Raw genomic sequence first — 72,089 nt, forward strand, 5'->3', positions numbered from 1 at the left:
AAAGAGTTGAGAAAGAGGTCAGGTGTAGGAACAGCAGAGCAGGGGCCCAAGACATCAAAACCTTTTTTTTTAAGAATGGTGAGAGTAAACTACCGAGGGCGGCTTAAACAATTAGCCTGCTTGTTCACTAATTTAATGTCTGTAATATTACCTTTGACGGGGCGCAGGCTGGAGCCTACGCTAGCTGTCATCGGGCCCCGCTCTGGACAGGTCGCCAGTTCATTAAAAAAAAATCGCCAGGTCATTGTAGAGCGACGGTTCCTAGAGTAGCTATAACTGAACGTTACTAATTTAGGGGCTACCACCGTGACTGTGTGTTTCGCACATAACACTGTCGGACAGTGCTCCAGTAAGCGCCCATTCAGAGGCTGCATTCAATTGTATTATGACCCATTCAATTTCTACTCAGTAATTATGAGCATCTGACGAAGGTCAGTTACGTTTTCATGATGTGTTCAATGTGGTCTTGTAAAATGTGTCATTAGTGGGACATTTGAATAGTCTAAATACAAAAAAAGTTAATTGTTCAAAGATTTGTCGTTGTTGTTCTGTTTTTTTGACAACAACAAAGTAAAAAAAAGACTATTTAGAATTTTGGACAGTTTACACTGACTTTTGAATGGTTTAAAAATATTTTATCCATATCAGGACTTGAACCAGTCACCTTCTGGTTCCCAAGCCAAGTCCCAACGGACTGAGCTACTGACGCCCACCATTATTGTATACAATATATATAATTTAACAATAAACCTTTATCCTCTGCTGCTCCAGAATCAGCAGTGCCTGCTTCATCTGAGTTTGACCCCACAGCAGAACACTGAAAAACAATACAATTGAAGGTGGCAAGGAATAGGGTAGAGGGGCCCACACCGATATTCTTTCAGGGGGCCCAGAATTCCTAGCAACTGCCCTGCCTGCATGACAACAGACCCTTCAGGGAAAGGTCAAGGAGACTAGCCCCTGCAGACATAGACGACGTGCGGCGGCACATACAACAACTACTGGCCGCTGGCATTATCACCGAGTCCCGTAGCCCCTACGCCTCACCGATCGTCGTCGTCCGCAAAAAGAATGGGAGTATCAGAATCTGTATCGACTACAGAACTCTTAACAACCGCACCACACCAGACCAGTACACAATGCTACGCATCGACGACGCCTTGGATTCTCTATCAGGCAGCCAATGGTTCTCAGTCCTAGATTTGCGCAGTGGCTACTACCAGATAGAGATGGCTCCGGAGGACAAAGAAAAGACAGCGTTTATTTGCCTCCTTGGTTTCTATCAATTTGAGCGCATGCCACAAGGAATCACAGGAGCGCCGGCAAAGTTTCAGCGCTTAATGGAAAAAGCTGTTGGCGATATGCAAGCTCTCGTGTACTTGGATGATATCATCATTTTCGGCAAGACACTTGAAGAGCATGAGCAACGCCTTTTCAAAGTACTGGATCGACTGGAGGAGGTCGGATTGAAGGTTTCTATTGACAAATGTCAATTCTGCCAGCCCGAGGTTAAGTATGTGGGTCACATTGTTTCCGCTAATGGAATAGCTACTGATCTAGACAAAGTGGAAGTAGTCAAGCATTGGAAAGAGCCCACTCACCTGAAACCGCTTAGGTCCTTCCTCGGATTCTGCAGTTATTATAGAAAATTCATTGCAAATTACTCTGCTATTGTCCGTCCTCTCTCCGAGCTCACCAAGGGATATGCCCCCACTTGGAAAGACCCCAAGTTCAAAAAGAGTGTCGACCCAAGCAAAGTCTATTTCAAGCCATCAGAGCCCTTCGGAGAGCGGTGGACCTGCCAGGACGCTTTTGAGCGTATCCGTGACTGTTTGATCAATGCCCCAGTGTTAGCATTCGCTGCCCCCACGAAGACGTATATCTTACATGTGGACGCCGGTATGAATGGCCTAGGCGCTGTCTTGAACCAGGAATATCCTGAGGGCCTCAGACCAGTAGCCTTCGCCAGTCGGAAGCTTAAAGACTCAGAACACAACTATCCAGTCCACCAGTTGGAATTTCTGGCATTAAAATGGGCTGTCGTGGACAAGTTTCACGATTACTTGTATGGAGCTGAGTTTACTGTAAGAACTGACAACAACCCATTAACATATGTGTTGACCTCTGCCAAACTCAGTGCAGTCGGACATCGATGGCTCGCCGCCCTTGCCACCTACGATTTCACCATTCAATACCGACCTGGGAGGCAGGTCAATATCAATATCTAGAGACAATATCGATGCTGACTTGTTGTCTCGACAATACACTCCAGAGGAAGCTAAAGAGTGGACTAGTGTTCCACCTGCTGGCATCAAAGCCCTCTGCAAAAGAGCCTGCATCAGTGAAGAGGCTGATGAGCCTGACAGATTGGTGGATCAGCTGGGAGCTCCTGCTGCCGCTGTACCAGAAGCCTACGTGTTTCCTGTGAACCTCAGCATGAATGTGCTGGACCAGCTAAGTCCAAAAGATATCCAGACATCACAAGACATGGACCCAACAATTGGACCATTAAAGAAAGCACTGGAGAAAAATAAAGGACTGACTCAAAAAATGACTCACCTGAGACTGTGTTGCTCCTACGTGAAAGCCGCAAGTTGGAGTTAACAGATGGATTACTCTACAGAGTAAAAGAAAAAATGTGTTGAAAACAGATCAAACAACTGGTCTTACCAGCAAGACACCGCCCAATGGTGTTGAGATCTCTACATGATGAGTGCGGACACATGGGAATGGAACGCACCACCGAACTGATCAAGGACAGATTTTATTGGCCGCGGATGGCGGCTGAGGTCGAGCAGTACATTCAAACCTGTGGTAGATGTATCTCCAGGAAGACACTCCCTCAGCATGCCTCGCCCTTGAACCAAATAACAAGTAATGGCCCTTTAGATTTAGTGTGTTTTGACTTTTTGCAGATAGAGCCTGACTCTAAAGGTGTTGCTAATGTGTTAGTAGTGACAGACCATTATACACGTTACACACAAGCATTTGCTACAAAAGATCAAAAGGCTATCACTGTTGCAAGAGTGTTGTGGGAGAAGTATTTTGTGCACTACGGCCTACCTGCACGGATACACTCGGATCAAGGCCGAGATTTCGAAAGTCGCCTGGTCAAAGAACTCTTGTCCCTGCTTGGGGTGGAGAAGTCAAGAACATCCCCATACCACCCTCAAGGGGACGCACAACCAGAAAGGTTCAATCGAACATATATATATATATCTATTTATCTATCTCATGGCAAAAACGTTGCACCTGCGCACAGGGCAGGTTCAAAAGTCACTGAATACACGCTGATTGTTGATTTCTTCTCCTTTGTTTATCTGTTCAGCCTATGGTTGAAAATCTGACTATATAGAGGTCAAGGCTATGGAAAGAGACAAGGACACAAATCGAAGTCGCGGTGGTTTGGCGGTATGACACATGCGCAGTGGAACTGGACCTGCGCTGTTATTTCTATGAAAGTTCAGACCAGATTTTACTGCGCATGCGTCATACCCCCAAAGCTACCGCTTAGTGATTGAGCCTCTTTCAACCAGTCTCCAGAATCTTGAAGCACACACAGAGCTCAAGACTGCGACCAGATGTCTCTCCATAAATACATGTAAGTGGCTAAATAGCAACAGAGTGACAGATAAGACAGGAACAAGTGTAGATTTGCAGTTTTTATAGTTTTGATACTTTCTATACAATCAAATGTGGATAACATGTGGGTTCAGTTAAATACGTGTGTGAGGCCCAAAGTACGGTGGCCCTGAGAGGACTACAACTTAAGAAAACACATACAAATCGACAAAAGCGAGCAAATTAAGCAAACATCTTCATCAATGCATCAATCGTGCACATCCTTTAGAAAACACGCTCAAATACCAGGAGTGTTGCACCCTTTTTTTTTTTCCTCCACCCATGTTTCACCTAGTTCTACCCTATTGCCCACCAAATATTATGGTTATACAAACGTAATAATCTATGATTCCATTGTACTTTTGTGCTACACTGGTGTTGCTCCCGGTGAACGGCCAGTGAGCTCCAGCATCTGCCGCCCGGGCGCTGTCCAAACTGAGATCACATTATCAAAGCAAAACCATATATATATAATACTAATTTGGGTATTTTCCCTTCTTTCCCCTCCTATTAATCATGTCACAACCCCTCAGATTTATCGTGTGGCCCTCAGGTTGAGCACCACTGGCCTAATCGGTTCACATCACTCACTGCTGCTCCGTGTTATCAGATTTGTTTTTCTTTAAAAAAAAAAAAAAAGGGGGGGGGGGGTGCAGCAAAGGGCCACAGGTTGGAGTCAAACCGGGGCAACTGCGTCAACGTCTTTCAGCCTCTGTATATGGGGCCACTGAGCCACTGGGCACCCCCTCTTTTATAAGGTTAACCTAGAGTGACAGCTATATTTGTTTCATTTGACAGCTCAAAATCGTATGCAGTTACTGTTTAAAGTCAAGTGGGACATTTTGACGGATGTCATTCCAAGAGAAAACATCAGATTTATAGGAATACCTCGTAATCAAAATGGCTGGATTGGTCCTGGGGTCCGTTTCACAAAGCAGGTTTAGTGAAAACTCTGAGTCTGTTAACCCTGAAATGAGGAAAACAAAGGGAGGTAACTCAAACCAGAGAAAGAGGGGTAACTCTAGCCTGTTTCACAGAGAGAGGAAACTTAAACTCTCGGTCAGTTACCATGGTAAAATGCTCTCTGAACCTAACCTGATCGGGACCAGGTTTTTCACAGCAAACCTTGAGTTTCTCTCTGTCTCCACCCTCTTTCAGCCACACACGGTATTTCATTTTCTCATTCATTTAGTCAGCAGGCCAGTTTTGGCGTATTATAGTTCTGCTATAGTTTGGTCTGATTTCTGAGAAAATCATTGCAAAAATCAGTCAGTAGGCCTACATTAGAAGTTATATTAGGTGGTGAATATTTCCACTACCATGGCATGTCCTTTTGATAATGATCCCGTAGATGAAGGTGCAGCAATACTGCGCAGCGAATAAAATATTCGTCGGGAGATGATTATCAGACCGCACATAGACGTTCTTGCATTTCCAGCGGTTATCTTTTTGAGCGGTACCCTTTCATGTTACAGTCGATCATTTACATACACAACTTCATCCGTCCTTACATTTCCAACATAAACAACCAAAGTCATGCTCTCACATCCCAGCAGATATTGTGTGTTGCGCTGCGTGTTTTTGCAAATGGGAGTTTTTTATACAACATATAAAACAGCCACTTATGGTAATATTTACTTTACAATGTAAAACATGCTCAAAATGAGGTATCACCATGAGATTGTGCCGATGTTTTACCTGTTTGAACAATGTTTTTATGTTTCATCTTAAGCTGCTGCCAAGTGCGCTTCTCCCCCGCGGGAATGCACCTTAATTTAATAAATTGACTACTACTCAAGCAGTTTTCCCTGTGATATTACTGTGATTGCAAAGGACTACATTTAAATTTATGCACTGACCCGAGCCGGAATGTTCTCCCGCGCCGTCTCCCTCTCTTTTACTGCTGCAGCGGTGTTACACTTTCTGCGAAAAACGTGCTCAAACTCCTGTGTGAGCGCATTAATATTTCCAATTCCAGTGGTAGCGTAGCCCTCCTGTTCCCCGTTGCCATGGTGACTCGTCAAATCAGGTATCCATTGATGCTGTCTTTTTTTACTTGTGGTGCACGCGCTTAACTCCAGGTTAAACTACTCCGAGTTGATCAAACTAACTCAAATCAGCTGTTCTGGAACCGAAAACTCAGAGTTTTCTAGCTGTGAGTAGATCAACTCAGAGTTCAGGGTTAGACTCAGAGTTTGGTGAACCTGCTTTGTGAAACCGACCCCTGGTCTAGATTAAGTTGAAGAGATCTGTGTAGAACATTCTTACTCTACCTTAATATCAAGGTGAAGAAAGTGTGTATCATTATCGGCTGCCTTTCTGTAAACTTGACTCATTGACTACATGCCTGCTGTTGAAGATGCACCTGCACAGGATTAGTATTCCAGTTATAAACAATACCTATTTGGGTCATATTATAATATCTGTACAGGACATAAGTAGGGGTAAATTATACATGATTCTTACAAAATGGTGTCGTAAAAAAAACAGTCATTAAAAAGGTATACCCAGCAGGTTGATTATGTGATAGTGGGCATCAGTAAACAAGTGTCCCCCACAGAGTCTGTCTGTAGTCTTCTCTCAGGTTTAGTGTCAAGTGAGCAGGAGAGATTTTCATTTTAACAATTTCATGTAAGTAATAGCTGACAGAGAGTCAGTTTTAAAGTAGAAAAAGTTAATGTTAGAATTTACAGTTTTTTTAAATATGTCCTCCTCCTCAAGCCTAGGAATGGCAATTCTCATGTTCACGCATATGGGGACACATGAAACATTTCTGCCAATGCTGTCAGGCTATTCCATTGATCTACAGTTCGAGCAAATACAAAGCAACAAGAAACAGCAATGTTCACCAAAGGCTGTGAAGAAGAGCAACACCAGCAAGTAAACAAGGATGTAAAAGATACAGGTTTCAAACTAGAAAGACAGAAAAGTTTGAATTGCAAATTTTCTACGAGTTAAACCTCTGTATACACGATGTGTTTTGGTGAGTAACACTGCATGTAAACAGAATATTTTTGTATACAATAAAACTCCTCAAGGGACATTTAAAGAGATACTTTACCCATTTTAATCCAAGTCTGTGTCATGGCGCATCAGAGATGTAGCCTGGAAATTCAGACACACATTTATCCAGACAAAAGTTAAAGTATCTCTTTAAGTATACCAGCCCATTCTCATTTGTGGGGCCTTGAGTGTCTTTCTTAAAAGTAGCTGGGCTTTCAACTGTAAACCCATCTAAGACAGCACATGTTGGATTATACATTATGCATTGGAAAATATTTAGTAAGAAATACATAATTTGTAGTCCTAAAACACATACACATTATTTTGTTTTCCTTCCAGTGGACTATAGCAATGTTTATTTAATAAGCTTCCAAATGCAAATTTACTGAACATACTCAAAAAGGACAAATTCAGATTTAAAAAAAAAATACACTGAGCAACACTTTAATCATATTTATTTATCTGATGAAAGTAGTCTTTGACTAATATAAACCCAGATGTTTACATGTTCTGTTCTTCAAAGCCATGAAAAAATGAACAAAATTCAAGATTTTAAAGCTAAGGATTTATTCAACTTGGACTCTTCTGTTAATCAGTCCTAAAAGTGTGTGTGTAGAAAGGCATAAAATTGAAACAGCAGTAATTTTTGAGTTGAATTAAGTGCAGTGACAGGACCTGCTCAGCTGTGCCAAGACATCACCACAAGTACCCCAATTCTTGCAGCTGTGGCCTATTCCATTTGGTTTGTATGGAAAAAAACACAGCAGAGTTGTAATTTTCCATACAGTCAAACAGCTCTCAACAAACTGTAGTTATTCAAACAATGTTCTTTATAAAGGTCACTTGATGCAATGTTTAACTTATTTGAAATCATGCAGTTTCTCAGGCTTCAATTGCTTAAAGAAATGCATTACTCATGGATTCCAATCACATTCGCATTATTCCTTTGCACATCTCTTTCATCTAGAAATTGTTTTAACTTCAAACAAGTCTAATTTGGAGCTCATTAACAGCAAGATGCAACAGCTACTGTATTGCTTTTGTCAACTTCACTTCTAAAGATGCAAATCAGCAGGATGTTACCTGGGATGCCCCTTGTACAACCTCATGAAATACAAATTGCCTCTCATCTAATTTTAACTGAATAGGAATGGGAAAAAATGGACACTAACATCATATTATGATTTCACTGTACTGAAATATTCTACTTGGATATTTGCTTTTGAAACTTGTAGGCTATGCATGTTTCAGAAAAATATCATAGGTAATACAATAGAGCTCAGTTAAAGAGAAAATAATGAGTGAATTTACCATCTAATTAACTTTAATGACAATGTTATTGGTCATACTGTGGATGTCTCCTTGTGCCTCCTGTAATCAACTTACAAGATGACTAAGAGATAAGAGAAAGCCATTTAATTTGAATTTAGTAGTACCGCATCTTACCAATTTAAAACACGATCATCTGTAATATTTAACCAAATCAGATTTGCAAAGGAGAAATTAGCCTGCACTGGTGAAAAGGGTCCATTCTTTTAAGAATCCCATTCTCATTTTCCATCAGTGAGGTATTGTCACTTTCAACACCATAGTGTCAGCTAGCTTTCTTTTGGGCTTTGATACAAACTAACAACGGTGTATAGCCATGCTGGCAGCTCTGTGAAGCTTAGGCACAGTGGTGCTTTGAGCTAAATGCTATCATCAGCATAGTAACATACTTACAATGACAATGCTACCATGCTAATGTTAAGCATGTATAATGTCAACCGTCATAGCTATTAGCACTAAACACTAAGTACAACCGAGATGATGGGAATGTCATTAGTTATGCAGGTAATTGATCAAAAACCAAAGTATTTGACAAATTAAAATTCCTGAGTGTCTATATACACGCGGGTGAAAATATGCTTTGCTGTGCGATCTGGTTATTTACACCTGACCTCATCCACCACCTCAAACGGTGACAAAGGGTGGTGTTCAATGCAATTCAATACAACTTTATTTATAGTACCAGTACTATACAGACTACAGACAAGGTATATACCACACTCTATGACTTGGTGGTGTAGTGGTCAGCACTGTCGCCGAGAAGGTTCCAGGTCGCATCCTGGCTGGGGCCTTTCTGTGTGGTGTTTGCATGTTCTCCCCGTGTCTGCGTGGGTTTTCTCCAGGTTCTCCGGTTTCCTCCCACAATCCAAAAGACATGCACGTGTTAGGTTAATTGATGACTCTAAAATTGCCCATACACTGAAAAAAGTATAACCTTGCTCAAACTAAAAAAAATTATGTCCAGATATCACATCTAAAATATTTGACTTCACAGAATCTAAATTGAGTAACTTCATATGACCTAATTATTATTTTTATTTTTTTTGATAAAATTTTTATTATGATTTTTGTTATAACAGAATTACAAATCACGTAAAATAGGGGGGAAAAAGGTAGGGGCAGGGGAGACAAGACTCGACAAACATGATACACACAACAGACAAACGTAAAGATAAAACACAAGACAAAAACTAAAAATGAAACAAAAAAGGCTCTAGTGTCCCATCAAGTCTTTGATAGAGTCTGCTAGGTTACGCCAGAAGTCCAAAGTCTTTTCTGAAGCTCCATTGACTCTAGCTGTGGATAGTTCCATGAATATAACGTCCAGAAACGTGAGGCTCCAATGCCGCATTGAGAGGTCATGGGGTGGCTTCCACCGTGTAGCTACCATCTTCTTGGCAGCGGTTAGTCCAGCATAGATTCCCCTCTGAGTTACTCCAGCAACACCGAGAGGCGACAAGTCATTCAAAATCAAAACACCCATGTGAACAGGCACATTGACAGTGAACAAACGAGACAGACAAGATGCAACATCACTCCAAAACTGAGAGACAGGGCCACAGGCCCAGAACATGTGGAGAAAGGTGCCGTTGGATTGAGTTGGGCAAAACGTGCATAGAGGGTTATTGACTATTTTCATGTGGTGCATCCTTACAGGGGTCAGATAGGTTCTATGGATGAAGTTATAATGAATGTGTTGGTGATCAGGATTACGCAACACCTCTGAGATGCTGGATCAAACATCGTCCCAATCAAATTCTTCGCTTAGATCAGGACAGTCCCGCAACCAGACCCTTTCTATAGGAAGGCCAATATGTTTGGGTATGACCAAGAAGTGGTAAAGCCTAGATACCATACCTTTTGATGATGACTGACTAGTAAACAGTTTACGGATAGGATGAGTAGGCAAGGAACTTTGCCAGGGGACACCATATGCTTTGAGCGCAGATCTTAATTGTAAATAGAAAAAAAAGGTAGAACGTGGCAGATTGAATGTATTTTGTAAGTCAGAGAATGGTAACAAGCCAGAGTCACTGAATATATCTTTTAAATAATGAACCCCTCGTTGTTCCCAATGCGGTGCTGTTATAGGACTCCCACCTATCAGTAACGACTTATTGTGGAATACAGGGGAATGTGAGTGCCAGTTGCAGTTTATGCGAGAAAACTTTTCTACTACCCGCCAGGTCCTGATGAGATAAGAGATGATGGGCCCAAATCTTAGTTGGCACTGCTTATTAGAAATATTAGAAAAGAGAACATCCTGTAATGGCCATGGTTTCGTCATAGCGCGTTCTAAAGTAAGCCAAGAAGCAGGCATGTCTGGATTAAGCCAAGTAAGGAAAGGTCTTAAAACAAAGGACCAAAAATACAGTTTAAAATCAGGAACAGCTAAACCACCATTTTCCTTTTCCCTCTGAAGAGTGGCCAGTTTAAGTCTCGGCCGTTTGCCTTTCCAGATGAATTTAGAAACGGCTGAATGTAATTTAGTCCAGTAGTCAATAGGAGGCGATAGAGGAAGCATGGAGCTGACAAAATTGATCCTGGGCAGGATGTTCATTTTAACAATTGAGGCACGGGCTTGGATAGACATAGGGAGAAGCACCCATTTTTCCATATCCTTCAAAACGTTATTTTGGGCTACTAAGTAATTGTGTTTAACAATTTTATTTAGGCAGGGGAAAATCTCAACACCAAGGTATTTAAATTGCTTGACGATCGGAATGCAAGAAGAAATGTTGGAGTTGCAGGCGGCCTCATTCAAATGGAGGAGTGCAGATTTAGACCAATTGATTTTAAATCCTGACATTTTGCCATAATTCTCACAAATAGACAGAAGATGGGGGATGGATTGAGATGGATTTTCTAGATAGACCATGATATCATCTGCAAATAAAGAGAGATGATGACGTGTGTCATGCAGTGTTATAGGAGATACCAACTGGGACAGACGAACAGCTTGGGCAAGGGGTTCTAACGAGAGAACAAACAGTGCGGGGCTCAGAGGACAGCCCTGTCGTGAGGATCTAGAGACAGGAAACAGAGAAGAAAATGTACGCCCGGTTAAGACGCGTGCCGATGGATTAGAGTACATAACTTTAATCATCCCAATGAAAGATCGGCCAAAGCCCATCACCTCCAGCACAGACCATAGAAAGGGCCATTCCAATCTGTCGAACGCCTTCATGGCATCCAAAGATAGGAGTGACATTGGCGTATCGCATGACTCTGCAGCATCAATGATGTGCAGAAGACGTCTAACATTGTCTGCAGCCATTCTTGTTTTTATGAATCCAGTTTGGTCATGGTCGACTAAATTGGGCATGAAAGGCTCTAGGCGTTGGGCTAAAAGCTTGGCAAAAATTTTAAGGTCAGAGTTCAAGAGGCTTAACGGCCTATAACTAGAGCAATCAGAAGGATCTTTATCTTTTTTCAGGAGCAATTAGATCAAGGCAGTGTTAACATCCCTTGAGAGTTCTCCTTTATCAAGAGAGAACAGAATCATGTCAAGTAGGTAAGGCCCCAGTTGTTCCCAAAACGTTACATAGAACTCAGGGGGGATCCCGTCCAAACCCGGGGATTTCCCTTTCTGCATACTCTGTACTGCCTCCTTCAGGTCATCTAGCGTGATTGGTTTGTCTAAGGCGGCCGAATCTTCTGCTGTGAGCCGGGGCAAGTTAAGGTTTTCTAACCATGAAACACACTGGGCTCTGTCTAGAGTGACGTCAGATTCATATAAGTTGGTATAAAAACTCTGAAAGGTAGCATTGACTTCGACAGGGTCAGTCTTGATGACGCCATCCTCAGATTTAATCATAGGTATATCTGCAAAGTGATCATTGGCCCTGATTCTCATGGCAAGTAGATGACTAGGTCTAGCGCCTTGAAAATAGTAGCGTTGCCTTGTCCTGTGAATTAGAAATTCTGACTTCTGTTTTAGAATGTTATTAATTTCCTTTTTGACTAAAGACCGTTTAAGGTCTGTTTGATCTGTGAAATTTGTTTGTAGTAGGGAGTCTAACCTGGAGAGCTCAGTCTCAAGATTTTTAAGATGAAGAGACTTAGCTTTATGTTTGCTAGAACAGTATAGAATAGCATTGCTCCTAATGAAGCCTTTTAATGCATCCCACAAAATCCTGGGGTCCTCCACTGACCCAACATTGAAGCTTGTAAACATATCAAGTTCAGTAATAAACTGAGAAATATAAGTTTCATCTTTCAATAATGAAGTGTTGAAACGCCATCTAACAGCACGTTGGGATAGAAGGGTAGTAGAAGATAGAACGCCTTTATGATCAGAAAGTGCAATACAAAGTAGCTCTGATTTTTCTATAGTGTTGAAAAGATGGGGAGACACAAAGAGCAAATCAATTCTAGAGAAAGATTTATGCCTACCAGAATAAAAAGAAAAGTCCTTGTGAGTGGGGTTCATTACACGCCAGATGTCTATAAGCCCTAAATTATTGGCCTAAAACCTCAAAGCATTTGTGGCCTGCGCCATATCCCCTGTTGCCCTCGCACCCGACTTGTCTACCAAGGGGTCCCACACAGCATTAAAATCTGCACCTACCATGAAGTAGCAATCTTCCTGTTCTAACATTTGATGTGTGAGTGTATTGTAAAATATTTTGTCATAGTTATTGGGGGCATAAGCTGATATCAGAGCAATTTTCCTATTAGAAAATTCCACAGTAGAAATCACAATTCTGCCTGAATTATCCGACCATGTCGACAATATTTTAAGTGAGAGATTTCGTTTAACAACAATAGCCACACCTTTTGTTTTTGTATTGGCAGAAGATGATGCAATTGTGTGGTAAAATCTATTAGCCAGGCGGCTGTTGTCAGCCTGAAGTAAATGTGTCTCCTGTAGGAAAGCAATGTCAACATTTTTCCTTTTCAGTAATCCTAGAGTGCTAGTCCTTTTATGAGGGGCATTTAAACCACCACAATTCCAGACTAACGTTGTCAGTTCACCCATTGTCAAAAAAGAAGTAAACGAACTGAAACGGCCGCCCTCTTTGATCTTCAGTATCGCAGGGTAGAGGAGGAAAAACTCCAGACCTTTGTTGCGAACCGAATCCATGGCATTACGGAAGGCTTAGCGACGCTTCACCGTGTAGTTACTGTAGTCGGCGGTGAATCGTAAAACTCGCTCCCCAGCCTTCAGCTCCACTCCATGCGCTGCCCGTAGGATAGCCTGCCTCGATGTAAAACGAAGTACGTTGAAGATCAGGGTTCTTGGGGCGGTATCTGACTTCTTTGTAGCGTTTCTGTATATTCGGTGGGCTCTCATGATCTCGATGCCATCGTCTGCCAGCTTAGGGAACCATGTCTTGAGGGAGTGCGTCAGGTATTGGACTGCATTCGATCCTTCCAGCCCCTCTGCTAATCCAATGATTCGGATATTGCATCTCCGATTTCTGTCCTCCATTTCTGCCATTTTTTCCTCCAAGTCTCGCAGAGATCGGGCTTGTTCATCCAGGGTCTCAGAATTACTTTGCGCAGTGACTTTGAGAGTGTCGACTTCAGATCTAACGTCATTGAGGTTAGCGGTTAGCGTTGCTAGTTGCTGGTGGATAGCAGTTAGCTTTCGCTTGTTGTGTTCCCCCACATGTTGAATCTGAGCGAGGCGAGGCTCCAATTTTGCCAACAAAGCCTCCGCAATAGCGTCCACATCTTGACCCTTGGTCTTGGATTTTTGAGACATGTCACTTTCAAAGAGTTTACACAATTCGCAGTAAAGTTATAATATGATATTTCCCAGGTAAAGCTAGTAAATGAATAAGTTGAGCCGGGAGCTGAAACTTCAAGCTGCCATCTCTGTCCAGGCGATCACGTGACTCCACCTAATTATTTTATGTTGATGTAAACAATAATACTGCACTTGACTCAACCTTAATTTTGCCTTGATCCAAATTATTTTCTTCACTTTTAGTTATTGAACCAAACTAATAAATTGAAATTGAACCAACCTAATGTATTCACTTTTAACTGATTTAACTTGAATTGTTTGCATTGACACCAGTTAATTAATTTACATATATCCAAACTATATTTTTTACATTTTATTTGACCCAAAAATAATTTGTTTCCCACCTTATAAACTCTATAAAAAAGACACTTCGCCAACAGATTACATTAAATGTATTTATTAATATTAAACATATTAACCATATGCAACATTAACATTATGCAATCGGCCTTCATTTTTTTTTTAAACTAAAAGAGGGCAGATATGTGTGTAACCCTGGACTATGACTAAACCTGGATGCTGACTAAAATTATACACTGTATATCATCCCTAAAGGCACTGCAAGGTGGCAAGGGGAGGAGACGGTGGAGAGAAGAGGAGAAAGGCTGGAGAGGGTGATGTGGAGCCAATTGAAAATTAAATAAAACACAGATGCTTCAACAAAGGGTGATATTGTTGTCATTTCCCTGTAATGCATGGGATTAAACATCCAGACATAAAGTTACTTATTTTTTATTTGTATGTGAAATCATTACAACTTGTATAGCCATGTAAGAATACAATTTTCAGGTACTCTCTTTTATTTACTCTTTTATTTTTCATGCCAATCATTCATTTAAACTAAGACTACCTTTGATTTCTTGGGCTAGTCAGGCCAGGAGAAGATATGGAGAGGGGAACAGAGGAAAGGATGAGAGGCAGGAGAGAGGAGGAGAGAGAGCAGGACAGGGCCATGAGGGCAGGGGAGGATATACTGTTAACACACAGGAATAACAGTGAATTGTTTTTGAGAAAACATGCCGTTTTATCACCCTCTGGCAACTGGAATCTCCCTTTGAACTGGGCAGTCTTTATCAATATTGTATCTGAACTTAGAATCTGCTACAACGTTTTCAGCACAGATCTTTAAGAAATACAAGTCAGATAAAAAAAATAGATTAGCAAATGAACCAGGACAAACACACACGTGGTAATAGGCCTATACACAGGCTCTATACAATCTGAACTGTAATAACCGGTAAATGAAATTACATGAAATATTATTCAAAACACTCACTCAAAGCCCAACAATATAACATAGCCTTAAATGGCTACAGCACCATTGGCTAGGTGCAACTAAGTGCAACTAAGTGCAGAGGTTCTAAGTGCAGAGGTTCTCCCCCTCATAAAGTGCTGACTTGTGGTTACTACAGGCTACCTCAATATAAATGCAACATCTACTGTGTGTGTAAACACACAAGCATGTGTACGCATGTCACACATACTACTGTGCAGTGTGGAGTTCACCATTCAGTTTGCGAATCTTGGAGCTCATCTTGTTGGAACCAAGCTCCATCAGGATCTTCTGAAGAGCCTCAAAGGTAAACCTGAACCCCTGTGGATATTCCATGTTAAGAGCATAACAGAGTCCAAAGAGCATTACCACTCCAGCTGCCACAGAAGGCAACTCACTGAGAACTTCCACACCATCAATGATGATCCCGATCTCTTTTGGCTGTTGTAGAAGGCTGGAGTTCTCTCTAAAGACGAAGACCGCCATGGTGGTACTCTCCAGCTCGGCTTGATCTTTCTGGGACATCTGAGGTCAAATATAGGACAAAATGTACAAGTGAACAACTGATTATTAATCACCACATCCAATAGCAGGGCTTTCAAGCTTCCCCCAGGATTATTAAAGTTGCATCTCATCACGGAGAGAAAACAGATTTGGACATACCGTGTATTCTTTTATCAGGTCCTCAACACATTCTCCCAGGTATATGATGAGAGATTTGAGGACACACTCCCTTCTGAGATCAGCATCCTGCAGGGACAGTGAAAAAGGGTTACTATGCAGTGTGGAGGATAGGCAAGCTTTTGAATTTCCAGCTCTACCACAAACAGTCGGTGCTTGTACGATTGGATCCATAGCACAATTAATTGAAATCAGAGCGTTACAGGATATGTCAGAGACCACTGACAGTCTCTCTTACAAGAGAGATGATTGGATGTCTCTTTGCCAGGTCAGGCCAATCCTGTCTTTTACAGCGCTCTCTCAAGACCTGCCAGTGGTCATTGACATGTTCTCATCCTGGATGTCTCTGCTTTCACTAATTTGTGCTGTGGATGAATGTGGATTTGAGCTGGAATCAAGGTATTGTGCAAGCATCTCGCTGGTTTGTGGAAGAGCTGGTATTTGCACTGGTCACTTCACAAATACAACAATGGCAGTAGCTCCCCACCAAGGGAGAAGGCCACAGCAAGGTGAGGAGAGCAGTTCCTCCAAATCCCCCAAAATGCAACTCTGTGTGCACCAGAGGAAGGGCACCTGCTGCTAGTGTGTAAAAAACATTTGCAAAGCCCACACATCCTTGCTTGACACACACACACTTCATACCAACAGTTTAAAAAGATACAGCATTTTTCAAATGACTATAACCATAATCACTGAAATAAAAATGGAAAAGGATACCTATCCCCATCAGACAAGGGTTAAAATGCTAACTGTTGTTAGTGGTTCATTATATACATCATACCTGATCAAGAAACTCCAGGATCATGGCAGTTTTTGCTTTGGTTGCCCCTCCTCTCTTTTTGATGATCTTCAGTAGCTGCGTGGAGTACTTGTCCAGCTGGGCCATAAATCTCGACAGCAGGGGAACTGCAGTAACCCGCAGAAACTCTGCATTGATCTGTACATGAGGAAGCAGTGCACAATATATATATATATATATATATATTTTAATAATTTTTATTGAAGACAAACTTCGCACAAGCATTCATTTCCCACCTCCAAAGTATGAGTTTTATGTAGTCTCTCCTTTACTAAATTGTCAATTATCAAAATGTATAATTCTTCATACACAAATACCCCTCAATGATCATTTAGGTCCCACTAGAATGTATGGTCTATAACAATCATGTAACAATTGTTCCCCATTTGGTTGTGTTTTGGTGATGATTTGTTATGATTTGTTGTTGTTCATTGTTACTTCTGTCAAAATTGAGTTAGTTTCATTTATTGTCCACGGTGTGGAAATTTGTTTTTGGTCTCATAAAAACAACAAGCAGGACAACAACAACAACAACACTTACACACTTAGTAATTTCAAACTAAATATAATTTTTGATGAAAAAGCAATACTATTACTAGTCTTCACAAAGCCCTGTGGATGTATTATTTCTGAAAAAATGTTTGTTATAATTAGTATGAAAGAGGTTAAGAAAGGTATACCTCTTCCACCTGAAATAGAGCTGGCCATCTTTCCATGAGGTTCTCGATGGAAGGGTTCTGATCTACAACCTCTTGCCTCCTAAACTCGAAGGTCCTGGCCATCTTCTCCCGTATGGTTTTGTCATTGTTTCTCTTCTTTACTTCAGTCAGAAGCAATGTTCTTTCTTGTTCCAGGCTTTCTGGAGTCTCAATGCTGGGCTGAGGATAATAATTGGCCTCACCTCTTCTTGCCTTTTTGTTGTTCTTTGCTGGGCGGGGAAGGGGATCTTCTCGTGACTTGGATTTGAGTGTGTTCACCATGAGCTCAGATGCAAGTCCATGTGACTTCAACTGAGTGCGATAATTGCACATCTTATTCTTGAGTCTCATTTTCCATCCATAGCTCTCATTGAAGGAGTCTGGTTGCCTAAGGCAGGGATGCTTCCTTGTGAGAGCCTCTGCGACATCACTCAGGTCTGCATCATTGGGGTACGCCTTGTAGGAGAAAATCTTCTCTGCCAATCTTTCCAGAATGTCTGACAGCATTTTAGACGTAGGGGTCAGTCTAGTTTGGTTCTGTGTGTATTCAGCATTCCCTTTCTCGAGTTGACCTTCTGTTTCAAAGGAGAAGGTTGGGATGTTGAACTCTTTCGGCCAGGGCTTTGTTCGGAGTCTCTCAGAAGAGCTGCTGCTGAGTATGATTGTGTCATCTGAATCAGTGTGTGTCGATAAGAAGCTTGAATCAGTGAGTGCCGATACGGAGCATGAATCTAGGTCACTCAAATCAGTTGGGGCACTGTCTATGAATTCAAGAATGAGATCAGTATCAGGAACAGTCGGTATGACCTTAAGTCATCAACGGTGCATGTCTGATGTTTTCTCCATTTATGGGTCCTGAAACTGCTGTATATGTTTGTTTTGTATGAACAACCATCAAACATACAAGAGACTTGTTCATTTTTTTTCAAATGTTGATTGATGTGAAGGAAAAAATCATACTCCGTGGAAAGCTGATTGTTGTCACAAATGTAGCACTTGAATGAAGAGACCTTTTGTGTGAACTCATGAGAAGGATGATTCCTAGTAAGATGTTTTTGTAGACCATTCCATGTCTTAGACGAACAGGGCCAATTTTCGTGGATGCATGGGTAAGGACGGCGCCTACCGTGAAACCGATGGTCAATGCGATAGTGTTTTAGTAGCTCAGATCGTGCTGAAAATGACAGGCTGCAGTCTTTGCATTTCCACATCCGATAACTGAGAAAACAAAAGAAGAAATGGCGAATTCCCGAGCTGGCGCAATCAACAGAGCTAAAAATATATTTTTTTAAAATACAGTAATCCATTTGCTACTATGAAAATGTATAGATGAGGGTCTAATATTCAGGGTGATTTGTGAAATGGTTAAAAAGGCGATGTGCAGTGTAGGTGCAACATGTTACCTGCTCAGGTTGGATGGAGATATAGGCTACAGCCAGGGAGCTGAAGAGAGCAGCCTTGTGTTTCTGAAAGCATACAAGATAAAATAAACAATTACTACTCTCTGAAGAGCACATAATACAGAACCAAGAGGTAAACCTTTATGGGTGGAGAGAGCCAGCGTTTTCTCACCAGCAACAGAGCTCAGCCTCAGAGTAATAGCCACACTAGCTGGATGTTAGCAAGTGCTAGCACGTCTCTCTTTCTCTCTCTTGCAGCACCACAAAGGAAAAAATGCAGTCTGGGTGAAGCGCTGGAGCCGCGAACGGACCATATCTAACGTTAACTAAAGCCTGGAATGTAGTTAACAAGTATGAGAGCCGTTGTAGTGTGCTAGCTCGATGCTAACTTCGACTAGCGTTAGCGGTTAGCATCCGCCGCTAACACCCCCATCCCAGCTCAGCACAACGGCTCTCCTGCTCGGTAACTTAGACCAAAACACTGGAGGCTGCCGTTGTTATCGGCCCACGTCTCCAGTGCTTCACTCGAACTGTATTTCCTTACCTTTACGGACCTGACAACTGTTGCTGGAGCCCGAGAGGACGGGCCCAGTCTGCAATACAGTGGAAACCGCTTATAGTGATCACGTTGGTCCAGAGCCAATTTGATCACTATAAGCGGTTGATCGCTATAACCGAATTCTTATTATTTCACATTTTTTATGCAGAATATCATCTAAATGCCATTTGTATCGTTTTTCAATGAGAACAATTGCACGAAACGGACAGTTTTAGCATTGACTGAATTTTATTATGGTTTCAAACACATTCCTTTCAAATGCTCCTTTTGAACCATGCAAGTTATATTACTGCGCAGTGCGCAGACACAACTCAAATACGTATGTAACTTCTTCTGTGCGTCGGCTCTGCCGTGAAGCCGGTGCATTTTTTTTAAAACAAGTCTTAAAATACATTTTGAAAACAAACTGTTTCATAGAACAACAACATAGAAAATAACAACGGCATCAAGAAAAGTGAAGCTACCTCTGTTTTGTGTTAAGAAGTCACTTCATACATGTATCCATAATCCATGGATCACAGTGTTGTCTAACACCAAGTTCACTGCGTTTTCAATACGATAAAAAAATTGTCATAAGCCTCGAGGAGACGTTTTTCATTAGGAGACAATGACTTCCCTTTTCCAGCCATGATTCGCGCACTTGCTGCCGGTTAAGTTTAGACAACAAAATTACATTGTTAGGTTTAGGCAACAACTCTACATGGTTAGGTTTAGGCAACAAAACTACATGGTTAGGTTTAGGCAACAACACTACATGGTTAGGTTTAGGCAACAAAACTACATGGTCAGGTTTAGGCAACAACACTACATGGTGAGGTTTATGCAACAAAACTCTTTTGAAAGGTCAAAAAGTCACCAAAGTTATCATAATTCATCCTGCTGGAAATACAAATATTTTACACAAATGTTATGGCAATCCATTCAGAGACAATTCAGTTGGCTAATAAAACATGCCAATCTCATGGAAGCACTAAAGGACAACTCAGAGGATCCCCACAGTTAATACAAACCAGTAGTCTCGCTGCACATACATTCTGGGATAAGGGGAAAAAAGCTCTGTCTTGTTTGCATTTCTTTAAACCAATTACAATCATCTGGCATGGATTAAAGCTCTAAATGCAGTGATGGTGCTTCTGCAAAATGGTCTCAGGAGGAAACTTGTTCTTTGGGACGCGAGCCCTGTCATTAAAATGGCCTATTTGATGTGAAATGCCACTAATATATTAACAGACATACAGTATGTTGACTTAAAGAAAAGACAAACATAGTTTCTGTATGTGACCCAGAGGTGAACCTGCCTATACTAGCACTGTACAAGCTCACTGGACTCAAAGAAACCATTTGTTAGCTGTATGTCTCTCTTGCAGAAATTTTTATCACAGAAGCTTGTGTGAAGTGGAACAGATCGGTACACCGGTCAAGTCAGTTAAAAGATGTGGTATATCAACTCTGACTAATGATGACCTATCAGAGCCTGGCCTTTTCCCAGGTGTATTCACAAGTTAATTCTGCAGCTGCAAATTCAGATTCCATATAGACGAGCCAAATGTAGCTTGCTAGCACTTTACAGCTGTAGTACGGTCTGGCTACACCAGCTTATCGTTCTGGCTTGTTTGTATTTCTTTAAACCAATCATGCCCTATCAAATTGACATCCAGTCACGTGCCAGATCTAAGGTTTTATCCCAGAACTGTATACTGTTGAGCCAGACCAAAGAACCATGAATGGGGCAGCTGTGGCTCAGAGATAGAGCTAGTCAAATTCATTCCAGAATTCAGCAGTTCAATGCCCAAGTTCAATCGCATGTCGAAGTGTCCTTGGTGTGGTGTGAATTGTGTAAGATTTGTAAGAAGCATAGAAAGGGGCTAAATAAGTACAAGTCCATTTACCATGAAATGATGTACCAATCCATCAAGATGGAAATAAATTAATAAAGGTGAAATAATAGTTACAAAAATAATAATAATAATGTTGATGATAACTAGAGTGCGACTGACAGGCCTTCCCTAGCATCATAGCTTAAAAATACCTATGCAGTTTTCAAAGTTGGGATGGAACCATTGGCCTGACGTAATGGCTGAGTTATTCAATCAAACAGATAATGTGGGATCTCTCTGTCCAGCTGCTGCATGTTGGGCTATTGCAAAGGTGATTAACCTAATCATTTAATACATTTATTGCAGACTAAATTTTAAAATAAAATTCAAACAACTGGAAAAGCACAGATCACTGGCCCCGCAATCAACACTCAAAAACTGCCCTTGGCTACATTTTTTGCAGCCCCTTGTTCTGTTGCTTGTCTGTTATTTTTAAAAGTGAGTTTGTGTTTGTGTTTGTGTTTGTGTGTGTGTGTGTGTGTGTGTGTGTGTGTGTGTGTGTGTGTGTGTGTGTGTGTGTGTGTGTGTGTGTGTGTGTGTGTGTGTGTGTGTGTGTGTGTGTGTGTGTGTGTGTGTGTGTGTGTGTGTGTGTGTGTGTGTGTGTGTGTGTGTGTGTGTGTGTGTGTGTGTGTGTCTGTCCATGGTTAACATTCCTCAATGAAAGGAGGATCAGAGGGATGAAGCAGATGTCTTTGTGCAGGTGAGCTCAGCAGGGATGCTCGCCATCTGTGTCAACTGGAATCCTTTTCACAAACTTTTCTTAGTGTTTCACAGGTTTATTGAGACAGTTTTATTTGATGGATCAATTAGATGGGCTTGAAAGAACTGACATGCACCCAAGTCACAATGTAACCATGGAAAGAACTTCAGCTGCTCACAGTGACTCACATCTAGTATCTGTTGTCATTTTTCAGCAAAATATAATGAATATGAACTGTGACTTGTAAGTTTCTGATACCATTAATGTGAAATGAGGATGTCCCGGTTTGTCCTGCTGGAGACCCAAAATGCTTTATACAACTTTCTGTCCAGGACTAAGAATGTACATAGCAAAATCGGATTGGTCAAGTTTTGCCTATAGTCGACAGATTGCCAAATTAGGTTTTAATCTCTTTCTTCTTATCTGCAACATTGGCTTTATGTAGAAAAATAACTCTATTGGCTGAGAAACATGTTAGTATTGCTTACAGTTTGTTCTCTGTGTGTACGTAGGTGTGGCGGGACAGCAACTTAATTACACTTGTTTTTTAGTAAACAGATCTTAAATTCAACTTTCCCCCATTAAAGCAATCCATAGACGTTAAGAAGTGACAGGGGAATGAAAGGAAATTCAACACCAAAGATAGACATCTTCAAACTGCAAACGTTTGTTTCTAGGAGCCTTCATAGCGTTCATAAATTTAAAAAATATTAAGTAGTGCTAGTGCTACATTCTTAATTGAGTGCTCTTATCAATACATATTGAAATGGGCTATATGTCATGAGTCATTGGGAGAAACCAAGCACTTCTACATAGTCAGACATTCAACATTCCCATACGGCCCAAATAGAATGATCGTTTGTTTCATACCCACGATTCGACCGTAGATTTGCATTCCAATCTGGCTCCTTAGATCTAATTGTCGACTACAAAGGGTCACCTTAAAATTCATAGTAGCACCCATAATATGCTTACTTTTATGTGAAAAAGAGTTTCTCTTCTACACAGTTCAAGAGAACATATATGTTAGCATCCACTCCTATTCTCAAGCTGAATCTCCTTTGACAGTCTGTTCTCCTCAGCACTAATTGGTAAAAGTCTGTGTCCTCCTGACCATAGCAATTCTCGAAAAGCAAAGGGAAAAACAGCATCATACTGTCTTTCTCATATTCCCCAAGGATATATAGAGTTTGGAGTACAACACAAAACAATGGTTGTCAGAACCAAACTTGGCAGTTCAGGAAATGCAGCCTAACCATCAGAACCAATCACATAATCAGGCAGCCACTTGTTTCAACACATTTTGATCCGTCAAATTTTTGCAACTCATAAAGTCTATAATAGCCTCAGCAACATATTCAAATATGTGTACCTTGAAAGTTAAATCAGGGATGATCATGAATACAGCAGAAAAGACTGAAGGTCATGCTTTTGGCAAAGGCAGACAGACAGAACCAGAAATGAACTGCAATAATTGCTATGGTAATGTGAATATGACTAACAAGTTGTGGCAGTTAATATACCAGAGTGATATGAATAGTAGAAACAATTGCAGTTAAGGTGATAAAAATGTGAATTCCAAATTCTATTTTAGATTTATCAGGTAGCCAGTGCAACGAATCTAATACAGGAGAAATACGATTTCTAATTGATTCTAGTCACACTAGTGGCAAGATTTTGGACCAATTGGATCAACAGACTTATTGGAGCAGCCTGATAATAAGGAGTTGCAATAATCCAACCTAGAAGTAAGGGATGCATGAACACTATTCTGATAAACAATGTTCCTAATTTTAGCAATATTACTCAGGTGAAAATATGCAGTCCTTGTCATGAGCTTTATGTGAGAATCGAAGGACATATCCTGATCAAAAATAACACCCAGATTCCATTACTGTGGTGCTGGAGGACAACACAACATCATCCAGAGTAACAATATCTTTAGATATTGAATTCCGGAGGCCTTCTGGGCCAAGTAAAATAACTTCAGTATTGTCTTAATTCAACATCAGCAAATTGCATTGTAATTCAGTTTATTTCCTTAATGCATGCTTGAAGTTTAGAGAACTGATCTGTTTCTTCTGGTTGAATTTATTTAATATAATTGGATATTAGCAGCATAACAATGAAAGTTTACGGAGTGTTTCCTTATAATATTTCCTAAAGGAAGCATTAATAAGGTGAATAGAATCGGTCCAAGGACACAACCCTGTGGAACTCCATGACTATCTTTTGTGTACATGGAAGATTTGTCGTTAACATGTAAAAACTGCAATCGATCCAATAGATGAGACTCAAACCAAGTTAATGCGGTTCCTTTAATACCAATTAGATGCTCCAGTCTCTGTATCAGGATGTGATGGTCAATAGTGTCAAAGGAATCACTAAGATCTAATAAAACAAGTACAGAGGCAAGTCCTTTGTCTGAAGCTATTAACAGGTCATTAGTAATTTTACTAGTGCTGTCTCAATGCTATGATTCATTCTAAATCCTGACTGGTAATAACTTAATGACCTAATATTAAGGAAAAATTCACATAACTGATTGGCCACTATTTTCTTGAGGATCTTAGAGAGCTCTAAAGCTTGTTCACTTTTAAGCCAACTCGATCTTAGGTCCAATACTTTTTAATTTATATATGCTCCCCCTTGGGGATGCGGCCCCTAGGAGACAGGGCATCAATTTTCACAGCTACGCTGATGATACACAGTTTTACATTGCTGTGTCTCCTGAAGACACAGGGCCTATTGATTCCCTTTTAAACTGTATTTTAGATATAAAGTCATGGATGGCAGAGAACTTCTTACAGCTCAACCAGGACAAAACGGAGGTTTTAATTATTGGTCCTGAAGGCAAGAGAGAGAAACTTTTGCCAAAACTAAATGCTTTTAAATAAGGGTGGAACGGTTCACAAAATCCACTGTTCGGTTCATATCAGGATTTTGGGGTCACAGTGTTCAGTTCTGTTGTTTTTTTTCCATTTCTTTTACGTTCTAAAAATACCATGTATCAGATATAAAGTATCGATCTAATAATTGGATTATTTTTTAATAAGATATTCTTAAGGATATGTCATGCAATCATGCAAAACCTGAAGTAATGAGGTAGCTTGTTTAGGGATTACGGTTACAATTTTAAATGAAAGTGAAGTGAGATTTTGAAACAGTAGGAGACACATTGCAGCATTTACGCGTTTATATATTTATTTGGCAAAAAGGTTAACAATTGTTTGCCTTCTAGGTAAGAATATAAACACTTTTATATGATGGCTGCCCTAGCATCTCTGATGGTGGGACTGTCCTCATCACTTGGTTTCATGGATATTATCATCTTTTGCAGAGGGATGATCATCGGCACTGAGGGTGATGTCTCCCTGCTCATGAGGGTGGTCACCTTCTTCAGAGGTTTGAGAATCTTAATGAGGTCGTTTGGCCTCACTGTCAATCAAGATGGCAATGTCCTTGACATTCTTCGTGACATCCTTGTTCATTAGGGCAGAATAGATGGCAGCCTGCTGTTCTACATAACGCTCCATTATGTAATAGACAGTGTTCCAACGTGTTGGGACATCATGTATTAGTTGGTGAACTGCTAATTCAGCTTAGTTTTCAGGACATGGGAAGCTGTTGTGCTTCGGTGAAAAAAAACGAACCACCTTCCTCATCTTCCCGAGTAGTCTTGAAACTTGATTTAATGAGACTGCATTCTTGGCTACAAAGTTAACAAAGTTAACAGTATGTGCAAAGGACCCTATCTGTGGTCCCAGTCCAGCTGTTGCATTGACTGCAGTCACCATATTTCTTGCATTGTCGGTAGTAACAGAATGGAAACTAGAAAGAGCCAACAGCACAATCCCTGTCACTGCTTGTGTCAGTGCTTCAGAAAGATTTATAAAGCGGGCGGGTCTGCTAAAACGGAGCTTTTCATCTCCCACTCCGAATTAATGTAATAAGCAGTCACAGCTAGAAAACTTTTAGTGGCCTTAGTGGTCCATCCATCTGTAGTAAGAGCCACGTAAGCTGTGTCGGACAATTCTTTGACAATTTGTCGTCGGGTTACTTCATAAAGTTCAGGAATTACAGTGGGATGTAATATTATACCGCGGCTCAAGTACTTTAGTCATATGCTGAAATCCTACATCCTCCACCACGGCATAAGGCTGCATATATTTCGCTATAAACACCCCCATGGCTTTACTGATGGCTTTTGCCCTGTTCTCTCTCTCGTCTTCTCAACGATTGGCTTTTTAAAGGCTGCAGGAGACAGAAGTTGCTGTTTTTTACCCAACTCTCTCTTCCTTGTGCTGTCAAATGTCACACTGGAATGATGTCTTCGCAGATGCGCTAGCATATTTGAAGTGTTGCTGCTAGCATAAGTAACACCTGTTGTGTGCAGTGCTTGCATACAGTTACAGTTTTGTCCATCAACTTTCATCATAGATTACAGTAAAACACTGCTCAAACACATGAGAACGAAAGCATGATGCTGGTGCATCCTCCAGAAGGAAAGTGTGAGTGCGCCCTTAGTTTCCTGCTCCATTGTTCTCCTCATGGGGGCCTTCCACTCCGAGAGCTCTGTCTGTTCGGGCTGTCCGGGCCTGGGTAGTTGGGGGTTGTCCGGGCCTGGATAGTTGGGGACTCCTGACCCAGGGCTTTATGGGCGTGGAATGGGTTCCTATCTGTCTGGTCGGGGTAGTCTCTGTAGCGGCGTCCCCTGTAGTCGTGGGCTTGGACCACTCTCGGTGGGGATGGCCCCCTTAGGATGGTGTTTCTTCACTTGGTCTATCAGTCAGCCATACAGCCATACTTCATTTTATTTTGTACGTATCCGTGTAGTGTGTGTGTGTGTGTGTGTGTGTGTTATACCATTGAAGGACTTGCGATGTCTAGGAGGTTTGTTGGGCTTTGGGCTGCATTTTTTATGTTTGAAAGGTGCTATATGGTGTATAAATAAAGCTGATTTGATGTGATCTTGGTATTGTGTGCACATGTTAGCGCATTGCATATCACAGTGCTCTGAGGTTTGTCACAAATTGTATGCTTTACTCAAGGGCTGATTGGCCATACCTCCCCTTTTGTAGACTCGTCATACGTGTGTACGTCTATTGCTCAGAAATCAGACCATATTTACAGTCTAAGATCACAAGATACGGTACTGTCGTTCATTTCAAGTGCACTGACTGAACTGGAAAAAAGAGTTTATGCTGAACATTGGTACTGACCCAGTTCCAGTTCCAGCTACCCACAGCAGGAGTGAAAAAGGCCTTTGCCAGCGTAAATACATGCACAGCTGCTGGGCAGGAAAACATCCCTGGATGCAATTTAAAGGATTGCACAGAGATTTTTAACATCTAACTCAGCCCAACTGCCACCATCTTCCCAACCAAAAGAAGCCCAACCCTGCCTGTCTCAATAACTTACGCCCGGTATAACCCACACCAATATTAATGCATTGTTTTTAGCAGCTGGTAATGCATCACATGAAAAACTGTCTTCTGGCCAACTAGACCCACTACAGTTTGTTTACAGAAGCAACCAGTCCACAGAGGATGCAGTATTCACTACACTCGACCTTGCGCTGTCACACCTAGAGCACAGAACATCTACACCAGGATCCTCTCCATAGATTTCAGCTCAGCTTTTAACCCGACCATTCACAGTAGCTGGTGGAAAAGCTAAAGCTGTTGAAGGGGGGCACCTGCAATTGGGTCTTTAGCCTCTTGACGCAGCAGCAGCCAATAGTCACCCAGCTATATATCAAGAATCATCGCAGTGAGCACTAGCTTACCCCAAGGCTGCGTCCATACCCCCCTGCTGTTTAGTCTGCTCAGCCATGATTGCACTGACACAGAAACAATTACATCACGTCTCATCAGTGATTATATTGAGTCGGCATACCGGATAGAGAGGGAGTTGCTTACAGAGTGGTGCAGGTCTCACAACCTCATCCTCAATGTGGACAAGACGAAGGAGACGGTGATTGATTTCAGGAGGGCTGGCAAACACCTTTAACTGGCGGCTGAGGATCAGAGGTAGAGCGGGCCGTCCATTTGAGAGATCGGCGGTTTGATTCCCAGCTCCTCCAGTCTGCATGCCGAAGTGTCCTCGGGCAAGACACTAAACCCCTAATTGCTCATTGTGCTGTGCATGGGTGTGTGAATGTGGTGTGAATGGTTAGATTAGATGTTATGTAGATCCTCTACAATCAGTGTGAATGTCTGTGTGAATGGGTGAATGTGACAAGTAGTGTGAAAGCCTTGAGTATCCAGAAAACTAGAAAGGGGCTATATAGGTACAAGTCCATTTACTATTTACCATTTACAACGCCACACATTCAGGGTGCAGCTGAGGAGAGGGTCAGCAGCGTGAAGTTCAAAGGAGGTTACCTAGTGGACAACCTGACCTCAACGACCAACACCACAGCAGTCTTTAAAAGAGCACGGTAGTGGCTTTACCCCCTCCAGAGAATCAGGGTACCAATGAAAGCATACTAAGGTACGGCATCGCTTCCTGGTTCGGGAGCTGCAAGGCCTACAAACAAAGACTGCTAAACCGGACAGTGAACACAGCCAGCAGGGTCAATGGCCATTTCCTATTGGAGGTCTACTAGAAGCGCTGCATCTGCAGAGCCATCTCCATTATTAGGGACCCTTACCACCTCTCTCACTACATCTTCTTCTTCTTATCAGCTGTAGAACCAGCAGGATGCTAAAGAGCTTCTTACGGCAAACAATAAAAAAGGTTAATAACTGTGTCCCCCTTTCAGCTAGTCACCTGTCGAGGTGAAGCCACTGAACAGGATTTTAAACTGTTCCTATGTTGGGGATCGATTGTTAAGTCTGAGTGTCTGCTTTTTCCTTTATTCTGTACTCTGTGGAATGACAATAAAGAGAAATTGAGTTTTCTCCACCGAGGAAATGGTTAAATTGGCAAAAAAAACGTTGTTATCTGAGGTCGTCTTTTGTCAGTTTTAGTAATGTCTTTCTCATTACATTTTACATACCAAACATTAATTAAATTGAATATTTGTGTATTTATTTTGGGTTTATAGTAAGCACTATGCTCTGTCCTGCAGTTCAGGTGAGAACCGGGTATGTGTGATCATCACTGATGGTCTCACGTTTTTCAGCAGTACCACACCTTGGAAACAGAGAACCACAGACTCACAAATGAGTCTGTCCAGTGTGATATGACTGGCTCATGTAACTTGGACCAAGCTGTTCAACTAGGCTATATAGTTTTATTATAAAAGAAGATTTAGTAGCAGCATTTACCCAAAATGTTTTCATGAATAAATTATCGTAAAGTGTTTTGACGGAATAACAGAAAGTGTATGAGCAGACCGGCATGTTGTTTCCTGTTTGAAATGGAGAACATGCATGTCCAATCCAGTTTACCCAGTAAGTTACATACCCAGAGCTGGTCCCTATCTCCCTAGGGTCTTTAGCAAAGATATCAGATCAGACATAGGGCCATCCTACCATACTTAGTCATGTAAACCATTTGCCGTTGCCACACAGCCACACCTGACTCCACAGTTTGCCTCACCTGTAGGTCTAAGTAGACCTATACAGTACAGAATGAGGTAAACAAACACTATTGAATAGAACATTTTCTGTGGAATCTCAAGATAACCAAATTAACAGTAACATTAATAAGAAATTATAGAAAATAATAAACACTGTGCTTTAGCTCAGCTATACGGTAATTAGTCCAGTCCTCACAATATTATATAATTACATAAGCATATAAGATATGGCTATAGCTTTATGTCTTAAAATAGTAAAATAAAACCTTTCAGCAGTGTGTCTCCAACAGGTTTGCTTTTATACATGTCACATATAAAGTACTATTTATACTGCCTGAAAACCTGATGGTTATAAGGCTATTTACTGAGAGATGTGAATATATACTGCCCAGTAACCCAGCTAATCAATATTTTACGCAGGCCCTAGGCATCTGGGGGGCTTAAGCAGGATAAGTTTTACAGCCCTGTCTCACAGATGTGAATCATTCAAAAAAACAGTTACCATATGCAATTATAACACTTATGCATTTTATCTGTACCTCTGTCAACACAATGACCCGCAGTTCTTTTACAGATAACACTCACAGAAACACTCAAAGTAAAGCTTACTTACTGCACTTTCCATATTCACTATTTTGTTTTTGATGATTTATTTGTTTTGAAAGCATTTAAAAGGGCATCTACACTGCATCTACACTGAGGGAGCAGAAAGATTAAAAAAACGACAAAAAATGACATTTCATTTTATATTTATTGTCTAAAGTATTATCTATTCTACAAATTAACATAATACATTCGCACAGTATACTGTATATGAATAACTACCTATGTAAAGTGAAAAACAACTTCAGTACAACACAAATCAAACTGAACACAACACACAATGTAACTGGCCATAAAGAGAACACTGCATGCAAATATAAGACAAAGAGGTTTAATCAGCAATATTTTAAAACTAATAAATAACAAGTCAAATAGCCCCATTGAATGGTAATATATAATATAATTATTGTCACAAAGCCATGCCCATCTCTCTGTTTTGATTGTGCCTCAGGGCCCATCCGCACGGAGATGCGTTTTCCTGTAACCAACCTTTGTATCGTTTTGGCCGACCATCCACACAGAGGCGGCATTTTGTGAGCCTGAAAATGGTATCTTCTGAAACTGGATACCAGAGTGGGTAGATCTAAAGACGCCCCCTTGCGTTGTCGAGAAAGTGACCCTCTGAGAGTGCCTTGGGACAGGGGAAGGGGCTCAAGGCAGCACCCGATGCTCGTTGATGACAGTAACTGCACAGTAGCCTTGCGTAGCAGTCTAAGCTGCAGTCAGAGCAGAGAGGAGACCCACACCACTCCGTGTCAAGGCTGCAAATGAATCGCAAATAGCCCAACATTTAACTACTTCTAGCGACTTTTAGGACACTTTTAGCTACGTTCCTTACTGAGGAGTTAGCAGCACTGGGTCAGCCATCTTGTGGTGTCCTTGAACAAGCATGCTAGCAGGCAGACCTACAGCTACCTAGCTTGCACCCACTAGCTAAGTTAACTTTTTAAGTATTGAATTGAAAAACAATGCTTGTCATCTGTTAAATATGACGTTACCTTGGGCTTTTTGTCTCTTCTCTTCATCCGTCTTCTTCTTCTTATTTCCCTTGGTTTATTGCCAACTGCGTTTGCTCACAGCTGTGACCCATACATACTTATATCATTGCTTGCCAGTTTCGGATTTAAAAAAACTGTATGCTCCTCACTTGTCACCCTATCATAGAAGACTGTCAGGAGTTAGAAGCAGTACATCAGATAGGTGGGTTGCCAGGTCAGACAAACATGAGTTTCGGGCCCCCTAGAGGCGACAGGTCCCTAAGCAGCTACATGAACATATGAACACATGTTCATGGTTCATGGTTATATTTTCAAGCTGCCGTTTATAAACACTGTTTCTAGTTGGCTTTGCTCGAATGTAATAAAAGTTATTTACTCTTACTTTTGTAAGGCTCAAAGTCACAGACAGGAACACAGCCCTGGAAGAGGCTGCATGCAAGCACCACACAGACAGACCATGAGAGGCACATCATCTTAATGTTACTGTTATTTGTTTGTTGATATTAAACTTGGAGAAGAGAGAAAATGTTGAACTTATTGCTGTTCCCACATTTCTCTCTCAACGGTGTGTGTTCTCATTCATGGTAGATCAGCGTCATCCTCTCATCGACGTTGTAAAAACTGACACGCGTAGAGGAGGCAGGGCCCTTGCATAATTTTTAGCAACTTCCATAGTGGGCTACCTGGCTCTGTAAAACTTACAAAACAGTCCCCTAATTGTAAACCCTCCCGCCCCGTTAATAATTTTCATACAGTCCCTTATATAAATAACCTGACATGTCAGATGGTTTGTTACGCAGAATCATCTGAAAAGGCATCATTAAAAAATTGATTGCGAAAGGGCGGACGCTTATAAAACATACAGGCCAGGTGATCGAAGGAACCTTCTGTCAAACTCTCGCCAAAGTCAATCAGGAATAGAAAGAATAGATATTTTCCATGGGGAAAAAGCCGTCACTACTGTTCTCTCACTGAAGAAAAACGCCAGTTCAAATAAAACTGATGAGCACCATATAAGCTAACCTCTTTAGGAGATTGCATTTTGGCAGTCACCATCTTTGTTTTTTAAAACTCAACGTGCCCATATTTGGGAGAGAGGAGCAGAGGGGGAGCGCTAAGCAGCTTCAGGCTGCAGTCTGCTGTTGTTAATAGGTTTATATGGAGTTGTGCTCAGCCAAAGGCTAAAGAGGGATTTTAAAACCTGTCTGACGTGAGTCATCCAGCAAAAAGTGACACGAAGTCGGTTGAAATGGCCAGTTTCCCCAAAGTTACTAGCTGACGCTAGCCCAAGCTAGTTAACTGTAATTTTTTGGGAAGGTGCAGCTAAACACTGCACAAGATAATATAACAATTAACTTTGACGAAGTGTAAAGTGAGAGGATTAAAGCCCAAAGGCTTTAAGACAAAAAACACCACAAAACAAGTACACAGTTATTTTGATGTACACAATGCCATGGATATGTATCGCTCAACCTTTATCCTGTCGCTAGCACACTGACCTATGGTAGCCATGCCAAAAAGCATCCCCTGCTGAATTGTCTATTTTTCTGTAATGAGACCATAAATCACTAAATCACCACCTTGCTGGAAATGAGAAAGAATGCAGGTCTAAGGTACTTCACCATCGGATCACAATTCAAACCCGGAAGCTACGTTCATCTGTATTATACATTATACAGTCTATGAGCCTGACAAGATTCTCAAATAATTCGGTGCTATCACTAGAATTCAGCTACTGTGCAAAGTAATTCTATAATGCAAAGGCACTGCTAATGGGTGTTGGCAGTGTTAAAATAACTTTAATGATTATTAAAACAAATTCAAAATGCTTTATTATGATCACATGCATATTGTGTTTCAGGATAGTGATATTCAGTCACAAAAACACTGAATGTGTCCGACAGCTTAATGGGTTCTCGGTTGCATACATTTAGTGTTTTACAATAGGTATTGTAACAGTAGTGCAAATTATCGGAAGTGACTTTGGAGCAAAATGACTGGGCAATGACCCAATTCAATCAAGTCAAGAAGTGAGAAGGCATGCATATTCATGACTTTCGTTTGTCACTTTTCTCAATAACTAAATTGGAAACCACAAAAATTGTCTTTGTGCCAAGATATATTTGTATATTTGTGATGTGTGAAATGTGTGTTTGCAAGTGTGCTCTCCATGAGGTGCCGAACATAACTCTTTTCTGTAAACAAGTAACCACAAAGCCAAGAACTGTTGTCAAGACAAGAAATGTAAAGTGAAACTCTGCAACCCATAAGGAAGTTTCAGAGGAGATTAATAACAAGAGCTGTTATAGATGTCCTGCAGAGGACTCATAAGGCCATTCCAGCAACAATCTGTTTCCTCGATGTCAGTAGAAAATATTAAATTGAGGAGATTAATCTCTGCTGTCTCGAGCACTAAGGGTTGGGTCACCTGGTTTGTGTTCATCCACAATTCCATAAGCAACAAATACATTTATCAGATCTGCCAAGTGTCACTCATATTTTGTGCTACTTTTAAGCCATTCTTTAGTCAGGGGAGCTTCTGTGACAGTGCAAATGTTCTGTCAGCAATGCTCTGTCATTTTCTTGATGTTCCACTCATAGACACCTGAACGTCTTTTACTGTTATCGACTGAGCAGCTCTCCCAGAGCTCATTCTCTTTTCATGTTCAGTATTCAAACAAGCAAACCATCAACCACCAACCAACAAGACGCATGCATATATGGATATGCAAAAACCCTAAAAGCTAGGGAAGACTTTATGTAACACTGCACCTGGGCTATTAGCCACTACCACAGTGGAGTAATGGGTTCTAAAATCCACCAATGTGAGATCTATAGATTCACCCCTTTTACCAAATCATGCTGCTCCAGCTCCTACAGTGCTGTACCAAGATTTTAGAAATATTAAAGTCCAGAGTGGAAAGCCACCCACACCACTACTACCACAGCCCCCACACAACACACCATAAAGAAATTATATTTCCTATTATTGCATTTACTATTTTGCAATTTGGAGTTCTAAATGGTGTTTTAAATCCTTCTCTACACATTATACATTTTTCTTGGCCTAAAAGTAGGCAATGAACAGTGTCAAAAAGTACTGGGGGGAAAAACATATACATTTTTAGCCATGCAAGTGACATGGCTTGATGTGGACGTCTGTGAGTCCACCACTTTGGTCCAGACTAACTAAACAACTATTGGATCCTCCCTAAGTATTGAAAGGATAGAAATTTAACATGAAATGTGTGCTAACTGTCTGTTCCCTCTACTACAATCATCAGGTTTGAATTTGCTCAATATTGCGACCAAATCATTGAAGATCCCAACCACCCGGATATGAGCCTTTTCGCTCTGTTGTGGTCGTAGGAAGGTAGTGGATACACCAAGCCAGCACGGAGAGCTGTTGGCATGATGATGTTGGCTGTCATTGAGATCTAAACTCACAGAGCTGCTAGCATGGCTATACACCCTCAGAGGGATACACCCTCTGATTTTATGAAGTTTTATTTATGAGATACTAATCCAAAGTCAGTGGGATACCATAGTAGCTGGTGGTCGGCACACTACCAGTTTAGAGAAGCAGGCAGGAGGACAGGTATGGAAGTTAAGCAATATACTGCTGTGGACAGGGGCAGCACTTCATTTTTCTTTCCTCTAGCCATTAAAAAAGTTACACCTAGAAAGAAATAGTTCAGTTTGAAGTCATAATCCATAAGATTTGAGATACGTGTTTCTAGCGAGAGTCTATTCTTTCAGAGCCCTCCATCTTGTCATGTTAACAGTCGCTACCTGTGTTGACTTTTTTTGTGAGAAAAGAGCCAGTGTCTGAATTTGTCTCTCTTTTTTTATACAGTACACAACTATTTTTGTCACTTTACATGCGAACAACCAAGTGAAACACTATGAAAGCCTCACAGAGGAGGCAAAACGCAAAAAAGTGAAACCACCCTCCAAAGTGGAAATCTTAATAACGCTCCACCACCGTGATTCTGTGTAAAGGGGTAAAAACTCAAAAGTGTGCTCTGATTTGCTCACGTCACGTACGTGTTTACGTAACATCCATGTGCAGAGTACAGGTAAACAACAACAAACATGTCAGACTATTTCCATCAGTGGGACATTCAAGTGTCCTGGGTGGAGCCAAGGCGGTGGGAGGCTGCAGACCGTGCTTCATATCCCTGTCAACCTGTACGGCGTCCTGCTTCACCACTATCAAGGAGAGAAGTAGAAGGAAGTTTCTACTATTTATTTAGCTTTAACTATAAATAAAGGTTGTTTCCAGAGCACCAACAGCAAAGTTTACAACAGCATTATATCCTTGTCATTATATTAACTCAATAATATCTCGTTTGAAACATATCTAAAAAGTTGTCCAAAATACTGACTGAGTGAAGTTGAGTAAGAATGAAGAAAACAGATTTAAGTCAGTATCAGTCATTCCTCCGTCCTCTCTGCTGAAGTGAATCAGGTACACATCACAATCCAAAAACGACACTGATGTGCATGTTAATAAACCACTAGTAGAGGAAGGAGGCACTGGTTTGACTTAGTCAGCAGCAGTTTCCAATAATTTTGTATGTTGTATGTTGTATGTGTATAATTTTGATGTTTCTAAGGTATTGACGTTTGAGTTTTTAGTTTATTTGCACTTACATTGCTAACAATAGTTGGAGGAGCTCATCCCAGACACAGAGACGGATGGTTCTATCATCATAGAGCTATGGACACTCTGAGATTTACACACATACATGACAAAACACATGATCCCCTCACTTATGCCTGACAGATGGATAATAAGAACGTAAGTGGCCTTTCACTGACAGTAGTTTACTTAATTTAAAAAAAGAATGTGTTATAGTGCTAGTTACTGTCAAAAGTAGCAGAGTTATTGCATGTTAGTCCGCACACTGGTAACTATAGCTCAGATTAGATCTCTTTTGGAAGGAAATCATGTTAAGGAACACAACAAAAATAGAATGTGTCTGTTAATTAACAGTTAGGTTTTCATTAAGAGCTACTCAGATTGAGCATTATATTGAGTATTTTCTTTAGTATAATATCACAGAGTCTTGGACAGATTTAGAAGGACTATGTCAAAGCTCAGTGTTGACATCTGGGGAATATAGATACTAGATCAGGTGTACAGTATGTGATCGAGCAAGGAGAGCCGTGACAAGAGTGGCTGGCTAGTTGGCTAATTCCACCACACACTATGGATATTGACCTTTTCAACGGAATCAATAGGTATTCAGTGCTAGAAATTCAATGGCTTTTTAGTGTAAAAATCTGATAACACAGATTTACTTCCATATACGTCTGATTACTCTGCTTATGCTCTACTGATTGCTCACATAATTACTATTCTCTCTTAGTGTATACTGATATTGTAATGTAAGCTAAGTAAGGGTTGTCTATGAGCAGCACAATGTTGCCACATGCTGATTCACCAGTCCTGCGTATATGACAGTAACCTTGAAAAGTTTAAGTAACAAAGAAAGTGTGGGCAATCAGGGACAAGTGCAGGAAAATGAGTAGCTGCAGAGTAAATTGTACATTGTGATATTGCTTTCAGTCAGTTTTTTTCTGTCATCTATGCTCACTGCTGCGCACAAAAGCCCAGAAACAGCAGCCACACACTTGACTGTACTACCTTGTATTTGAGCGACAAAAGAACTACAAAGCTAATTACCAGGGGACGGAAGGGACGGTATTGTTCCTATAGTTCCTACTTTGTTACAAATCAACTAAAAGCAGACAAAAGCTTTTCCTAACTGAATAAGACCCAATGTGAAGTCACTGAGTGAATGTTTACTCCAAGTCAGACTCAGAGGACAGTCAAATTCCATATCTCAGTAACAGTAAAATTTAATAATTTTACAAAACAGTAGTAGTAGTCTAGTTGGTAGCCAAATATGAGTTGTTAGTAATTCCACCAACGAGAGATTTACCTTCTTTTATCATTCTCAGCTTTTCGGATGTTTCATTTTAACAACAGTTCAAAGCCCAAAGATGTGAAACTAATTATATTATACAAAAACTAGTGAAAAGTCCCAAAAATGTCAGCCCTTTGCTTTTGTAACCCTTTGGAAGCGGTCCAACCAGGTTTGGGCGATTTGAAAATATTATCGTTCAACACGATATTGGCTGGCAACGATGCTTGTCCATAAAATCAGGCCTTTTCCCTCACCTACAAAACAAGTCCAGAAAAAAATAATCACAGGAGAACATTGTAGTGACCTTAGTGCCCTTTTCTCTCCCTTGATGTGGAACATTACCTGTGATGATACCTTCTCTGCTCTCAAACCCCCCTTTTCCCTGTCTCCTCTCTCTCTCTCTCCCTTGACCTTTTTAGTCTTAAACCTAGGATATTTCTTCCACTAGTTCTTCCATGGACGAGAAAGTAAGATTTAAGCTGTTGAATAAACAGAACTGTCGAAAGTGAAATTGACCTTTTACAACCATGGCCACTCGAATTCAGGGATCTTTGACTAAAACACGCAGACATGCGAGCTCGGACGGTGATCTCACTTTCAACTTGAAAACTGACTCACAAAATTCTTGTGAAGCTTCCCACTCTGATATAGAAACACTTTATTACCTCAAGACACAGCCAACATGCCTCATCTCATGAAGAGGAAACAAGAAGTGACTCTTTTTAGTATGTTCTAAAAATAACTGCGAAAATAAATTAACAATAGATTTTTGTTGATCTGTGAAAAACAGGTTGACTCTGATTTTCGAGAGACGAATACTACCCAAAATGAATCATATTTCTTTTTAGATTGTTTAGTTCATGTACTATCAAAGATAAATTAAGTTTCTATCACTGAAAATTATTATTTATACCATATGTGTTGATGTTATTGAATCACTAACGACTACTTCCTCATGTTTTACATCCTGTGCTTATTAACAGTTTTTATTCATTGTTTTGATCTAATGGTCTTTCTCTAACCATCTGATTGTGTTATTGTTTGTTTAATGAAAAATGAGTGTTGGCAAAACCTCTAAATGTTTATTAAGTTTCGGTTCTAAACACATTAAGAAATACATATATATCAGGATCATAGTTTAGAGCACTAAGTATTTCTATAGACAAAAGCCCCCCTGTCCTCAGAACAAAGAAGGTGTTTTCTTTCTTAGGGCATGACAAGGCGCATCTCTTCCATTGGACAAACCCTGTAAAACTGGACTCAAACATGGCAAACCCAAGCTGTCCAGTTCAGTCTAAGTCTCGTCTTCTTTTGTAACCTATCTTTGTCCTCTGTCTCATTACTACTCATGTCGAATCAAGTCAAGTCAAGCTACTTTTTTAGTAGGGATGAGCGAGAACAGCATTATCTGTATCTGTATGTCTTGAAATGGCCAAGGTCATTTTAAGCATGCAATTGATATGGTGAATCACAACAGAAAACAAATGATTTACACAAGTTTACAACAATAAACACAACACATGAATGTAATGAACAAGAGTTTTCATACTCAACATAACATTTTTTTTTAACTTTTATTTTTTACGATCACTCTGATTTTTAATTGTGTGTGTGTGTGTGTGAGAGAGAGAGATAGAGAGAGAGAGAAAACAGCTGACGTTTTTTTAATTTAAAAAAAGCACTCTGAATGACCGGCAGGGAGAGGGTGTGTGCCTGTGTGCGCAGCTTAATTCATTTGTAACATTTATACCACTACTACCTTTATTTTTTTTATGGAATACACCAAGAAAGTGTCAGATACTCTGTTTAGTACCAAGCAGCACGTCTGAACGAACCCACAGTTACAGAACTCTGCTGTTCATAAGTGAGTACAAACCAAAGTTCAAACAAAACTGAAGCTGAAGAAACGTAAAAGTTAAAGGAAAAGACCCGTGAGCCTGAATGACTGTTTGTGTGTGTGTGTGTGTGTACTCTTTTCAGCCGAGTATCCGGCTCATCTCTATTTATTAGTACCCAGCGGTAGATTTTGTTTGCAGTAGAGTTCAATCACACACATATGGAAAAATCACACAGCGGCACATATCGCATTTAATCTATGACAGTAGAAATTAAAAGGAAATGGCTAATTAAAAAGTTCTTACAGGTCCAGAAGCATCTCAAGACATATCATGTTAAGATATAAAAACTAATAGTAAAAAATAAAATTAAAATAAAACCAAATAAATCAGTAAAAATCGTTTCAGGTGTTAAAAGGTCCACACCTCTAGAGTCAGAGACAGTTTTTTCCCCACGGCCATCAGTACATTAAACTCTAACAAGCCCTGACCAACCCCAGCCAACTGCCTCACATCATCCTACACCATCACGTCACATCAGTCTCACTCTCTTATATCCGTGCAATATACACTCAACAAAAATATAAACGCAACACTTTTGTTTTTGCTCCCATTTTTCATGAGATGGACTTAAAGATCTAAAATTCATTCCAGAATGCCACAAGCATTGAGGGAGCGTGCAATTGGCATGCTAACAGCAGGAATGTCAACCAGATCTGTTGCTCGTGCATTGAATGTTCATTTCTCCACCATAAGCCGTCTCCAAAGGCGTTTCAGAGAATATGGCAGTAGATCCGAACGGCCTCACAACCGCAGACCACGTGTAACCACACCAGCCTAGGACCTCCACATCTAGCAGGTTCACCTCCAAGATCGTCTGAGACCAGCCACTGAGACAGCTGCTGAAACAATTGGTTTGCATAACCAAACAATTCCTGCACAAAGTGTCAGAAACCGTCTCAGGGAAGCTCAACTGCATGCTCGTCGTCCTCATCGGGGGCTTGACCTGACTCCAGCTCGTCGCCGTAACAGACTTGAGTGGGCAAATGCTCACATTCGATGGCGTCTGGCACGTTGGAGAGGTGTTCTCTTCACGGATGAATCTCGGTTTACATTGTTCAGGGCAGATGGCAGACAGCGTGTGTGGCGTCGTGTGGGTGAGCGCTTTGCTGATGTCAATGTTGTGGATCGAGTGGTCCATGGTGGTGGTGGGTTTATGGTATGGGCAGGCATCTGTTATGGACAAAGAAAGCAGGTGCATTTTATTGATGGCATTCTGAATGCACAGAGATACCCTGATGAGATCCTGAGGCCCATTGTTGTGCCATACATCCATGAACATCACCTCATGTTCCAGCAAGATAATGCACGGCCCCATGTTGCAAGGATCTGTACACAATTCTTGGAAGCTGAAAATGTCCCAGTTCTTGCATGGCCAGCATACTCACCGGACATGTCACCCATTGAGCATGTTTGGGATGCTCTTGACCGGTGTATACTACAGCGTGTACCAGTTCCCACTAATATCCAGCAACTTCGCACAGCCATTGAAGAGGAGTGGACCAATATTCCACAGGCCACAATTGACAATCTGACAAACTCTGTGCGAAGGAGATGTGTTGCACTGCATGAGGCAAATGGTGGTCACACCAGATACTGACTGGTTCTGAGTCCCCAGACCCCCAATAAAGCAAAAAAATGTACTGTACATTTCAGGGTGGCCTTTTATTGTGGACAGTCTAAGGCACACCTGTGCACTAATCATGATGTCAGATCAGCATCTGGATGTGGCACACCTGTGAGGTGGGATGGATTATCTCAGGAAAGCAGAAGTGCTCACTATCACACATTTAGACAGATTTGTGAACAATGTTTGAGAGAAATGGTAATATTGTGTATCTGGTATGAATTTTAGATCTTTAAGTCCATCTCATGAAAATTGGGAGCAAAAACAAAAGTGTTGCGTTTATATTTTTGTTGAGTGTATTTATACCTGTGCAATATATTTATACATTCCTCCTCTTGTAAATAGTCTTTTTATACACCATCCATATGCATATACACACACATATATATATATATATATATATATATATATATAGTATAAAAAACTTCTCAACACGTGTGCCTCTCTTCAGGGTGGTTTTGATGATGTTTCTCGAGAAATCTTTCAGCGAATCACAAAGAAGAAGAAGCCAGTGTTTTTTGAGAACTTAAAGCAATTTGCTACAACACTGCACTTTTACTCTCCAAAGGCTTACAACTATGTCAGAGAAACTTTTCAACTAGCTTTCCCTCACCCTCAGACCATCAGAAAATGGTACACTAGCATCTATGTAGATCTAGGATTAACGTTTGCTTCATTTACATCTTTAAAAAGTCATGTTGCTGAGAAAAGAGAAGGGAAAGCTACAGTTTGTTCATTGACGGTTGATGAAATGTACATTCACAAACAAACTTGAGTTTAGTGGGGACCAAATTCATGTTTATGTTGACATTGATACAGGTTGGTTGGGAAATATTGTGGCAATGCCAGCCCTAGTCCTTGTGGTCGTTGCCATAAATTAGTCCTGGAAAATCCCCATCACCTACTTTTTTATCTACAGCTTGACAGGAGCAGAGAGAGCCAGCATCATCCAGGAGAGCCTTGTTAGGCTTCATGACATAGGTGTAAGAGTTGTTTCCTTGACATGTGACAGACCTGCCAAACTGGACATAATGGATATGAGACCTTTATTTCCATCCCGAGGATTCCACACAAAAGGCCCATGTTTTATTGGATCCCTGTCACATGCTCAAGCTTGTGCGGAATGTCTTTTCAACAGTTGAGGTTCTGGTTAGGGAAGATGGCCAGCGGATAAGATGGCAGTACATTAATGAGCTCAACCAGCTTCAGGAGAATGCTGAATCTTGGGCTGCATCTTGGAAACAATCTGAAAACGGCAAACATTCAGTGGCGTAATAAAAAAAATGAAAGTCCATCTTGCAGCCCAGCTTTGCAGCAGCAGTATAGCCGATGCCCTGGAATATTGTGAGCAGGAGCTAAAGTTTCCCCAGTTTAGTGGATGTGCAGCCACATTTCATTTCCTGCACACCATTGATGATGCCTTTGACATCCATAACAGACGCAACCCTCTTGGAAAAGGACACAAAGCACCCATCAAGCCAGCAACTTAACATCCAGTCAAGGCTACTTTAGAAGAAACCGGGTCGCTTTTACTTGGGCTCAAATTTAAAGAAAAAAGACAACAGGCTTGTACATGTTCATTCCACTCCAAAAAGTGGAATGAACTTTTATTGCTTGTTGTATGATGGGTGTCTCTGAAGAAATAAATGATGGAGCAGCCAGCTGCCCCTTGCCGATACCTTCTGACCTACAAACTTTTCAGGATCATTTGGAGCTGTTTTTCTCTGCAATCAGAGCCCTGTGGATGATGCACTGTAATTTCTTCTGGAAGAGTGAGTTGAGACTGCCGAACCAGACTGGTAGATGGGGTGAGGATGCTTTTGACGATGGCTGTACAGAAGCCGAGCAGGAGATCAGACCTTGAGCTGTCGGAGATGGAAAAGTCTTCTCTGGGATTATTTTTTTATGGATGTGTGATATGGAATCTCTACCATTACCCATAAGCATGGTTTTCAGCAACTATTTACACTACAGATGGACTGTAAAGCCTACTGGACCAAATTACCATTTGTGATATTGGACCATATACAAAAACTGATATGATTTCTTTTTGTGTTTGAGGAAAGTCAAAACAGCTGGCAAAGAGTCTGCAAATTGCACTATCATGAACTATTTTAGTCCCCTCTTCCACCCAAAACATTACTGGAGCCACAAAGCGTAGTCAATCATTCAATTCAACAGTTGCGCCCAAACGTAAAAACTTGTTCTAAATCTTTATCTTCAAAATTATAGGCTACAGGGTTCCTACGCAGTATGGAAAAGTATGTGGAAAAATGTTTGTGTTGTTTCCAGACTATTATCTCACTTTCTAAAATAAAATATATTAATATATGCAAATCAAAACAAGTTTACTAATGCAACACAGCCGACCTGAGTAGTATATGAAACTAATCAAGCTGGCTGTAGAATGGTGTTGGGTTACCATGGTCATCTACATTTTATTCATGATTTACTTTTATTTATTTACATTATTATAATTATAAAGCCAATGAAGCACAGACTTGTGTTTTCTTTTGTAGCTCATTGTTAATTGTCCATCCCTACTGTTAGTGTCTGTAGTGTTTCAGGTTCACAGTTATTAATTTCACTCTTTTAGCATTTAGCTTGAATAAAATGCTGTGCGTTGAACAGAGTTCATTCCCTTATATGCAACAATATGTTGGTAAAAATGTCTTGTAATTACTTGGCAACATACTGGCATACATAGTCAAAATTTAACATACTTGTTTGAAACCATTTATTTACATTATAAGCATCTAACAATTGTTATTCAGATGTTAATATTGACTGAAAAATTCGAAATTTGAGTCTGGAAAAGTCTGGAATTTAGAAATGGAAAATGTGTAGGAACCCTGAGGCTATTCATTTATAGTGTTCTCTTCTGTTTGACGGATCCTTTTTATCCTCACGTGTCATTTTTAGCTAACATAACTGTTAATACAACATTTTCAGTGTGTATCAAAGACCAAAATAAAAATAAAACATATAATTCTAAAGACATAGAAAAACAGCTTGTTTCAGCCATGAGTCAACACTAGAAGGCAGACAGTTTTGTTTCAGCCATGAGCTTTTTATTGTCCTCTCAGGTGCTAGGAGGTGATATTGACGGAAACGGTTAAGCTCTTATAGTGAGATTTAAAAGAAATAAACTAATATAATCAATTTGTTTTTACACTTTATTGACTCAACTTTGACATAAAGACTCACTTTTCAATCACTGCAGAGACCATGGGGTGGTGGGTGGAAAGGAGATGAGGGAGAGCAGCTCAAGAACAGAGTTGTGCAAACCAATAAACTCAACATTAGCCATGACACTCAGGGCATCTGCCTAAACACTTAGTAAAGAACACCTTCAAAAGCAATCACATTGCCAATTCACGGCTTTTGAGGGTGGTCTTTAAGGCAGCTAAATATAGTATTTATATACATGTCATGCCTCCAAGGTGATGAATGAACTCTATGGTGCAAAAGAAGCCCTGGAGTGTCATATCTAATCCGAGTGTGCTCAATAAAGGCACCTTCAACACCTAAAAGGAATTTGGCCATAACCCTGTTCACAAACCTTTTGGCCTTGTCAATTCTGTCTGGATTAATTCCAGCCCTCCAATGACACCTTGGGTGAGGGCAGACTGCATGATTTTCATGCCAGGGTGGTGGAAGCTGGAGCAGGTCCTCCTTCATGGCATTCACCACCCTGACACATATACAGCTTAATAATATAATTTAATAGCTGCATAAAAGCTATATTAAAATTGTGTTCCATTTACTGTATTTACGAGACTGTCTTGCACTGTGTTAATTAGGAACCCAAAATCTACGGATTAAAATTATTAAAACTATAAAACCATTAAAACCATACAGGCTAAGGTTAAGGTTAGATTAACTGGGCTTTATAGAGCTAGGTTGGTTAAAGCACATAAGAGCAGAAATGATATGGATTGTATGCTAGCATAGCCATTGCTGTTTAAATATTTGTCTCACTCTAGATGCTAATCAAGCAACTCTACATTGAAAATCAATGGGCATTAAAAAAGTGGCGGTTCTCTGCGGTCCTGTCTTTCCTCGATCTTTTCACCACGCGTAGGAAAACCAGCAATTTATGTTCTCCCCTATTGTAGAATAAGTGTGGATCAAATAGTAATAATAATAATTTTTCTATAGATCAATCCTTGAGTGACAGCTAACAATAGGCTCCTTTCTTTTTGATTGCATTTGGTTATTGATGTAAGTAAGTTAAGTCTTTCAAAACACTCTTTGAATAAACTCTGGGTTCACTAACTACGTTGTTGGTGCTTGTTTTCTGTGTAGAGACTATTCTCATGCTATTGCAGAGGTTTGCTGTTATTTTGAGCAGTATTAGTTGTTAAAAAATACTTTTTAATGCCTTCACTGTACTGCGTACTGCTAATCAGTGATAGCCACGTTCGGCTGTTAGCGACTCTCCAGGATTTCTCCGTTAACAGTTTAAATGTATCATTATATTGTTACACTCCTGAATTTAAAATGTATCTTGCTGATTGTGAATTCGGGCTGTTTTGTACAGAGTCAAGTCCGAGTCTAAGCCACTGTAATTATTCTTGCACTCAAGGACTAGCCTGAAAACTGTAATTTCTGATGAGCCTGTGAATATTCTCATTTGTCCAGGTCATCGTAATCCTCAAAGCAATTTCAGTCAAAAGCAACTGGACTGGTTATTTATCTAGGAAGACGTTTCACCTCTCATCAAAGAGGCTTCATCATTTCATGTACGCATCTGACCAGGCTGGGACTGGTCCAACTAACTGGTACGGAGATCCAGGTATTTAACCTCTCGCAAGGCCAATGATGTCACTGAAACCCTTTGTGCTCCAAATGCCAACGACCATCGTTAGAGTGGCAGTCGTTGGTGGGAAGTTGGTTTCGCCTTTGTTAGTGCTCTATTGAGTCTAAACGGCAGTCGTTGGAGTCACAGGAGGCCTCCTGTGTCCCCTCCTGTGACTCCAACGACTGTCGTTAAGACTCAATAGAGCACCAAGTGCCAACGATTGTCTTTAGAGTGGCAGTCGTTGGTGGGAAGTTGGTTTCAATTTCGTTAGTGCTCTATTGAGTCTTAACGACAGTTGTTGGAGTCACAGGAGACCTCCTGGCAGAGGCCAACCCCCACCGGGAACAAATCCGACTTACTTCCGAGGATCCGGACACAGCTCTGGCTTTGGGTGTACAGAGATTGGATGGCCCACAGAAGTGACCCCCTCACCCCATACTCCTGCAGCACCTCCCACAGTATCTCCTGTGGGACCCAGTCATATGCCTTCTCCAGATCCACAAAGCACATGTACACTGGATGGGCATACTCCCAGGCCCCCTCAGGGATCCTGCGAGATTGACGAGCTGGTCCGTTGTTCCACGTCCAGGATGGAATCCGCATTGTTCCTCTTCAATCTGAGGTTTGACTATAGGACGAACCCTCCTTTCCAGCACCTTGGAGTAGAGTTTACCAGGGAGCTTTGTAGTGTGATAACCCTGTAATTGGCACACACCCTCTGGTCCCCCTTTTTAAATAGGGGAACCACCACCCCGGTCTGACACTCCCTTGGCACTGTCCCAGACTTCCACGCAATGTTGAAGAGTTGTGTCAACCAAGACAGCCCCTCCAAACCCAAAGCTTTCAGCATTTCTCATCAATCCCTGGGGCTTTGCCACTGTGGAGTTGTTTGACTACCTCAGTGACTTCCGCCAGAGATATTGACAATGATTCCCCATCAGCCTCCAGCTCTGCCTCTACAAAAGAGGGCTTTTTTGTCACTACTTTTTTGTACGGCTTGTCATCGTTCAAATAATAGACACATAAAATCACCTATCCAGATAAACCCTGCCATCCGGATGGAGTGAATTTGCTTGTGTTTGGATGAGTAGTATAAACATAAACCCAAACAACATTCTGACACCCTGCTGGTTGTACGCGATCCACGTCCATCTGCACATGACACAAATCACATACAGTCCAATAAGGAAATAGCAGAGACTCAAGAGAACTGTAGTGAAATGTCTCAACCAAACATCAGGGATGAGGCTGGTATCCAGGAAGAGCAGCTAATCCTTCCAGATCCTTGGCTGTACCTTGAAGAATTTTTTGAAGTGGTTGAACGCAAAAAACAAGTCCTTTTGAATGCGCTCAAGCTCTGCGCACCAAAGAACCACAAGCTAATGGCTTTCAAAAACTCAACAAGTTCAACATTAACATTTTAATATACCATAATAGTCATTATGGGCTTTAGAAAAATGTTTTTTAGGGAGGTGGGGTAGTGCACTATAGGACATTGTGGTGTGGCCTAAGCATTTGTCCTTAACAGCATTTTCCCCCTTACATTACTTTTACTTTTATACTTTAAGTAGATTTGAAACCAGTACTTTTTTTTATTTACTTGAGTAAAAAGCTTGAGTTGATACTAATTCTTCTAAAGAAGTCTTTTTAAACCCTAGTATCTATACTTCTACTTGAGTAATGAATTTGATTACTTTTGACACCTCTGGTGAGATCAGGGGTCCGTTTCACAAAGCAGGTTCAACAAACTCTGAGTTTTTCATAGCACTGGAATTGGAAATATTAATGCATACATATGGTGAGTTTGAGCATGTTTTTCAATGCTGCAGCAGCAAAAGACAGGGAGGCGGCGTGGGAGAACATTGCTGCTGAGGTCAATGCGTAAGTTAAAATGTAGTCCTTTGCAATAACAATAATATCACAGGGGAAACTGCTTGAGTGGTAGCCTATTCATTTATTCCATTTAGGTGCATTCCTGCGCTGACGCACCACCGCGTCATGCAATTCGGCCAAAAAGTTCAATATTTTCTAAATTGTCTTGAAATCAAGTATGTAGATTGACTTTGTATATAATCGCGCTGCTTCTATCGCATCTATCCCATCCGGTCTAAACCAAAGCCCCAACCACAGCGACTTCCTGGTTGATCCATTACAGAAGTGCCCAAAACTGCAGTTCTCCAAGTGTCCACTAGCTTGGACAATAGAGCATTTCTCTTTGACCCCATGTTAAACAGGCTGTTTTCACAGCATAATAAAACCTATTTAAGGCCTGGTACAAAAAAACATTCTAGTCTGTATGCTTAGGTCATATCTCCATGACACTGAGGAGAGTGAATACTTTTGTACCAGGCTAGTTATTATTTTATTGTAGTTTAAACTTTATGAATAATTAGGGGCGTGGTCTCTTGAGTGACAGTTAGTCTATGGCCCTTACTTCTCCTCGGAGGCTAGTTGTCAGGATTAGCATGCTAACGCCAACATCTCGACCTGGACTGCAGTCATTCGTGTGGTGGAGTTACAAGATGGTTTGCTCTTCAATCGACTGTACAAACAGATGGTTTAGAAACATGTTAACGTTAGCTCTGGTATGCTAATTAAATAGCGGCACTTGCACCATGACTTTAATACAGCCTACTATCAATGGCACATATACTACATGCTTAGGATTCGGGCCGTGAGGGTCGGTGTTTTAGAGTCTATAGTCATGGTACTGTGTTGAATATCAGTTCAAATCATAGATCATAAATGCTGGCTGCCTGCACTTCACTCCTGGAGCCGGTGTGTTTTCCAATAGACTGACACAGGAGTGCCTGCACTCGACTCGCGCAGCTGGTGTAATCTCCGCTAGAGACACGGAGTTCCGTGTGTCTCTACCCTCTAAAAAATACCATTCTCCTTACAAAATAATTTTAAAAAATGACTCCCGGTCCTGGAAAAAACTCTCAACTCTGACTCCAACTCCTGTTTATCTAGCAGCGTTTGCGGTTAGCCTAGTTCGTGGGCGGTGGAGCTAATGTGGCTAATCCTGTATACGTCAGCCAGATGGATGAATCTCCTTTCCCCCAACGTCACATCAATGCCCTTTTAGGAAAGAGGAAATGAGGAGGAATCAAAGTCTGACAAGATGGCGGCTCCCAGAGGCGAATATGATTGGATCAAGTTGAGAGAACGGACCCTGACTGAGAAGCTACGACCATTTTTTATAAAGTCTGTGGTTTGAACGCACCTTAATAGAGAGGCAAAGTCTATCCCCTTTTAGTGGACAACCACGGGACCTAATTGTGGAAAAAATATATATGGCATAGGGCAAGAAAAAAAACTTTTTTAATCATGTTTGAATTGTGCCATGAATCACACATACTGATACTCAATTTCAAAGATAATTTTGCAAGTCAAGGGAGTCCCAATTTGTCTTACTCGCTGAACCTAAAATGCCTTTGTGTGTGTTTTATTGGGATGTATCGTAACTTACAAGAGAAACAGGTCTTCAGATCATTATTTTACTTCCTATAAAAAGAGTCAAACAGGATCAAAATCTATTTGTCTCTTGCTGTTCACTACTGCGCATCGTTTTTCCACCACAAGAGGAGGGACTTTGCCTCTTTAATTTTTTTTATGTTGCAGTATTGCTGCTGTACTTTTTGAAATGCCCTACCAAACTTTAAATTGTAAGTTTGCAATATTCTCAATCATTTATTTGGTTTTCTGTACCATCAAAACAAGCTTGACATAACAGTGTGAACATGAATATATATATATTTAAAGTTAAATATTTGAATCAATTATTTTTTCATTACAGCTTTACATAAACATGTTCCCATTTGATTTTATCGCATTTTTATACATGCTGCAGTAGCTGCAGCTCTCCTTCAGCTGTATAGTTCAGCTGTCCATGGGGGTGACTGTAGGGGTTCATGGAAGACAGTGAAGCAGACACTTCGGTTGTAATTGTCTTCTCCCTGGTGAACACTGTATTGTAATATTGTTATTTCATACTAGATGGAGAAGGTGGCAGTGTCTGCATATAGGGATTGATCCAACATAAACATTTGTGCTGGGGCTCATCACTATCATGTCACACTGCAGTTCACAGCCATACAGAGCTGCCAACTGCCTACATTTTTTTATGGTGCAGCTATTTCCTTTCCTTTTCGTCAGGCAAACGTGCATGTGCTGGGGCCAAAATGACTGAAGCAGAGTGTTCACAGCACACACAAAATGTTCAAGTGTGTTGCTAAGATACTTGTGATGTCAGAAGAACCCCAAAAGATTCAGATACTCCCTCAAGAAGTTCTCCATGATGTGCTGATAAAGATGCAAACATAATTTGTGTAATGAAATTTCACGACTGTCCGTTTAAATGGCCATAATGACCTACATTTCCTGACAAGTGACCTCTTACCGTGAATTATGACTTTTGACTGACTGTGGAAATGGACTTTTACACAGCCACAAAACATCTCAGAGGAGGTCCTGGTGGAGTTGGGTTTGACGAAGTGTAAGTCTTTGACATCAGAGACACAGTTTGTGTCCTGTGCCCTAACAACCTATGAAGCATCATCATTCACACCTTAAAATGGGTCTTGCATGGTTTTAGGGATAGCAATGTCATTTGGTTGGTCCACCATTTTCATCCAGCCTGAAACATCTGTGCAATAATTAGATAATTACCATGAAGTTTAAGTTCAGTTAGCATCTTTTCTTAGTTTCTGTTGTTTGTTAGCTTGTTAGCTTGTAACTGTCAGTGGCTGACAGATATGATGGCAGTATGTTTTCTCTCTGTACTGACAGTCTGCTCTGAGTTGGAGTTTTTAGGTTTCTTTGCCGGTGTGAAAGTTATTGCCCCGCTGAATAGTATTTTCTCATTTTAGACAGCGATTGGTCTATGGATTAGTGACGTATCAACTATAGCTCAGAACTCATGAGTGCACAGACATCTCCTTCAGGAGAGGAATGTAAAAGCACCTCTCTAGTGACAACATTTGCTCAGATACAAGTCACTATAGTCAGACATTTTAGAGACAGAAACATAAGAAAGTTTTTTGAGTGGAGGGGGACTTTAAAAATCAAGTACCCTCCTTGCTGTATCAACCTTATTAAGAAAGCAGATTTAACATTGGTGCTCCTCCTATAGTATGTTAAATACACCACAACCTGCCTGTGAAATGTGCAGTTGATTGCTTTACAGTGAAACACCCCAGTGTGTAACAAACGCTGTAAAGATTGTATGTAGGAAATTAAATCCATAACGACACGGTATCTCTATCTTGTGAAAACTTACTTTGATCTCACATCCATCTCCCCAATCATACCCGCGTTAAACTGCAAGCAAGACAGAGTACAACTGCGCTGTAAATGTGCTGGGTAATTGGTGCACCATTTTGTCACTGTATGAATTATTCATTTCTGGTTGTTGCTTCTCCAAGTTGTAGTTCCCTCGTCTAAAATGGTCCAAGGAGAGATTTATCACTTTTCCTGCTGTCAAATGAGAATATATTAAAGTGAGGTTTGTGGATCGTTTCTGTGATAAATGCCATATTTATAATGCCCTAGGAGAGAGGATGGCAGCTGATAATTTGCCTTCTTGATATCTGCCCCTATGCTGACTTTGACTCTGGGTCTCTCACAGACAGATGTAAAAAAAAAAAAAAAAGGAAAAAGTCCAAAAGCATAGCATGGGTGATTGTAAATGAATAATGGAGGTGAAATTTCCCCAAGACAGGAGGATGAGAACAGAGCAGGCAAGATGCATGTAGTGTCTCAACAAAAAATCCAAAGAGAGGACAGACATTTATTAAGTCATTTGTACATTCATTTGTCACTGCTGCCTCACAGACGTGCACTTCGTGTTCACCTAAAGGGCATGCAAGTTGAATTTGTGGTGACTAATGAATTGTAATAAAGTTGAAGTTTGGCGAGAAGAAAGAAGTCGTGTTTAATTGTTGTGCTAAATTTAATTAATTAAAGTGGGGAGGGCATCTATTTTCAGATGACCGTGTTGTTTTCCTTTCAGCAGATCCCTTCTGCCGCATGTAGTCTGGCTTACCTGATGTACAGCACGCACCACGTGCCAGGCGCTCCGCTATTTATTTTGAAAGGGCACCATCCCCTTAGCACCGCCCAAAATGATTCTGAATGGTACAAAAAAAAAAAATACAACCAAGGCCAGAGCATTTTTCCCCCTATCCCAGATAATTAGCCGTTGTAGCCAGATCATACTCATCACTGGAATATGGTCTGGCATTGCAAGACTATGCAGTGTGTGAATTTCATAACCTTTAGACAGACCCTAATGTGTCTAATTCCTTTAGATATCTCAATGTGAACGCCACTGCCCTTTTTGTTTTCGACAGTGCTCTGGGTGGATGCCCTTTTGCGTCCACTCATGGCTAACCACAGAGTTCTGACTTTAAGATACATCTTTGCTTTTCTCTTTAAGCTTTGACATTTAACCTATCATACTGACTGGGGTCTTTTGGTGCCCCTTTAAAAGCACACTCCGTTTTGTCAATTTAACAAAGTTCTTTAATATTCCAAACTGCACTTTGCCATTTTTCCAGTTAAAACCAGGAGCAAATACACAGCTCTTATATCCAACCTTTTTTTACGGAACTCAGGGTAAGCTAAGTGTTGTCTTATACAGTGGTTCCCAACCTTTCTTCATCTGAGGTACCCATACAGCCCTGTCAGATGAACTCATTTCAATTGTTTAGCTACTTTATACTTTAGTAGCTACTAATAGCTACTAGCCATCAGCAACTTCTAGCTAACAATTTAAATCATTTATACATTAAGCCAACTCTTTCAACGGTTTATCCATTAGCTACTTTTAGATAACCAATTCAACTTTAAGCTAACTATTTAAAATGTTTATCCATTATGGTTTGCCAATTATTTTAACCATTAGTAAATGGTATATGGACTTCTTCTTGTATAGCGCCTTTGTAGTCTTCTGACTACTCAAGGCACTTTACACTACTTGTCACATTCACAGACATCACACTGATGGCATACCTCAACTAATCTAATCATTCAGAGCACATTTACACACCCATGTGCAGCAATCTGTGGTTCAGTGTCTTGCCAAAGAACACTTCGACCTGCGTACTGAATCCCCTGTCTTTTGAATTGAAGGCGACCTGCTCTACCTCTGAACCACAGCTGTCAACCGTTTACTTTTAGATCTTTATTTCTACCAATTATTTATTACTTTTAGCTACTTGTTTAAATGCCCAAGGCTGTAGAATTCTATCTTATTAAGAAAGACATTTCTAAATTTCCAAGCCTGTTCTTGGTGTCACTAAACATACCCCAAAAATACAAATAACTTTATACACATGACACTTTACTTCTCCCATTTGTCACACGCTTTTTTTAATTGGTGGGCATTCTGAGTAGGGGACATGTTCCCAGGCCGCTTGTAATAAATTAACATCACTTTATGCTGACGATCATGACATGCTTGTTTATTTGCAGGGTTTTCCTTTGGGATGATTTACAGTAGCAGAGTGGTCAAAATGACCACTCACATAAATCATATTCTAGTGTAATGAAAACTCATTATGTAAACCAGTCACATCTCAGGTTGATAAGAGTGAGGTTTATGGGTGAGGTTATTACATGGCAGGGGATACCTTTGCTTTGAGCTACAGTGACACAGAGTAGTGCTTTGCCAGTTTGCTGACTGCATACATATGCAAGTTTGTGTGTGTGTGTGTGTGTGTGTGGGTGTGTGTTCTTCCATCAGTCTGTCTCCCGTGTACCTAATGCATCCTGATCTGAGTGTTTCTCATAGCAAAGAACCACATTTTGAATCCCTAGTCCTTTTGAGGAGCTGAAAGTAAAGCAGTAGCTTTTCTTTCTGCTGATGTGGAACAGGCATCGTTGGCTCCCCTCCTACAACATTAATTAACACTATAGCTCATGATGGATGACCACAGCTTTGGCTACCTAACTCCCATTCATCACAACACGTAGGAGGGAGGAACTAAAAATCTTTTATTTCACTCCTTTCTTTTGGTCCCACAACACAAGCAAGGTCAAGTAGGGTTTTTTCCTCTTGTAATCACAATGTTAAGATGATTCACTGTCAAATTTCAACACAAAAGGTTGTTGCTTAACATTCATGTGGCCTATCATGAGAGATTTGATCCATTAGCAGCCATAAATCATTGAGTAGAGCTAATACATTCCCACTTTTGTTTTTGCACTGTTGCAGAATTGTCTTCAAAAACTTTCCTGTGAAAAACAATTTAATATTAGATTGAACTTTTACAACTTTGGCACCAATATTAACCCTTTGTAAAGTATTATACACACTGGTACTAGTGGTCAATTAACCATTGATACAGCTGCTTTTCAGATTAGTTGTAAGTCATAATTGATATCAACATTTGGGTAGCCAACCTGCGAAAAATCTGTCTGGTTAGTGTTCCTCGTGGTTACCCCATGCACCATTACTAAAGTTGAACAGACATTGAAATTCTTATTTCCTAAGAAATCATATATTTTATACATCAATATATTTTGGTGACTACCTATTTGGTCAATATTGTAATTATATACTGGAGATCAAAATTAGAGAACAAAGTATTAATTTTTGATTTATTTTTTATTGTTCAGAATTTGAAAGAATATCAGCTGTGGCTATACCACTGCTGTACTAGCATGTTTTCTTTGTTGTTTTTTAAGTGAGCAACATTATAGAACCCTTTTAGATCACTCCCAGTCAATGGTGTTAATCTGGCACCTGGTGATAATTTACTTTTGTTGGACACCCTGTTTATCTGGCAGCTCAATACTTTCCTTCTTGAAATGAACTCCAGTGTATTCGATAATCGACTTGTTTGGGCTGCCTCTCATTATGAACAGAGCCCTCTGCTAAAGCGTGTAGCATTGTAAAACAGTCTTTTTAATAAACTCGGGTTCACTAACTACGTTGTTGGTGCTTCGTTTTATGTGTCAGGACTCTTCTCATGCTACTGCAAAGGTTTGGTGTTATTTTGAGCAGTATTAGTGGTTTTAAAAAAAAGCTGTTTGGATGGTTCAGCACTCCACCCTGGATGCTAGCGACTCTCCGGGATTTCTTTGTTATTAGTGGAATCAAATATTGATTCATCAGCTAATTCGTACATATTATATCCATCAGTTAATTTGTAAATATCACTAATAGAGCTTACAATCACAAAATAACTCATGTTAAAGAATGATATTAGAACTTGATGTAATTGTTCATTATTTTACAGTTCAGGCTTTGTAGGGGTACAGTGTTCTTAACCTTTTGACACTGTTTGACAGTGGATGCTGGGTACCAAAGAAGCATAACCTGTTTTTTCTAATCTGAACCAAGCAATTTTGGTGCCAAATCGAACCATCACCATACATTTTTTGTATGCAATGGATGTAGTTGAGGACCCAATAGCAGCACACAATCAGGTGGGTTCAGTTGGTAATGAACTTTAATCAACAACGGGGGACAGGTTGAAGGAGAGTCGAAGAGCTGTTGCAGGGACTCACTAAACAGCTCAGGAGAGAGGCAGACGCAAAGCAGGAGGGACTGGACAAAGGTCATGGTCGGGGACAGATGGGGGAGGTGATTACCAGGAAGACGACAGGACAGAATCGTCGGGGGCAGGAAGGGTAGAAACCGTGTAGGCAGTCTGGAAATTTCTGGAGAGTCTTGAATAAGAGCTGAGAACAATCTGACAGAGAGTGACCAGTGAGGAGAGTCTATATACTGGGTTAATTGGTGATCAGAGGCAGCTGAGTAAAACAGGTGAGGAGAGTTGGGCTGAAGAGGGGGGAGTGGCAGGCAGGTGAGTAGAAGGAGGAGCCAGTAGAAAAGTACTGGGAGGTGAATGAGAGCAAGAGAGGGCAGACTGTGACATTGTAAGTCTTACAATGTAAGATATCATACAGATTGTTGTGCATCATTTTTTGTAAGATAACATACAAAACTATTGATGATAATACGCTGACCTTACCTGACTCTCACCACATGAATTTCGTTCTGCCTCGCTTCACTCATAAATCTGGGATCGCTGCATAGGAAAGTGTTTGTCTCAAGGAAAGGCAGAGTACTCAAAATTTACCACGTTTATTATATAAACAGCAAATAAATTTCCTCTTGGCCAGGGGGTCTCACTGGGGTTAGAGATTGCAGTCATCCTGGCTTTCATCCAAGCTGTTGGTGCAACCACTAAGTCTGCAAGAACACAGAGAGAGCCCTCCTCACAAAGCATTTAAACAGCAATAAAGTAATTGAGGTGTTGTGATTGGTTCACAATGTTGCTCAGCACTCCCAGACTGGCTCTCATTCGCTCCCTGGTCACACGGTTCCTCCAATGATCCACCAGCTCCTGTAGAAAGAACACTCCCTACTCTGAATAATCCAGCCTTCTGGGGGGCACCTAGTTTTAAACTGGAGCTTATCTGCAACAGCCTTTAATTATGCCATTTATGTTGAGTTGATAATAATGTGTAAGCATGCTAAATCTTTTTTATTTAATTTTGATACGTACACAGTGAGTAATAACAAAACTTCAATTATATTGTGATAAAAATCAACACTTCACAAAATCTTCACAAAAGTGATTTCAGGCTGGGCCTTATCAAAAATCCTTGTATATGGTTGGAGAAACCCCTTGTCCGTCATCTTTATTGACTCTGAAGGCTTTTGTTGTTCCACCAAAAAAAGCCTTCAGAGCTTTTCTCTGGTGTTCTTTTAAAGAAGATATATTCAATAGTTTGGACAACACGGATGAAATAGCCGAATCGATGTTGACGCTTGCTTCCTCGATGCGAGCCGCCATTGTTGTCTGAATCACAGCAGTCGTTTCTCTGCTACTGAACGTCACATCTATAAAACCACGCCCGGCGGACCTGATTGGCTCTTACACCTGAAACCACTTTCCTATGGAGCAATCCCAGATGGTTGAGTGGAACTAGGCAGAGTCAAGGCGAGAGCAAGGCGGAACGAATCTGGCAAGAGTCAGTAACATTAAACATATATATACATGTACATACATATAAACCTTTGTGGGATATCGAGCACTGGTATGATACGCTCCACTCAATAGTGCTCCATGGAAGTTAACATAATGCCTCCAAGTAATGCTTGGTCTCATTTTTCATTCCACCATGGGAAACATCTCCGCAGAGGTTTAAAGCTTAGACACTGTTCCACAAATTTGTCCAAAACAGTTTTTAATCCTCTTTTAAAATGAAGAAATATGCATAATAGCTGCAATAGCATTTTATTACAAACTGCATACTAATAAATTACTGAGATACTTTAGTCAGTCAGTAACTTCTGAAAATCATAAAGCAGATGATTTTTTTTGCTGACGGGCTTCTTAGAATGTGAGAAACTCATGACCTTTTGTTAACGACTCTATTAACAAGTAAATGTGGCATTGATGGTTTATTACCCTTTTTATATTATCAATATTTTTTACACCAAAAAGTAGCTTTTATCAATGGCCTGACTGATCTATAAAGCACTAATAATTTATTATGTACCATAAATTGCATCTTATAAACCCTGTATATATTTTTGTAATTTAAGGATTCAAATATGTTTTAAAGAATCCCACTTTATTAAACCCCAAATTATAAAATGCTTTCATATACTAAACCTATAAAACAAGAGAGAGAAAAGAGTCCTAACCCATAATATATCACTCATATACAGGCTGCACATCAATCTCCAGCCTACACTGTTCACACCTCAGCAGGACATGATATGCACAAGTTCCAGTTTCATGTGTGGGTAAAGAGAGTACTTGAACATTTCACAACAATCTAACTGTGTATTTAAAGGTCTGGAGCATTCTCTGAAAATAAGCCCTCTCAGTGAAGAAATCATACACGTCTTGGGTTTAGCGGCACAGACACCACACTGAGCTTAGTGTCATTTACTTCTGTCCCTGATTGACACTGTGGCTCAGTTACAGCAAAACTCTTCAGGGAATGTGTTTTATGTGTTTCTTTTGATGAGAACAACTTACACAAAGTTTCTATAAATGAATAGTCTCACTTTCATTTGGTATATTATTTAAAATTGTCTGACTATTCCGTATTATTCCAGCTGCCTCCAGAGATGGTCAGAAAGTCCCTTTTTGCAAGTCCAAGTCAAGTCTCAAGTCTTTGAGTGGAATGGTTTTAATAAATATTAATATAGAGTTGGAGTGCAACCATATTGTCTAATTACACAAGGTCCCAACAAATGACTCCTTATGATCTAGAGTAAATAAAGAAAGTCTGCTGCTCCCTTTACCTGGAACTAATTACAGACACAGCTGAAACTCCAGGTCCTGCTCTCATTGGAGGATTTTAATGAAGTCTGAAATAACTTGGAGGCAGACACATCTGGCTGTAGATATTCTGACTGATATATTCATGATTATGGTCGATTATGATACATATTTCTGTTTTACTTGTTATTTGATATATTAATTGTATTATAGTCATTTTATATTGGCTGCTCATTATGTCAGTCGTGCTGCTGTCTGTCTCAGGACACTCTGAAAAAATGTTTAATGTCAGTGAGCTCTTCCTGTTTAATACATAAAGAATCCTCCAGCCTTTCAAATGCAGTGTAATGTTAAGCTAATAAGGCAGTAACGTTAACGGTAAAAAAAATTAACCTGTAAGGTAAACTTGCCTTTAACAGACATTAATAATTAATGTGTATTTATCCCTGTTTAACTGCGTTAGCCAACAGATGGTGGCAGCACCGGCAAGAAAACACTTTTTAAAAATATGTTATTCAACGCATGGCAATCTTAAAGTTAATCTCTCACAAAGCGAACATTAGTTACAAGCTAACATTAGTATCAAGCTAACGTTGATAGCTTATGCAGCTGAGCTTAACACAGACTTACAGATGAGTTTTAAGAAGTGATTTAAAAGAGGGCACTGATTCAGCAAGCCTTATCTCCATGGGCAGGTCATTCCAAAGCTGAGGTGCTCAGAGTCAGTACAGTCACCACTGGCTTTGAGTCTCGGCTTTGGACCAGTAAAGAGAGCCCCGCCCGTGGATCTAAGGCTGTGAACAGGCTCGTATGCAGGGATTAAAGTTTTCAGTCGCTCAGACGGATTTCCGTCAATTGGACTCAGTATTTAAAGTTTCCTGTGGGCTGGTTTTAGATTTGAAATACATATGTGTCTATGAAAAATATTCTTGGGTTTTTTGCCTGAGGCGTAGCAAGAATAACACTGTATGTATGACGTATCGCATTAAGAACGCAACATTGTGTATTAATCAATCAGACCAACTTTATTAATGAAAAGCTTAGTAACACTACACACAGTGACCGCGCTACAATGAAGAGGCTGTATTTTTTTTTGTCTTGTTTCCATCATTGATGTGATCTTTTCTGCTAATTTGGTCATCGTTTGACAACAGCAGGTTGATTACTTGCGACCAACAGAGGAACAATAGTTGAAAAGTTTGGATCTTAATAGATTTGAAAGTTGAACAGACTAATGTTTCCGACTAAGGAATGGGTGAGCAATAATGCATTTTCTGCAATCTATTTTGGATCTTTCCATTTTATGTGAGGATTGACTTTTAGAAACGATGAGATTTGGTGTTCTTGTCTTTGTGAATCGGGTCAAATTCCATCATACGGCTCCATGTGGCTGCTAGCCTGCAGCTAGCTCGCTAGGTTGTGTTATTAGCATCTTGTTGTTGTTGTTGTTGTTGTTGTAGCCTACTTAAGCATCCGACCAGGCTGGGACTGATCCATTTCCTGGACCAGTCCCAGCCTTGTCGGATGACTAAATTAACTGATGAAGCCTCTTGGATGAGAGGCGAAACGTCTTCCTAGACGAATAACCAAGTCAAGTTGCTTTTGACTGAAATTAATTTGGGGATAGAGAGCACTGGTATTTTTTTTGCAATCAAATGTTGTTGTTTTTTTTTTTTACATAACCATTACCCATAATCCCTAGATGTTTGCATGCAAGATACTCTACATAAGACACAACGTAGGTACTATGGGAATTACAGCCCTGGATCTTATGACTCTGTTTCTTTGCAAGAGGCACTAATTGAAAAAAAAAAAATGTTATCATTTTTCACTAGGACAGGGTTAGATTTGGATCAGATTCGAACTTCGACATTCCACCAATATAATTTCATTGTGAATGTGTGTTCAGTCTAAAAACCTTATATAATGTGAAAACATCAAAAACAGACATATGTCACTTTCTGCCTGATTTTGCCCAAGTTACTTTCTTGTAACTTTCAAAGTGCAAGATTTTTCATCTGCAATACATTCAAATATTCAGTCATAATGACGGTTAAGATGTGAGATTTGTCAGGAATAACTCTCCTATCCTATAAAGGAGGAGGCTTAATACACAGCTCATCCCCACTTAAAATGCTGTCCTTTTATTGCTTCTGAGACGATTTAACATTTACCTATAGCCTCATTTGACAACTCTGACTGTCATTTCCACTTGGCCTCAGGTGACCAGGTCTAACAACCCTAATGACTGCTCTTACACCAGCCAGGAGTAACAATGGACAAGTGGGATCAATGGCCCTCACGCATGAATGTTTTCTCATTTTTCTCTTATATTTGTTCTTGCACAGATATAAAAGGAAAATAAGAAATTCTCTGTGGGATTCATGAAACGTGTGCTGACAGCCAAGTCTGTTCTTACCCACCTGAGTTTGTTGATTAATTGCGTTTGGTCTTGAATTTCTGTTATGTGACTGGAGTTATGGTTGCACACTGCATCCATATTCCATTTATGAGTCTTGGCCTGGTGGGGAACATAAGTAACCTGGTTATTCATACATGGTTCTTACACAGCAGTGTGAGCAATATGAACTGTCGTCACAAAATAATCATCTGAAAGCATGTGTTCCTCTACAAAGTCTGTCAGTAGACTCAATATCGGGTGTTTAGTGTAGATTGAGCAATTTTATTCTTTATGTTTTTGGAGCTCCTACAGCTGTAGCACCACAGGGAAGCCTAAAAACGGCCCTACACCAATAAATTCATTATTCAAGAGTTGCAAGCAGTCAGTGGTAGGCAACTGAAAGGGAAGCTCGGCATCATAATAATTTTTTTCGGTCAGTGTCGAGTCGGTTCTGTCAGTACCCTCCTTTCTTCCTTTTGTGTGAGTTTGTCTCCCTCTGTCTGTCTTTCCCTGCATGTGTCTCCCTCTTGTGTCTTGTCAGTTAGGTCCGGTAGGCGTGTCTTCCCCAAGCTGCAGCCTGTTACCCTGATCACCTGTGGACTACTTAAACCCTGAGTTAACAGGCATGCAGTGCCAGACTGTTGTTATCCTTCCTTGGTAAACTATTCCTCCCGGATTGGCATTCCTTACTCGTTTGTGTTTTTCACGCTCCCGGTTGGTAATTATATTAATTAGTGATGGGCAAATGAAGCTTCATTCAGCTAAATGAATCATTTTCTTTATTTTCTGAGTCCACTAGATAGAGCTCTCTGTTCAACAAAGGGTTGAAAGTTCACAGGATTACCGTTCATTGAGCCTTTTTCTTTAAACCAAGAGCTCCATCCAGTGGGCTCAGAAAATAAGGAAAGTGGTTCTCGTCCCTAGTTTCCTGTTACCTTGTAGTGTTTAACGTTTTTGTTTGTAGTTTATATTAAACATTTGTTTGTACTTTTATCCCATGTCAGTGTCTGCATTTGAGTCCAGTCTCTTTGTGTTATCCCTGTACTGTTGTTGACAGTCAGACTTTTATCAGAAATATATGAGAATTGAATATTGATGAGTTTCAACACCTGGTGGGTTTCTTTTACATTTTAGTGTGCCATATGCTTTTTAGGAGCATTTTAAGATTACAAAAGCAAAGTGTAAAAATGTTAGAAAGGTAAGAATTGCTTTAATGTCTGTTGCACTGAAAACAATATATTAAGTATGCTGCCCTACCAAGCCAAAGTGCAATAACTACAAAATAAATTACACAGTTAAACTGGCTTTATAGTTTGTTTGCTGTCCTGATAAATTAATAGTTGGCACATGATAGATAATGCTTTTCTGGTATTTTTTAGATAAGATTATAGACGGAAAAATCATAGTTTAACCAAAAAGTTGCTCTAAAACCTTTGGACATATAAAAAGGACAATTTTGATAATAAACAGTCAAGTCAAAATCATCAGGGTCAAAAAAGAATTTTCATTTTTTTCCATAACTGTTTTACTTGTCTAACCTTAATCATTAACTATTTTAATAAACAAGGGATATTAGATATCAAGTCTTTTCTTTATTACATTTCGGGGCAATCCATAACTGCACATCCTTTGAATAACCTGTTTGAAAGGTGCAAATTCACAACATAAGTTAATGTTTCTTTTCTTTGTCCTATTATTATCATTATTATTTTTATTGATTCATCTCATTTTTATATATTGTCATGATATTTTCAGTACTGTTAAGATGAAAAGAGGGTTTGCTTATATGTATGCCCTAATATAACCTATCTTTTGTAGGCCCACTCATGCAGTGGACTGAAGACTTGTATTAGCTAAGGAGTGCTGGGCCACTGCCATGGTTCAATGACAAGTGACCCTCAGGAAAATTAAGTTGGGTCTTTTAATCACAGCGTTTGGATGACACTTCTAATTATTAGCTGTTACTTCTGCCAATCTGAGATAGATTGAGCTGGCCCCAGAGATGCTGGAGGAGTCATTCTAGAAGTCAAGAGAGAATCATATTCATTTAAAATCCAGTTTTTGAGATTGTATACACTTGAAGTGTTTAAAGGATTACCTTCAGAATGCTGAATTGTTTAAGGCTTTGATGCAAGAAAGCATTATAAATGTTCTTCAGGAATATTGGAGTTGCTTCATGGAAGACTTTCTGCTTGCATGTTTATGCTTTGAGCCTTCTGTTGCTTCCAATTCTAAAGCTGATCTAAACGTGTACATTGTGTTGACCATTGGAACAAACTGCAGTTGCTGTAGTCATTCTGGCCAGCCTGCTTGCTTGGTTGCTTTGACTTTTATCCTGCTGTTGCTGCTGCTGACCAGTAATGGTGACAAGGATGGATCCACAGGACATTAAGGCTACGTTCGCACTGCAGTTACAAGTGACCGGAATCTGATTTTTTCTTTTGATATGTGACCTATATCTGATTTGCTTTTGACAGTGTGAACAGCACAAGATGCATTGAATCTGACATTTTCCAAACAGAATCGGGCCACTTTTAAATGTGCTGCTGAACCTGATTCTTATCAGATATTTTTTTAATGTGACCGCAATCTGAACAGCCAGGTTGCATTTAATGTGACTTAGACGTCATTCTGAGCCGTGCTGCACTGTTTTGTAAATTAATGACAAATAAAGTTGATTGAAAAAAAGGGAGCCAAGAACAGAATCAAAACAAACATGGAGGACAGCAGTGAAGCAGGCGACCAGAGGAGGGAGAGGGAAGTTTTGGACCTCATTAGTATTTGGGGTGGGCGGACAATACCGGTTGCCGTTGCCATGTTCGCTTCCGTAAACACCGTTGAGGTGTGCTGTCATCAATGATCAACTGAGCATGCGGGTCACTTCAGGAGTATGAGCTGTTCACACAGTAATCCGTAGACAGGCCACATTGAAAGACGTAATATGAACAGACAAACAAAAAATCGTATTTAGAAGAAGATGAAGAATTCCTTTATTTGTCCTGCAATAGGGAAACACACAGGCCCGAAACACACACACATGCACAGACAGGACCTATATACATGCAATTATGGAGAGATGTTAGAGCGAGGGGGCTGCCAGTGAGCGGTGCCCCGAGCAGTTGGGGGTTCGGTGCCTTGCTCAACAGCACCTCGGCAATGCCCAGGAGATGAACTGGCACCTCTCCAGCCACCAGTCCACGCTCCATTCATGGTCCACAAAGGGACTCGAACCAGCAACTATCCGGTTCCCAGCCAAGTCACCTATGGACTGAGCTACTGCCAATAAATCGAAATTGTGCATTCATCCCTGCAGTGTGAACGTTGCCTACGTTTGTGTTTGTCAGGTCTTTTGTATGTCAAATTCAGGCCCGGCTATTCACATACAGGTATTGGTACAGTAATATAATGAACGTGGGCTTAAAGTGCAGACTTTGACGGCATTCAATCCTAATTCCAACCAAATTATAGGAGGGGTTTAGGAATTACAGCTCTTTGATATGCACGTAACCCCCTCTTTTTTCAAAGGATCAAATGTACATTCAATGTACAATCACAATCCATACAGAAAACATCATCCTACCCATGGACTGGATGGTTCTCTAATGAAAGTTACACAAATTCCATTCCTTATATGGGCAGTAGGGGCCTTAAACTTAGAGAAGCAAGGTTCTGACCGCAAGCTGTCGGTTCAAACTCCTGGACTGGCAGGATAAATTTGAGTGGGATTGTATGATCATTTAATTTGCTGAAGACAGAAATGAAGGCAGAAACAAACAACAAACAGAACAAATGAAGACAGCTACAGTAACGGCCTGGCAAAGCAACACGGAGGAGGAAATCCAGCGTATGGTAATGTCCAGCTTTAGTACAGCTGAAGATTGACAGGAAACAGGGGAGTGAGAGAGGGGGGGGGGGGGGTGACGCAGTGGCAGGTCTGAGTCGGACACAGGCCGCTGCGGCAAGGACTTTTGGCCTTTGTATATGATTATGCAAATTTGATCAATAACATTCGTGCTAGTAAAGTGCAGACATATAAATTTGTTTTATGCGTGAACTCCGATTGCCTACATTTTTTTGTGTTCCACTCTGAAAAATGGACCTTTCACACAGTGCATGCTGAGGAGAGCTACGAGACGGCAGATTGCTACGGGAAAAGCTTAGATAGGTAACATAGAAGAATACTTACTATGTTTTCAAAACATGTAACCATGACAACTGTATCTCTTTCACCTGACTGTTAAAAGACTTGGTTCATGAGAACTAACTTCAGAACATGCTGGGAGACACTGATTTTAAGTGTTCTGTCTGCTCTCTTCTTTTGCAAGAATCAATGTCATTTTATTATGACATGATTTTGATTCTTATGTTAAGAGTTTTTCTAACAATTTGAAAACAGGGGACTTTGTAAAAATATTCCATAAGTTTTCATTCATTCGTATTTTCGTTCAAGTTCTTGAATTCAAGCTGAAAGTCTGCACTTCATTTGCATCTCAGTTGTTTCCTTTCAAATCCATTGTGGTGGACTACAGAGCCAAAAATCCTAAAAACTGTGTCATTGTCAAAACTGTACATATTTACATATATCACACCATTTTGCATGATTTATTGCCACACAACATGCTTGTCTGTTCTTCTATCGGACATATTAGACTCACCTTGAAACAATTTCAACCTCTCTGTCATACTACTGTATCATTCAGTGACTGTTCAGCCAGAATTATTCATTTGACTCTCTTGAAGAGGTTTTGCGTTGCTCTTTAACAGAGGTGGGAAAGTTACACATGCATTTTACAGCCAGCGGTGACTTAACCCATCTCATTTGCAGTCTATTCATATGCATTGCTAAAGTATAATCACTGCCTTACTATGTTAAGTGCAGACACATAGCCACTATTATGCACATAAAATGTAATAGAATGACAAACAAAAATAGAATGCAATCCAGAGAATACACTGCAATCATTTATTTGATAATATTCAGTATGTGTGGTGCCAGGTTGCAACTTGTACAACCTCTTCTCATAATGGTTTTATGGTCCTTGTCAAATGAAAACTGATACGCAGTCATCATCAGTGTTGCTTCAACAGGTAGCTTACGGCCTGCTGGTGCAATAATACAAATGTTTGCCCAAATCAAGACTAGCCTGCTCAGTGATGTATGGTTAAATAAGATACTAATTTATGTCACATATGTCAGTAATTACCAACACAAAGCACTGTAGACTCCAGTCTCAGGTAATTTGGTGTGCTGCAAAGATAATTAAAATGTCTCATGTGTGGGAGTAAAGTCACTGTTGATTAGCTCAGCCAGGAACACTTGTCATGAAGCTATTATGATACAAGCTTTTACACAAACCATTATTATACAGACTTGCAACAGAACTGTATAGTTTCCAAACTGTTTTGTTTGATTCAGTGGGGGGCACACTTAAAACACCCTCACACAAACTTAGAACATGCAGTCCGCAGCATGCTGTTAATTTGTTTTTCCAAGAATTATTCCATACCTCCATGTGTAGCGACAGCATGTGCATATGCCCTGTATGTCCAGAAACTGGTACGTTATGTGCTTTGGACTGCGTTGACTGAGGTTGTGCATTGTAACCCTTGTTGCATACAGTTTGTATTGGAGGTTTGACCTACACAGATTAAATGATGCAACAAATGATAAGTGTTGGATCAGATCATAATCAACATGACTTTTTTTGTTTTTGTGTCACTGTCTTGTTTTTGTTGGCTGATTAGTTTATACGATTAATGAGAGAATGTCAAACCAATGTCACACTACAGATGAAAAAATAGATTTAAAGAGAACATTACCACATCAGTGAACCACAAATCTATATGTTGTACTGATGAAGGAGGCCTGGAGGAAGAGGCGAGGAACCTGTTGCCTTCTGTACTCATTTACACATCTCCATTCCCATCTCTCATAACCTGTGTCTGCTTGTTAATATAAAGCAGGAAATTGCACATATCAACATCTAACAGTGTCACAGGAAATGTAGCAAACATGAGCTTGCATACATGATGTTGCATTTTTAGCATCCAGTGCTCAACACTGTCAGTCACTCTTCAGCTTTGTTAATGATCTGTACACATCAAGATCCAACACAGATCAAAAGACATGTTAATAGATATATTAGCAAGGCTCTATGGCAGTGGTAGTCACCACTTAGGTATCGACTGAAATATCACAGCAACTGTTAAATGGATTAGCATGACATTTGATAAGACACTTGATGTCCCCAGAGGAGGAAACCTACAGACTTTAATGATCATCTGACTATTTCTCAAGCCATCACCACAGCCAATTCCTGGTCGACAAAATCTGCAGTTCTCAGAATGTTTTCACAATAGAGCAGCTTCTCATTGACTTCCATGTTAAACAGGTCGTTTTTAAAGCATAATTAAACCTATTATTATATATTATATATCAGAAACGCCAGTGGACGCCAAGCGTAAATGTAGCAAAGGATATGAGTTTTTAAATGAAAAACAATGATGATGCAGACTAAAATGATCTTTTAAGGAGAACAAGAGAGGAAGTTGCACAATGCATGGTGGGATCGTTATGGCAAGTTTGGAGTGAGCTACGGTGTGTTCTGTCCAGAATGGAGCTATGACCGGACAATGTGGTTTAAAACCAGATTCAGATGTGGTATTGCTTATTTCTCACCTCAAATCTTTTCAGAAATAGGTCCAGGCATTGTAAGAATGTTAATTGTTAATTGTAAACTGTAAAGATGAATTCCAGTGCATTCCATGTTAGGAGGTGTAGTGTAGCAAGTTAGCAGCAGCAGCATCAGTCCTGCATCTGTGTGTACACAGGATACACTGAGGCACAGCATTGAGTGTAGGTCACATGCTTTTTGGCAGCATAAAACACACTGTAAAATGAAAAATGGAAACTGTGGAGAGAGTCGTTTTCATTTTTGACAATGCCCCCAAAATTAAATTCCACCAGTCACCACTGAGAGTGAGTAAAATGTGAGACATTATGCAGCCTGTGTTGCTGGATTGATTAAAATAGGAGCCATAAGACAGACAAGAGAAAACCCCTCCTGTGTAGACATTAGTCTTTTAACAGCACATCTGTCATCACGGCAGAGGTGGGGGCTAGGAGTGGCTGCAGGAGTAAGTAGGACAGTTAAAATCGTAGTACAGTGGCGATTATCATGCTGAGCTTCGACTCAGGCAGCGAGTTGGTCTCTGGAAACCCTCCCTGATATGGAGTTGATTTCCCAGAGAGACAGATAATTACTCTCAGTCGCACAGCGTAGGCAATGTGCAATAGCCTGTTCCCAGTTGCCGTGGCAGCATGTCTTTTTATCATGCTCGCTGCAGTAAGCAGCCGGCTTCTTTGCCTCGAAAGTGCAAAATAGATTGAGAAGATGTTCCCCAGTTCTCTTTAAAACAAAGGGAAAATATCCTGCTACCACAGTACTGGCAAGAGACAAGAGAGGTAGGAGTGTGGTGTTCTTGCGCATGAGCCTTTTTATTATTTGTGTGCAAACATGTTCACGCACAAAGCTGTTTTTTCGCATCATGAATATAAATTGAGCATCCAGCTGCCCTGTGCCACTTGTACGTACATTCCATAGGCACATATAGTGTGTGAAAAAGGTGGAAAAGACCTGTTCTCTGGGGAGATATTGTGATATAATGGCTTATGTCCAGTGCATTTACAAAGGAGATATAACTGTAAGTTGACCTGCATGTTAAGAAAGTAATCTTCTTTGTTTATGATTGTTTCTGCTATCTCTACATTTTACATCCTGATTTTAAAAAAGCAACAAAACACAGGCTGCACAATAGCATATGGAAAAAAGTTCAGGGTTCAGAAGGGAAACCCCTGACAGCATTTAGCAACAAGGAGCTGCATCAACTTTTGGTCGCTGATTGTAGATGAATTTTAAATGAGTCATTGAACTTGAGAAGAAGCTGTTTTTGACATCTTAATTTCACTGTTTCACTCTGTTGTTCACAATTTTTTTCTTTAAACCAACAGAACAATAAACAGGAGAAGCCAGTCAGAGATGGCAGACAATACATATTCACTGTTAATAAGATCCTTTCTATGATGTGTAAAAAAGCTGCCATGGTTATTGTAAGACTTTCATAACCATATCTTCATGGTAAAAGATAAGAAGCCAAGACTGAATTAAATATCTTTGACTGATGTGAGAAAAAAGGTTTTCTTGCACCTTCATACTTTCATTTAATGGGGCTTGAAAGGGAAAAATATGGACATGTCAACAAATCCAGCTGCTTCTGGATAGGCTTTGTTAAGCTGCCCACTCTGATGATGCCTATGTGTATACGTGTGTGTGGGGGGTGGCTCCGGAGACAGATGGAGCTCTGATATGTGAATCAACCCTTATTTTGAGCATATGAAGTCTGGAGCAATATCACAGATGCATTGAACAGAAAGTCACTGCTTTATTGCTCTCAAAACAAGTACTGGAAACCATCATTGAACTTGCACAACCTGTTTTCAGTCTTTTGAAATGCTACCTTGTTTTCTGTCGTCGTGAGAAGGGAAAGCTTGCTGAATGTTCAGAGCAGTGTTTTCATTTTCTATCTTTATTCATGAGACCACATGAACTGCATACTTGACAAGCTTTGTTTAGAAAACACAACCGAGAGCAAGCTGTGCATAATGTGAGTGTCATTGCCTGATATTTCTATGTATTACATGTGAGGGAATCACATGTGCACTTTGTGTTGCAACGTCTTCTTCTGTAACATAAAATATATCGTGATTCAAGCAATTTAAAGGGTCAACTACCCAAATTACATAATTACACATTTTGTCATTTATCTGTTGTGGTATCTAGCTCCGAGGAGCCTGATTCGACTGTCAATCTCATAGGAGAATCGTCGCAAAATGTGGGTATGAAACAATGGATTATTCCATTCTGGGTTTGGGGATGCTGAATGTCTGATTTTACATATAGATGCTTGGTTTCTCCCAAGAAACCATGATAAATAGCCTGTTTGGGTATAAATAAAAGACTATTAATAAATACTGTGGCTAAAATGTGAAAATAACTCACGTTCTTTTAATCTATCTCCTTAGTGTGCAGGAATAACCCCCTCCCACCCTTAGACTAAGTTGTACTATCCTGGATCCGGCCCCGTCAGAGCGCATCTTGGCTGGGCTTTAAATCTATCTGGGCGTCAGAAACAGTCTGCTCCTGTTTAATCATCAGCATCATTTACCGTACTTTGAATATTTGCCCATTTGTTGTTTTTCATTATAGACGTTCAATCCGACACAGTCTGACACAGAACTGTGGAAGTGAAACTACAGTTCTAAATATACCGTCAGCTATTGTCAAAGAAAGATACAAACAAAACACATTGATGTTCTAAGAACAAATACTTTTAATCAGATGCTCCTATCAGAAATCAGAAATCACATCTCTTAGTAACCCTCTGCCTGACACGAGTGACCGCGCAGCGCTGGACTCACCTGTGGCTCACCACCCCGGATCAGAGGGTTTTTCATGAGCAAAAATAAATAAAAACTGACTCAACGATTAGTCGACTATAGGCAATGAAGGGACCAATCAGATTCCACTATGAACATTTAGTTGGAGATACACCTAGTATCTAGACAGTTCAATTTGATAAGATATTTGACTTCCAAATTTGTTTAGCAACCCAAGTTTGGAGGAATTTAAAGGGGCCCTCCCCTGCTTTTACGCATGAAGTTGACTTCATGTGACTTCATTATTTTTGATAAAATTCTGCTTAGGAATGTAGAATCTGTAGGCAGCGGAACACGATTAGGGTAGCTGAAGTGCTCTGGTTTCTGTTTGTAGTGTGAGGGGAGGTATTTTTGAGTATCTTTGAGTCTAGGGTGAACTTTTTCAAAAAGTCCTGTTTCAGCGGTCATGTTTGGACAGGAAAACCAAGGAAAACTGCAATTTCTTGTAAACATTGTTTGACGTCACACTGTGCGACAGTAAACAGTCAGTTGTATCCATGGAGACTTGTGGAGCACTCGAGACGTGACCAGCTGACGGAGGCGGATTTTGCGGTTTCATGTGGACGGAGATATTTTTTATCACGGCGGTGGTGTGGACTGGATTTGTTTTTTAACAGGGGGCTATAAGAGTTTGGTTTCAAAAATACCTGTGTTCTTGTGGATTAGGCCTGAGTAGTATTGACCAATCAAGTTTGACCATGCAGTTACAGGCCGGTAAACAGTCTATGTGGAGAGAAAACAAAGTGAAACACATGCAATCACGGAAATCATCCGCTATAATCTGACCACAATTTAGCATTTTACTACCTTTTTGTTTTTATCCTTCATGCAGATATCTGTTTATAGAGATGTCATCTCTCAACTCCACTCCAATCTTGCATCTAAAGTTGCTAATCAGACTGTTCTAACTATGACAAAGAGGAAGCCCGGATATCCGCAACACTAGAAAGCCTAAAATACTGGCAGTTGCTCCCTGAGGCTAAATTGTCATCAGACAGGAAGCAGAAGGCTTCTGACGTTGGGAGGATGACTATGCAGACTGTGAAATTAAAGGTTACATTTCTTATGTGGCTCTGAAGGCAGCTTTCTTAAGTATAAGAAAGTAACCCTGATGATGTCATCAGAGGTCAGTGATTTTCAGGGTTGATTTGGCTCAGCCTCATATTTTCAACTGAAAGCCTTTATCAGACAGGGAGGGTCTCATAAAAGACGCTCTTTCATGAGACTAGGCCTCTATTTCTTTGATATCAACCATCCATTTTTAAATCTATCTCGAAAGCGCCCGACTTCATAGAAATGCACTACTAACTATACTGTACTGTAGTTCTCCTTTAAAATATTCAACAACAATGTGTCTTCACAGAAACAATGTCTTCATCGTTTCAGATCACATTGTCAACAGTATTTCTTTGGCAGAAAGTAGTTCCAATGAAAACTGTTAATAGTCTACTTTTTCTAATGCTGTGTTGCACTATGCAAAGTCTTCATGTTTTCAGAAAGAGATTTTATTTTCTTCTTTTCAATATTGAACCTAATGAGGCTTTAGAGCCACACCAGGAACTATAATGATAACTATAACTATAATGATGTTGGCATCCACACTGATGAACAATACCAAACAAACCACACGCTGCAAACTCCAGCTGTGTCGGAGCCCCACATGTCACTCGTCTTCTGCATTACTGTGTTTCCTAGCATTAGCTTACATAAAATAGGTAGATGATAAATTATTTGATTTAGCATTTATTTGATATTATTCTTATCAATAAAAATATCAATAATAGGAAAATAAGGATGAAAAGTATCTGCTGCTGTGTAGCAGGTGAGGAAAGAGTTGAAATGATTAGTATTGATTTAGTATTTCACTTAATTTACACTTTATTTTAATTTTTATTGGCTCTCAATATTTCTGTGGTTCATCAAACTGGGGCGGGTTCAAGACGATGACTGACAGATGAATGTCTTGTGTAGTTACGCAACATGGTGTTCTCCGTAAAGCACAACTTACCAAAACTCCGGTCAAACCGTCAAACTAGACAGCACTGATCAAATATGAATCAAGATTCTGTTACTGGTTTGCTTATTTCTTGCCTCAATTGTTTTCTGGAACACATTTTAGTGTACTTGTGTAGTGTTTTTCTGCTTCAATATGAACCACGTACGCATTGTTTCAATCCTGTAATTGGTTGAAGGTAGTGATGCTCTATGAACCATTTCATTAATCTGTTCAACAAATATTGAAGGCTCACTGAATCGTCATTTATTGCGTCTTTTTATTTGAACAAAAAGCTCCATCTAGTGGGCTCAGAAAATGAATAAAGAGGTTCATGAAGATTTATTTGCCCAACACTAGATGTCGGTCAGGTTTTATTCAGGCCCCGCCGGATATTGAAGCTAATTTAAAGTAGTGACCAAATGGTGGAATTGCAACCTCCGTGTCGGTCACTTCATGCCATTGGGCCCCTTTTTGTCATTGATTTACATGGTGAAAGGGACGCCTGTTTATCCATACATACATTTGTTCTAGTGCTGCAACCCTCACAAAATGGTTCATGTTAATATCAGAATTTGATTCCAGAGGCATTTTGGTCTGCAACATTGATAACACCCCCTGGAAATGGGTGAAAGAGAGGTTCAAAACCAATACTCATTTTCTAATTAGTCTGCCAATGCCAGGCTAACTGAGGCTAGTATTGATACTCAAAACAAGACTTATTGTATTGTAGTAATATCAAAAACAAATTACACCAAAGCTATCAGTAGTAACATTAGACAACCACTCCAACCCACTCCTTTATGATCACTCCGTATATTTAAAGATGACAGATGAAGAATTGCTTTAAGTGCCGGTC

The sequence above is a fragment of the Echiichthys vipera genome (genome assembly GCF_963691815.1).
Source record: "Echiichthys vipera genome assembly, chromosome: 2".
In the NCBI taxonomy this organism is placed as follows: domain Eukaryota; kingdom Metazoa; phylum Chordata; class Actinopteri; order Perciformes; family Trachinidae; genus Echiichthys; species Echiichthys vipera.